A 67,819-nucleotide genomic window follows, 5' to 3' on the forward strand; every position below is an offset into this window, starting at 1 on the left:
CGGCAGGCAGCCTCAGGTACAGGACGGCAGGCAGCCTCAGGTTCAGGACGGCAGGCAGGCTCAGGTTCAGGACGGCAGGCAGGCTCAGGTTCAGGACGGCAGGCAGGCTCAGGTTCAGGACGGCAGGCAGCCTCAGGTTCAGGACGGCAGGCAGGCTCAGGTACAGGACGGCAGGCAGCCTCAGGTTCAGGTCAGGCAGGCAGGCTCAGGTTCAGGTCAGGCAGGCAGGCTCAGGTTCAGGACGGCAGGCAGGCTCAGGTTCAGGACGGCAGGCAGGCTCAGGTACAGGACGGCAGACAGGCTCAGGTACAGGACGGCAGGCAGCCTCAGGTTCAGGACGGCAGGCAGCCTCAGGTTCAGGACGGCAGGCAGGCTCAGGTTCAGGTCAGGCAGGCAGGCTCAGGTTCAGGACGGCAGACAGGCTCAGGTTCAGGACGGCAGGCAGCCTCAGGTACAGGACGGCAGAAAGCCTCAGGTTCAGGACGGCAGACAGGCTCAGGTTCAGGTCAGGCAGGCAGGCTCAGGTACAGGACGGCAGGCAGGCTCAGGTTCAGGTCAGGCAGGCTCAGGTACAGGTCAGGCAGGCAGCCTCAGGTTCAGGTCAGGCAGAAAGATCAAAACAGGGACAAACAAGAGACAGGAGCAGAGGGAAAACCGCTGGTAGGCTTGACGAAACAAAAAGAACTGGCAACAGACAAACAGAGAAAACAGGTATAAATACACATTGGATAATGGGGAAGACGGACGACACTTGGAGGGGGGTGGAGACAAGCACAAAGACAGGTGAAACAGATCAGGGTGTGACACAGGTTCGATCCCAGGTTGTGTCATAACCGGCAGTGATCGGGAGTCCCATAGGGCGGTCCACAATTGGCCCAGCGTTGTCTGGGTTAGGGGAGGATTTGGCTGGGGGGCTTTACTTGGCTTATTGCGCTCTTGTGGCGGGCTGAGCGCCTGCAGGCTGACCTCAGTCGTCAGTTGAACAGTGTTTCCTCCGACACATTGATGCAGCTGGCTTCCGGGTTAAGTGGGTGGGTGGGTGTTAAAAAGTGCGGTTTGGTCATGTTTCGGAGGATGCATGAGTAGACCTTTGCCTCCTGAGCCCGTTGTGGAGTTGCAGCGATGAGACAAGATTGAAAAATGGGGTAAAGTACATAAAACAATAAAACATCCTCTGGCTTTTTCCAAATACCTCGGTATACGGTTTGTACTGTATGCCGCCCAAGCCTACTGGAATCCTTAAACTCATATCTATGGTTTGCTTGTCAGCATTGTTTTGGCCTCATACACACTGTATACGTGGCTTCTAAAGTTACCCAAACACTTTGACATTCAGTACAAACACTCTCAATGATTTTGCTTAGTTGAGGCTACTCCGATTGCAGTGGAAACAACAACATCAGTAGAGATTAAAGAAAAGAAGAAAGCTGCCGTCCTCCTGTTTTAAACAGTGAATTATATGTCAAACCCCAGCATCATGGACTTAGTTCCATTGTGTGTGTGTGTGTGTGTGTGTGTGTGTGTGTGTGTGTGTGTGTGTGTGTGTGTGTGTGTGTGTGTGTGTGTGTGTGTGTGTGTGTGTGTGTGTGTGTGTGTGTGTGTGTGTGTGTGTGTGTGTGTGCGTGCCTTTGTACCATAATATCAAAGTGCAGCTCTCCAGAACGTTGTGATTATAGGACCAATCAGAACCAGTAGTTAACCCAGATGAGATGTTCATGTGCCAGGAAAGGAAAGAGAAGGAAGACTGTTGAGCCTTGGATTTGACCAAGACAATACTGGCATATCAGCAGAAAAGGGTGAATATATTTTTGCAATCATATTGCAGCTTCCAGTATTTTGTATTTAGACAAAGTTATTTGTTTAAATCTAATTGTTTTAAGAAGTGAACTGGTAAAATACATTATCTGTGCGGGGTTAAGATCAAACATTGACATTCAATGACTGCGATCCAATCGGATCTGTTGCATTCCTGTTCCTTGTACTCTTACAATACATCATGTTTGAATTGTAAAATTGTCCCCATGCCATCTCTACCATCAGCATCAGAAAAGCTAAATATGTTCCTCTTACCAAACCGTCTTGATCCCTCTATGTGCACAGTTTATGAGAACGTTTCATTCTTCTTTCAAGCTGAGCCTCAGTCAATGGTTATGTCCCAAACGATAATTTTCCCCATGGGCCCTAGTCAAAAGTAGTGCACTACAAAAGGAATAGGTTGCCATTTGGGTATTGTCTCCAGTCTCCTAGTCAGCTAGTCATCCAGAGAGACAGACAGGGAACACTATTGTGCTTGTACAGACTGTACCGAGTGGAAAATAACTAAAGTTGGGACTTACACACACACACACAAACACAAACTTGAGCTTCAAGTTCCTTGGTGTCCACATCACCAACAAACTATCATGGTCCAAACACACCAAGACAGTCGTGAAGAGGGCACGACAAAGCCTATTCCCCCTCAGGAAACTAAAAAGATTTGGCATGGGTCCTCAGATCCTCAAAAGGTTCTACAGCTGCAACATCGAGAGCATCCTGACTGGTTGCATCCCTGCCTGGTACGGCAATTGCTTGGCCTCCGGCACTACAGAGGGTAGTGTGTACGGCCCAGTACATCACTGGGGCTAAGCTGCCTGCTATCCAGGATCTCTACACCGGCCGGTGTCAGAGAAAGGCCCTAAAAATTGTCAAAGACCCCAGCCACCCCAGTCATAGACTGTTCTCTCTACTACCACATGGCAAGCGGTACCGGAGTGCAAATTGTAGGACAAAATGCTTCTCCAACAGTTTTTACCCCCAAACCATAAGACTCCTGAACAGGTAATCAAATGGCTACCCGGACTATTTGCATTGTGTGCCCCCCCAACCCCTCTTTTTACGCTGCTGCTACTCTCTGTTTATCAAATATGCATAGTCACTTTAACTATACATTCATGTACATACTACCTCAATTGGCCCGACCAACCAGTGCTCCCGCACATTGGCTAACCGGGCTATCTGCATTGTGTCACGCCACCCACCATCCACCAACCCCTCTTTACGCTACTGCTACTCTCTGTTTATCATATATCTCCACTTCATCACCAGACTGTGTGTGTGTGTGTGTGTGTGTGTGTGTGTGTGTGTGTGTGTGTGTGTGTGTGTGTGTGTGTGTGTGTGTGTGTGTGTGTGTGTGTGTGTGTGTGTGTACCTACGCGTGTGTGCCCTCTGCCCTCCACGTCCAATCAATCCCTTCTGCCCTCCTCGCTCCTTCCATCTCTCTCTAGGTTCAAAACATGGCTGACTGTGTGCCACTGACCTTCTTGTAAATTCTCCACATCTCATTTGAAGTTATATCCATCTCTTTTTAATTATACTGTTGTCCTCATTGAAGGTATATAAGCGTGTTTAACCCCTGGCTGTAAATCAGACTGGACGTACGTACCTCCACTGTGAATACAGAGATCTGAGGGTCTAGAGTACATAGAGATCTGTTTATCTTTATATAGGGCAGTACATATAAGGTAATGTCCCACAATGACATTTGCTGTGTGAATTACAGTGCTACCTTTGCCTTCTGACGTCCCTCATACTGTGGAAGATACAGTTGTGCACTAGTTTGTGGGGCTGGGGTAAATGTGTTCAGTGTTCAAATGCTGTGGCTATTAACTTTTGTGTAGAAGGCACAATCTACTGACACATTCCAAGGGCTGTTTTCTGGAGATTCTCTATGAGCAACACATTAAAGCCAGAATGGTATGGATGCAACATTCCTATCTAGACTCTTAGTGTGCAGTCTTTTCCCAGGGTAGCAGAGAGAGCATCTGGAAGAAGTATGCAGAGGGTTAAGTTAGGGAGGCGGCTGGAGCTTGTGATTTCCCTGGGTTTGGATGAGAGTTGGACGGCTTATAATAGCAGCAGCTCAGTGGCTGGGTGGGGTCACAGGGTCCATGTGGCTCTGCAGAACGCTGCTGTACTGCTGTGGGAGAAGGACTCACTTTCAGTACACAGCAGAGTAAAGAGACTTGGATGGGGGGAGGATGGGGGGGGAAGAGAGGGAGATGGAAAGAGGGAGAGAGATTGAAGAGGGAGAAAGAGAGAAATAGGGAGAGGGAGAGGGAAAAGGAACGTAAGAGGGAAAGATTCTTAGATTTACGGCTGTTTTGGGAAGGAGTTATTGAACTGTGTTTCTGTTTAAGGACCACCTATGGGTAGCTAATGGCTGATAGGTTGTGATAGAAATATGGGGAGAGAGAGCGCGAGAGAGTGCGAGAGAGAGCTGCGAGACCGTCAGAGACCTGTCCTCCTCTCCCTCACAGGAAATGCCACAGTCTCAGTGTGTTATAAACTTGCTCTCTTCGGTTGCGGCAGCAGGAGGAATAAAGTTGTTTGTGAATGTCGTTGTGAGACTCAGTTAATTAGCCATTGGAATTTAACAGCAGCGATATCAAGCCTGTTCTACGTCACACCGGCACAGAGAGAGAGAGAGGTCAGGCCAAACGAAAGTCAAAACACAATCCTCTCTGCTCCATACCAAGGATTCCTTGTCTCTACGCTCCGCTCTGCTCCATGGCTGGAGAAGGAATACCAGAGCACCTGGAGGGCCCTGGGGTCCAGGGAGAGAACCTGGCCCTATTGCTGGTTGCTTAGGATTCAAATCTTCTGAAACAACCTAATTCATACTCTTCAGAGGGATAATGGACTTTAGTGTCTAGCTATTAAAATGATGTACACCAATATATATATCGTTTGGCTGTATATATATTTCTAGTCATAGGCCTATGTTAAATGTGTATTATTGTTGCGTCACCATCTTCATTGCAAAAATAAATACAAGTATAAACATAACTTTATGCTACATTATTTTGACAGAGGTAATGAACTGTCCATTGATCAGCACAGCAATTGATAAAACAGGACCATGTTTGAAACAAGTGGTTCTGAGCTGATGTTAATATTACACAGGTAAGCTAACAGTTACAGAAATCAGGAATGCAGACAGGCTCTGAGCTACTGTGTCCAACACACCGCCACCTGTTGTTATGTTGGGCACCTACTGACCAAAAAGGGATGTTATTTTTATTTTTTTCAATGACATGTATTGCTAAAATAAAGGTTTAAGGAAATATAGGCATGTACCACATTACTGCAAGACAAAACAGCTCAATCAAGCCTGATGGTCTTGTAAGTATAAAAGCAAAGCTTGCTTTCATTTAATAAGATATTTAATAAGATAGCATAATGGGATAATGTGTTACTGTGGTGTGTGAAGAATCCAATACTTGACCTTTTCTTTTTAGTTTTCAGATCAATGCCTATTGTAACGAGTGTGCTGAGTGTCGGGAAGCAAGTTCAGGGAGGGAGTGTTTTAATAAATAAACACAACATAATACAAAATAAGAAACACGAACAACACACAGACATGACACTGGAACAAAAACTTTGACGCCTGGGGAAGGAACCAAAGGGAGTGACGTATATAGAGAAGGTAATCAGGGAAGTGATAGAGTCCAGGTGAGTGTAACGGTGGTGACAGGTGTGCCATAACGAGCAGCCTGGTGACCTAGAGGCCGGAGAGGGAGCACTCGTGACAGTACCCCCTCCCCGACTAGTGGCTCCAGCCGCAGGACGCCGACCAAAACGACGATCCCGTGGATCAGGAGCGGACCGGTCACCTTTGCTGAGACGCGGGAACCTGTCGCCGGCTGGGGTACGGGAACCTGACAGACCGGCTGAGATGCGGGAGCATGCTGACCTAGAGCGCCAGAGAGAGCAAACGTGACGGTACCCCGTCCCCGGCGCGTTCAGCTCCAGCCACAGGACGCCAACCAAAGGGACGATCCCGGGAATCAGGAGCGGACCGGTCACCAATGCTGATGAGCGGGAACCTGTCGTCGGCTGGGGCGCGGAAACCTGACAGACCAGCTGAGGCAGGGGAGCCTGGCAATCTGGCTGAGGCATGAGAGCCTGACGAGCCGGAGGAAGCAGAGGAGCCTGGCGATCCAGTGAAGGCATGAAAGCCTGTTAAGCCGGTTGTAGCAGCAACCTTTCTTTTACATTTTCTCATTTAGATTCGAGGGAGTCAACCATCAACAATAGAAGCGATCCAAAATCAACAACATACAGATGTAGGATTTTAATTTGATCTGTCTTTTGTTGATGAGGATGGTGACCTAGAGGCCGGAGAGGGAGCACACGTGACAGTACCCCCTCCCCGACTAGCGGCTCCAGCCGCAGGACGCCTGGCGACCTTGATGCTTCCCTTAGGTGAGGCGTCGCATCTGAATGAGCATTTTCCTGTTTGCTCATGGCCTCATACACCTCACTGAGTGCGGACTTAGTGCCAGTATTCGTTTGTGGTGGTAAATAGACAGCTATAAAAACTATAGATTAAAACTCTCTTAATATTAGATTTCGTGCACCAGCTGTTGTTTACAAATATACAGAGACCGGAGGCAGCTGTTCTATCTTGCCGATGCAGCGTAAACCCCGCCAGCTGCATTTTATCCATGTCGTTGTTGAGCCACGACTCGGTGAAACATAAGATATTCGTTTTAATGTCCTGTTGGTAGGATATTCGTGATCGTAGCTCGTCTATTTTGTTGTCCAATGATTTTACGTTGGCTAATAGGACTGATGGTAGAGGCAGATTACCCACTCGCCGTCGGATCCTTACAAGGCACCCCAACCTACTTCCCCGATATCTCTGTCTCTTTCTCCTGCGAATGACAGGGATGTTGGCCTTGTCGGATGTCTGAAGTTAATTCTTCGCGTCCAACTTGTTAAAGAAATGGGAATTATTTTGATTTTAATTTATGGACAATTTTGTAGGTGTTGATACATTTTTTGTTATTGAAAATATGTGGAAGTGGAAGTTACAAACTTTAGAAGCCTTTTTGAAAATCAAATACACTACATATTTGCATTTCCTGTACTGCAGGAAAATCCTCATCAACAAAAGGCAGATCAAATTAAAATCCTACATCTGTATGTTATTGATTCTGGATCGCCTCTTTTGTTGATGGTTGACTCCCTCGAATCTAAATGAGAAAATGTGATAGAAAGGTTGCTGGTATAAACTGTCCACATATGGAACCTCTCCTGCTAGGGATGAACCTGCTCTGAACCGGGACCTGACATCATGTTGTCTGTAAACTTGGAACAGTGGACCAGTTAAAACAATCTGGAATAAATATATCTTGCTGGAATAAACATATCTTTCTTTTGGTCTCTTAACTATGGCATACTGCCTCTGTAATGGATGTGGTTCTGAGCCAGGCTCACGTGATGAGTAACTTTTTCTGAGACCTGAAGACTTGCATTAGCTTCTTATTGTCCCTTGAATTTCTACTCAAACATCTGGGGGCAGGGCTTTCTCCTATAGAACTAAATGTTTATGGAATGGTCGGCCTATCCATGTGACAGACGCAGACTCGGTTTCGACCTTTAAGTCTTTACTGAAGACTCCTCTCTTCAGTAGGTCCTAAGATTGAGTGTAGTCTGGCCCAGGGGTGAGCCCCCCTTACTGTCTCTGCCTGGACGGCTCCCCTCTCTCCACTGGGATTCTCTGCCTCTGACCCTATTATGGGGGCTGAGTCACTTGCTTATTAGTGCTCTTCCAGGCCGTCCCTAAGAGGGGTGCGTCACTTGAGTGGGTTGAGTCACTGACGTGATCTTTCTCCCCCCCCCCCCCCTGTTTTCCACTCTCTCTCTACCTCACCTGCTGCCTCAAACTCTGAATGCTCAGCTATGAAAAGCCGACTGACATTTACTCCTGAGGTACTGACCTGTTGCACCCACTATAACCATTGTGATTATTATTTGACCCTGCTGGTCATCTATGAACATTTGAACATCTTGAAGAACAATCTGGCCTTAATGGCCATGTACTCTTATAATCTCTACCCGCCACAGCCAGAAGAGGACTGGTCACCCCTCAGAGCCTGGTTCTTCTCTGGGTTTCTTCCTAGGTTCCGGCCTTTCTAGTGAGTTTTTCCCAGCCACCATGCTTCTGCATCTGCATTGCTTGCTGTTTGGAGTATAAGGCTGGGTTTCTGTACAGCACTTTGTGACATCTGCTGATGTAAAAGAGGGTTTTAAATACATTTGATTGATTGATTGATAGGTTTTAGCTCAGTGGGCTAACACAGTCTTGTGGGTGTTAGAGACCACTAGGGTTTGAACCATGGTTGGTCTCACCTTTCTCTAACCCACACACAGTCCTTCAGTTAGACTACCCACACAAAGAAAGAATGTGTGTAGCTTCACTGTGACCCTTTTCACGCTAAGACATAGACAGAAACAGAGGCAGAAACAGAGACAGGGACAGAAACAGAAACAGAGGCAGAAACAGAGGCAGAAACAGAAACATAGGCAGAAACAGAAACAGAGGCAGAAACAGAGGCAGAGGCAGAGACAGAAACAGAGGCAGTGACAAAAACATAGGCAAAAACAGAGACAGGGACAGAACCAGAGGCAGAAACAGAGGCAGTGACAGAAACAGGCAAAAACAGAGACAGGGACAGAAACAGAAACAGAGGCAGAAACAGAGGCAGAGGCAGAGGAAGAAACAGAAACAGAGGCAGAGACAGTCAGAGGAAGAATCAGAGGCAGAAAGAGAGGCAGGGACCGAAACATAGGCAGAAACAGACACAGAGGCAGATTCAGAGGCAGAGGCAGATTCAGAGGCAGAGGCAGAAACAGAGCCTGTATGATCCTACACCTACACCCTCAGCAGGAGAGGCCCTGATACATTATAGAGGACTATAATGACAAACACAGTCCAGTAGTTGCGTCTCAAATGGCACCTTATTCCATGGTCTATTCCATATGGCTCATTGGGCTCTGGTCAAAAGTAGAGCACTATATGGGAATAGGGTGCTATTTGGGACTCCCTGTGACTGGGGACTGGGGAGAGTATCATGGATCTAGTGTTGTGTCGCTGCCCACCCCGCCTACTGTGTGTCAGTTCCCAGGCTTCTCCTTTGTCCCCGTTCAGTCAGGAACAGGCTCCTTTATAACAGTCAGTCAAGGTTTCAATCAGGGTGCCACTGGAACAGGCTGCTTTACAAAGGCTACTGCTCATTGAACACCGCTAAACACAATACTAGCCTTCCCCGGAATACAGTTACAAAACAAGATTTAGGCAGAGACCTGGCGTCATGATGCAAGGCAGCACTGCCAGAAGATGTGTTCCTTCTACCCTCGACCGGGGAGCATTTTTTTTTTATTCCATTGGCGCTAAAGTGAATAAACGGCCCACCTGGGGAACCAGGTGAGCTAAAACGAATGCACCCAACTTCTGAGAGGGAATAATATTAGCTTAGCATGTAGTTGCACAGGCCCTCGTCAGTCAGCCGGGGCCTTATTGGAGAGGGGGAGGCCTGTTCATCTCACATCAGACTCAGTATCACGACTTCCGCCGAAATCGGCTCCTCTCCTTGTTCGGGCGGCGTTCGGCGGTCGACGTCACCGGCTTTCTAGCCATCGCCGCTCCATTTTTCATGTATCCATTTGTTTTGTCTTATTCCCTGCACACCTGGTTTTCATTCCCCAAACAATCTACATGTATTTATTCCTCTGTTCCCCATCATGTCTTTGTGTAAGATTGTTTGTGTTAAGTGTTTGTTGTTGACGCACCAGACTGGTTTGTTTAAAAAAATAATAAATAAAGATGTTTATTGTTAAACATAATTCTTGTGACTGTTTTGCGCGTTTTGCACTTTTCCCCTCAATAAAGTGTGCACCTGTTCACAAATCTCTGCTCTCCTGCACCTGACTTCGCTACCAGTACGCACACACCTGACACTCAGAACAGGCTGGTTTATTTGTGAACAGGCCATTTAGCTCCAAAAGGATAGTTAGTGTTTTGAGGCGAGTGGAAGTTAAGCATGTTGACGCTGGCACGGGGGTGCTCTCTTTTTGAATAGTTAAAGTTACAGATTTAGAACAAAAGGCAGAAAGCCAAGCTTGGAAGAATACTTTAGGTTTTCAGTAAAAGTTAGAGAGCGTATTATTGGAAATATATATGAAGTACTTATGTTTAATGCTGTGGTTAGAGTGGACCAGCTTTCAAAAAGCCACTTCCTATAAAACATGGAAAACCAGAGTAGTGTTGAAAAACAAAGCTCTATATTACAAATAATTTCGAAGTCAGTGGCTCTCAAGCGTCTCCTCGGGGACCCACAGACGTTTCACAATTTTATTGTAGCCCTGAAAGGGTGAGAGGTTTGAGAACCACTGGTCTACGTAACAAAAGGCTGAATAGAACCTGTAATATAGCCAAGCTGTTCAGAAACAAAAGTCTTTCAGTAAGGGGACACTGCCGCACTGTTTGGCTGGCCACAGATGGTCTAAAGATGTGCAACAAACTATCAACTGCTACTCTGCTGATTTGCTACTTTTTAGGGTTAGAATTATGTTTAGCGAATAGTTTGCTGAACAGTCTGTTGATAGTTGTTGAACATCTACTGTATACACCATCTGTAGAGGATTATAGAAATAAAAAGTGTTATCCTCGACATTGTCTTGATGTCTGACCCCAGTTGAAGGCCTTACTGGAACTAGACCATGTTTGTTTCTGCTCACGCCCATCACGTGTTTGTTTCTGCTCACGCCCATCACGTGTTTGTTTCTGCTCACATGGGATTCTGGTGAAATCAAATACAAAGCTGTTGAACTTGGCAGCTTCCACCAAGGCCTGTGGTGGTGGCTGGCCTATCAGAGCTCAGACCTGAGATCCAACATATAGTCTCTCACATACTTGTGATGCAAGTCAAATCAGACGTAAAGCTATTTTACTTGGCACAGGTAAAGTACAGCACCAAGAGTGAAATGTGTATAAACCATACACATGGCAAAACCCCATGTCGCTATAGGAGAGGAGAGCTGGCTGAAGCACAATACAATGGACCTTGAGTAAAGGCAAGGCATGCCTAAAAACACAATTGATATGTGTGATTTATGTGGTTCATTAGCAGTAATGGCCAGTTGGAGAGGGCCCAAAGCCCTGAAGAAAATACCTGCCTCTTACACAAATGGTTCAGACAGGGTTGTGGAGTGACTGATTACATTACAAGTAATCAGTTACATGTAATCTGATTACTTCATTATTTAAAAAACTGTAATCAGTTACATTACCAGCAAAAATATATAATTTCTAATTCTTTAGAAAAACTAGATGATTACACATTGACACCTTTCTGTTTTCTCAAATACATTCAATTTAGCATTAAAAAAAGTTGTAAAAAATTTCACCTGATCGAGTCTAACCAGAGACCACTATGATGTGTTTGATTGATCCTTTTTGTCTTCTTCTAATGCCTCTTAAGCGGAAAGTAATCCAAAAGCAGTGGTGTAAAGTACCGAAGTAAAAATACTTTAAAAAACAATTTCAGTAGTTTTTGTGGTATCTGTAATTTACTTTACTATTTATGTTTTTGACAACTTTTACTTTTACTTCACTACATTCCTAAAGAAAATGATATCATTTTTACTCCATACATTTTTCCTGACACTCAAAAGTACTTGTTACATTTTGAATGCTTAGCAGGACAGGAAAATTGTCTAATTCACAAACTTATCAATCCCTGGTCATCCTTACTGCCTCTGATCTGGCGGACTCACTAAACACATGCTTTGTTTGTAAATTATGTCTGAGTGTTGGAGCGTGCCCCTGGCTATTCGTAAATTTAAAAAACAAGACAATGGTGCCATCTAGTTTGCTTAATATAAGGAATTTGAAATGATTTATACTTTTACTTTTGACCCTTAAGTATATTTTAGCTATTACATTTACTTTTGACACTTAAGTATCTTTAAAACCAAAATACTTTTAGACTTTTACTCAAGTAGGATGTACTGGGTGACTTTCACCAAAGAAAAATACAAAATGGTAACACCCACTACGACTAATGGCCACGTATCAGCAGTATTTCAGAGATATTGTTTATTAAAGACAAAGAAAGGGAGTTGTGTCTATGTACTGTAGATTGAAGACGGAGGCCTTGTACTGTATGTGTGTTCATGAACATTTGTGAATGAATGCTTTTATGTTGTTATCTACCAGGTCACTATACTTTTGACACCATATTATTCAGTCGAACATGGTCACCATGGTACCAAAGAACCACAACACTTGAGAGAAAACCTGTTTGTTTCCTTTTATTCCCCTCAACCAGGGATAAGAGCTGTTACTGGGGGCATAGCCAGCCCTGTAGCCAATGAGAGGAGGTGTTACTGTTGGCATGGCTAGCCCTGCAGCCAATGGGAGCACATGACAGAGCTGTAATGGCTAAAGCAGGTGACCTGTAAGAGAATCACCATGATAATACATTAAAAGACGATTCAAAGGGGGAAACAATTTACTATTTGTGGAACTGTCTGTGTCTGTCTCTCTTCCTGACTTCTTTGGTGTGTTTTCTTCCACTTAAACTCTAAAAACCCATGTGAAATAACAGTAGAGGTCAGTCAGAAGGGTGTATGATGGTACTAACCCATTGGGTCATGCCACAGTGGCTTTAAAGTTAAATAAAATATGCGATGAGAGAAGGGTTGAGAGTAGAACATGGATTCACCCCGGTATATGGCTTTTCACCACGCTAATGGACAGGGCTTTTTTTGGCCAAAGTGCACATAGGGGAAAGACTTCAATTTATGCCTATATGGCCGCTCTTGGAGTACTTTGGGGTGAATTTGAGAATGCTCTTGGGGATTCCTTACAAATATTTATTATTGATTTGATATATTTTCTCTGAGCAGGGGGAGTGGAGAGGAAAAGTAAGATTAATGCTATACAGTGTGTGTTGAGACCCCAGGGAGAGGCTGCTGTATAGAGGGCCCCTACAGTCAGCACTATAACAGCCTTACTGTCACGGAGACCGGATACTCACACCAGCTCAGTGGCAGATTAAGGAATGGACTAATGGAGTACCCAGACTGACTGGTGATTTGGGTCTGTTAGTGAAAGGGCTCAGCAACACTATCAAGTCAGCTATTAGGTGGCTATGGGAATCACTAAGAGTCCTCACTAACAAGAATGTGGAAATATAACAGAAGAACATATGTGACTCGTTTCAGGAAACTAGGCGTATATCGCGCATCACTACTTCACAGGAGCACCACTTGAACGTAAACTTTTTTAAAAAATCAAAATGCGTTTTTTGGCAGAAATTCCTTCCCGGAACACTTGAACATTCATGTGCCTTAATAACAAACTTGTATGTCATCTGTAAATATGAATAAAAATGTTAAATTAGGAGCCTAGTAGGTTTAGCCACGGAAAAAAACAGCAACCTTCCCGCTAGCCATGATTGGCTGAGATAATGAGTTGGCTAGACATACCGAGAGATGAGCTTGGATTGGTCTACCATGTACGCTTCTGTCTATAATATGAGCTGGTCAGTATGTGTTGGTAATCCTTTCTAACGCAGCTTTTTTTTATTTTATATCACGTAATAGAACTGCATAAGTGTTGCTCTCCACTTTCTGGAGGACTGAGTATTAAAATCAGTGGAATTAGAGTATGATAGCTAAGGAGATGGAGAAAATTCTGGCGTTTGATTGCAAATATGTAGACAGAGTCCAAAAGACAACACACAGAAGGCTGTTGTATAAAACACCTGTCTCCGGATTACATCTTCAAATTAAGAGCAACCATGGCATCCATGACAGAGAGGGAGAAGCGTCCATCAATGTATACGGGTAAGCTAGCTACATTTTCAGATATTACACGTTTCTAATTTTGTCAGAAAGTCGTTTTGATTTCAAGTTAAAGTGTACTGTTAGCTAGCTAGCTAACGTCAACTGGCTGGCTAATTAGCTAATGTTACGTGTATGATCTGTGTAGTAATATTATTCGTATCTCAGAGCCATTTGCATTGCTAGTTATAGCCTGATGTTAGCTAGCTAACAATGAACCTGGTTGGTTAGCTACTTGCAGATTCATGCAGGGTAGTAATGTTATGAGTTGCGATTATGGTTCATTGTTTAGCTAGCTAGCTACATGTCTAAACAAAAGACACCACTATGCAAGTAACTATATCAATACAATGTTTGATGACACTGCAACAACTGTCGATAGACATAGCTGGTAAATTCGCTCTGGCTATCTACTCTGATTTCAGAGCACTCTCGTCTGAGTGTGCCAGAGAGCAGAATAATTGACAAATTTAGGAACGCTCAACACCCGTTGAATATGGCCGGTGTCAGTAAACGTTGGCAAAAAAGCGTAATTAAATTGTTGCCAGCAGCACAGTTGCAGTCACCAACGCTCTGGATAACATAAAAACAGTCTAACCAGCTCTGCTAGGGTGAGTAAAATGGTCAGAGTGAGCCATTCTCTCATTTGTGTCTGGAAGTAGCTAGGAAACTAGCCAACGTTAGCTTGGGTGCTTGACTGCTGTTGTTGTGTGCACTCTGAACGCTCCGAGAGCGAAACGCTCTGAGTTCACGAACTCCCAGAGAACACTCTGGCATTAAAAAATTACATTTACGAACATAACTGTTGTATAAGCCAGCCTTAAGTCTTGAAATCTTTGGTTGTTTAGTGCATAGCCTCACATGTGAATCCTTAAAGAGATGGGTGGGGTTAAAGCTTAAAAGAGGGTGTGAACGATGCTGAATGGGTGTAGACAAAGAAGAGCTCTCCAGTAGGTACGAAAATATTCAAGGACCATTTTCTCAAAAGTGAGGTTACAAGTTTATCAACTTTCAAAGCCGAATTACTTTTCCATTGTTCCTCAACTGTAGTGTATGATATTCAATTTTCTAGCTCTGCGTCTCTACTTTTATCCAATTTAAAGAACGCAATTTCAAATTTTGCTACATAAGACCTTTATGAGCAGGTCGGTCACATATCGAGTGCCATCCCAGTGGGAAAAACTGGTTGAAATGACAACCAGTTTGTCCTGCTGTGATGTCTCTTTTTGAATGTTATAGTCTACTGTGGTGTGACTATCATGCATCTAGTGTGGGTGTTTCAATGGGGCACTATGCATTTAGTATGTATTATGATCCCCAAGGCTGCAGCTACTATTCCTGGGTTCCAAACAGGTTTAAAACAGTTGCATTACAACAAAACACAACAACAGCCTATTAATAAAAATATACATCATACAGAATATTACATTGTTACTCTAACATTACAGATTTACAATATAAAATACACAATACCACAACATTGCAGTGTGTGTGTGTGTGTGTGTGTGTGTGTGTGTGTGTGTGTGTGTGTGTGTGTGTGTGTGTGTGTGTGTGTGTGTGTGTGTGTGTGTGTGTGTGTGTGTGTGTGTGTGTGTGTGTCTCTTCACAGTCCGTGTTGTGCCGCTAGGTGTCGTTTTATCTGTTTTTTAAATCAGATGTTACTGCTCGCTTGATTTACTTGATGTGGAAGAGCGTTCCATGTAGTCATGGCTCTGTGTAGTACTGTGCCTTTCACAGAGTCTGTTCTGGACTTGGGGACTGTGAGGAGAACTCTGGTGGCATGTCTTGTGGGGTATGTTTGGGTGTCTGAGCTGAGTGTTAGCTGTTTGAACAGACAGTTTGATGCCTTCAACATGTCAATACCTCTCACAAAGACAAGTAGTGATGTAGTCAATCTCTCCTCGCTCAAAGTAGAGGAGAGATTAATATTGGAATTAGCCCTCCGTGTACATGTAGCTCTCGTATCAGTATAGCAGATTTGAGTACTAATAAGTGCTTAAATTGGTAGATAGTGGCTGTACAGTAACATGCTATACATGACATCAGAGCTCTGACAGAGCTGTGTGGGTTTGACTGACAGCTTTTCTGAAACTGAGCACTGCGCTTTGCCACCATCCCTCCCGGTAATTGGGTAAATATTTGGTTGTCTGAGTGAGGGAAATGCTGTATATTTCAATGACTCAATCTATTTTAAAAGATGAGACATTGAGTATACCGCTTTGATGTCATACAAGCAAGCCAAACACCCGTTAGTTCAAATGTGCACTTCACATTTCCAAATCATAAAACTCATGCCATGTACAGTTTCAACATTTATGATCATCTTGTTTGATGTACAGTTAGAAGACGACATGGTGTCATACCCTGGGTTGTTTTGAATAGTATGAGCCAATGTTTGTTTATGTGAAGAACAATTTGCCATGGCACATGCACCAGAATGCACTCATGAGTTCTTTCTTTACACACTTTTTGGTAAAGCATAACAGTGTAAGATAGTATTTTAAACTTAGCTAGTCATGTTGGCAATATAACAAGCTTTCCAATCATGCCCACCTGATCCAGATTGCGATTTATAATGGACCGTTTTTGGATTGAGTAAACAACAACAGTAATTGTGTGATGGTGGGGATGCAGGGCTGTGTTCCAAACAAAACAACTACAAGTGTGCTTGCTCTAGCTTCTCAACGGCACAGCTAGGAGAGCTCAAAAAAGCACCTTATAGTTGAAGACTCTTCTTTGAGTCATAAAAGTGCATTGGAATTGCTTAGGAACTGTGCACACTTTGGAGACACCAGTTAGTCCTCTCACAAACCTTTGTAATTTTGTTGGTCCTATGTTGCACATACCCCACATTTTCCAGGAATAGTCTTATCATGTTACTGAATGTATCCAGAGTATTTTCAGATTTCGTAATCAACAAATGCGGTGAAAGGTACAGTAAATGTAATATGCACATAAAATAAACAGTGTAATGTTTGGATTCAGTCTTGTGTCGGGTGAACTGGTGTGTACTCAGCTTTGGTCTAATAATTTCCAGTTATCTCAAAACTGTTCCCTTTCAATTGCGACCATGGTTATGCATATGCTTTTCATATTTCTTCTGTAGGAAACATTTCAATTCATCCCTATTCATATAGGCCAGCTGTAATTTGCCTATGCTCTTCTTTGTGGCAATTGACCATATTACTGGGCAGTAGTCTAGGTGTGATAAAACTAAGGCCTGTAGGGACTTGTTCAGTTGATTGTGATGTCAAGAAAGCAGAGCAGCTCTTTATTGCGGACACACATCTCCCCATTTAAGTTACCATTGCATAAATATGCTTTGACCAAGTCAGTTTACAATCTAGGGTTACACCAAGCAGTTTAGTCAACTCAACTTGTTCAATTGCCATATTATTCATTACAAGATTTAGATTAGGTTTAGGGTTTAGTGAATGATTTGCTTTGTTTTTGATATATTTAGGACGAGCCTATTACTTGCCACCCATTCTAAAACTGATTGCAGCTCTTAATTAAGTGTTGCAGTTATTTCACTTGCTGACATGTATAATGTTGAGTCATCAGCATACATAGACACAGAGGCTTCACTCAATGCTAGTGGTAGGTCATTAGTAAACATATAAAAAAGGAAGGGATCAAGACAGCTACCTTGAGGTATGCCAAACTCTACCTGGTTTATGTAAGAGAGGATTCCATTAAAGAACACCCTCTGTAACAGGTAACTCTCAATCCACATATATCAGCGGAAGTAAAGCCACAACACCTATGTTTTCTCCGCAGCAGACTATGATTGATAAAGTCAAAAGCTGCACTGAAGTCTAACAAAACAGCTCCCACAGTCTTCTTATTATCAATTTCTTCCAGCCAATTATCAGTCATTGTGTTAGTGCTAGGGTCGTACATGTTAGGTGCCCTACCCTATAAGCTTGCTGAAAGTCAGTTGATAAATTGTATACTGTGAAATAGCATTGTATCTGGCCAAACACCATTTTTCCCAAAAGTTTACAAAGCGACGGTAGCAGGCTGATTGGTCGGCTGTTTAAACCAGTAAAGGGTGCTTTGCTATTCTTGGGCAATGACTTTTGCTTCCCTCTAGGCATGAAAGTTCACAGTTTGTTGTTGGCATGTCATGCATAGGTTTTCTAATCTTACCAATGAAAAAGTAATTCAAGTATTTGTCAATGTCAGATGGTTTTGTGATGAATAAGCCATCTGATTGAATGAAGGAGGGAGCTGAGTTCACCTTTTTACCCCAAATTACATTTAAGGTGCTACAAAGCTTTTTACTATGATCTTTTATGTATGTCATTTATCTTTGTTTCAAAGTACAGTTTCTCAAAATGTGTGGTTAGATGGTAGTTCTTTTTTTTTACCTACTAATGAAGCCATTTTCAGCTGCCCTCAGCACATAAAGCAGGTATGGTCTATATGACTGACTGCCTACGTGGTGGAGGAAGTGTTTATGAGATGTCTATGTAATACTTCCTCACATCGTTAGTAAGCCCCCTTCCCACATGGCGTATTACATGGTTTCACATGCCATACTTTATCCACACATTGGGACTCATTGTAGAGAGATCTGTCAACGTGCACACTTTTTTTGGTCCCCCCTCGTGCTCCCCTCATGCAAGGCTGACAGAACAGCCCCCTCATGGTGTCAGGTGGGAAGAATTACAGGAGCCCTGTGGGACAACTCTATATGAAATACCTCTGTGCCCTTTACTTGTTAAACTAAACCCCCTATCCTCGTCAACCCAAACCCCTAAACCCCTCCACCTTGGCTTCTAGCTTCCCGCTGAGGTCAGGTATTGGGGGATGGGGGGAAGAAGGGGGCTTGTGGGGGATACAGCAGGGGGACTGGGGATATGGGAGATATGGGGGTATTTTTATTTCATTTAACCTTTATTTAACTAGGCAAGTCAGTTAAGAACAAATTATTATTTAAAATGGCAGCCTACCCCGGCGACGCTGGGCCAATTGTGCGCCCAATCACGGCCGGATGTGATACAGCCTGGATTCAAACCAGGGACTGTAGTGATGCCTCTTGCAGTGAGATGCAGTGCCTTAGACCACTGCGCCACTCAGGAGCCCATGGATACGGTCTAGCAAATTTGAAAGCAGATTTGTGTTTGATATGAATGAAAGGAAAATAAACTGGCAGTAGTTTCAAACACAAAGGCTATTGATTTGGCTAATGATACTTTATAGATACCAATTAGCGTTAAAATCTTCCCAATCATTTGTCACTAGATAGCACGCGTCAGATGGCCAGCTTGCTCAACATGTTTCAAACAGCGCTCCAGATTAATCAGGGTAATATGGCAGAAATACCTACCGAGTAACAACCACTTTCCCTGCCTATCCCTCTCCTCCTCGGCCCCCCTAGTCCCCTCCAGCCCCAGACCATGGCCCCTTCCTCAGCTCCCAGCCACATCCTCAGCCAATTACCCCTTCCTCAGCACCTGGCCCCTTCCTCAACCCCTGGCCCCTTCCTCAGCCCATGGCCCCTTCCTCAGCAAACACACAGTGCTTTGATGAAATTAAAGGGAACATATACAGTAGCTATATAGATGACTGCCCGTCCTGCCTAATGTGCCATCGCAGGGCTTTCCCTCTGTAATTACATCCCAGTTGCCCAAGTGGGCTTGGGCTCCCAAGTGGCGCAGCGGTCTAAGACACTGCATTTCAGTGGTAGAGCTGTCACTACAGACCCTGGTTTGAATCCAGGCTGTATCACAACTGGCACACAATTGGCCCAGTGTCATCTAGGTTAGGGTTTGGCCGGGGTAGGCCGTCATTGTAAATAAGAATTTGTTCTTAACTGACTTGCCTAGTTAAATAAAGGTTAAACAAATCAAATCCATCTCTCAGTGTTTGATGTAATAATGACTCATTAAAAGCAGAATCTATTATTTCACAGCCAAGTTTGCTGGACAATTTATAAATGCCTGCCTCCCTATTAAGACCCAAATATCAGACTGTGACCTGTCTGCGGAAAGGACTTAGGGATATTTTGTCACGACTACCATATTCATCCTGCCATACACTGAAGCTCTGGAGAGGTAATGTGTACATTGAAAAATAGTTTCTGCCTTGAGCGCTTAACCTTAAGGCAGGGTTAAGCGGGTCTTACTAATGTAATAAGAAGAGTACAGTGAGTGAACAGTGAAGTCATTCAGCCATTCACCTTGCTCAAATTAGCTGCGAGATTGCCTTGCCGTTTTTTCTGTCATTCATAATGCACTTTTGGAACAAAATAGAATTGAGTCAACAAGCTAATTTATTTTGTCCTTCAACAGTTGAACTGACAGGCTACAATCTCATGCAGTTAAACATCTTATTTTGACTTGAAAGCTGAAAACAGTATGATACTCCTTCACTTCACAGTTGAGTTTTAATCTGTTAATGGTTTGCAGACGTTAGTATCCCATCTCAGACAGGGGGGCCGGGCATAGGATTGTGTTTTTGGAGCAAGAGGGGTGCATGTTGACTTTGGGCTGAAATGGGGTTTGTCTGTCAGGAAACTTTACACAGATTTACACTGATTGGATTTTCCAAAATATGAGCCAAATTCTGTTGGATTAATCCTTGTACACTGAGGATCCTCCTCTCAGGTCTGTCGCCATCTCTGTTTCAATGCTTTTGAAATGCATTCTTCCTTCCTTGTTTGTTTACTTGAGGTAAGCACAGATTTTCAAATCTACCACCCCATTAATTTCACTAATCCAGAAGGATAGCTCAAAAGGAATGATACCTATCTGAAGTATTGGAACTCTGCTTTTGTCTGGCTGCTAAGGGCCTCATGGTTGGGTTCTGGTGCAGAATGATCTGGCACGGCATGGCCTACCCTGTCATGCCTGGTGTTGAGCCTGCAGGAGCCTCTGGAACTCATCTTTCTTGATCCTCCTCAGCAACACTTTCCAAATCAAATCCAAGTTTATTGGCTGTGTACACAGTTTAGAAGATGTTATTGCGGGTTCAGTGAAATGCTTATGTTACTAGCCCTAAGAATGCATTAAAAGTACACAAATAAAGTACACAAATAAATCAGCAAATATTTTTTAAACATAACAAGAAATCAAGAAATGTCGGAATTAATCCAATTAACAACCCAAATAGCACTGCAACAGTAATCCAAATGCAATCTATACGTATGTACACCGGATTAATTTACATAAGATATACTAAGAATGATATGTACAGCAGTAGATATATTAGATTGACCTACAATTGAAGTCGGAAGTTTACATACACTTAGGTTGGAGTCATTTAAACTCATTTTTCAACCACTCCACAAATTTCTTGTAAACAAACTATAGTTTTGGCAAGTCGGTTAGGACATCTACCTTATGCATGACACAAGTAATTTTTCCAACAATTGTTTATAGACAGATTATTTCACTTAATCACAGTTCCAGTGGGTCAGAAGTTTACATAAACTAAGTTGACTGTGCCTTTAAACAGCTTGGAAAATTCCAGAAAATTATGTCATGGCTTTAGAAGCTTCTGGTAGGCTAATAGACATAATTTGAGTCAATTGGAGGTGTACCTGTGGATGTATTTCAAGGTCTACCTTCAGACTCAGTGCCTCTTTGCTTGACATCATGGGAAAATCAAAAGAAATCAGCCAAGACCTCAGAAAATGTTTTTGTAGAACTCCGCAAGTCTGGTTCATCCCTGGAAGAAATTTCCAAACGCCTGAAGGTACCACGTTCATCTGTACAAACAATAGTACGCAAGTATAAACACCATGGGGCCACGCAGCCATCATACCGCTCAGGAAGGAGACGCGTTCTGTCTTGGGTGAAAAAAATACTACATTTCTTACGTTGATTACTTTTTGCAAATCCAATCAGTGTTCCACATTTATTCAACGTCATCACATTGAAATGATGTGGAAACAACATTGATTCAACCAGTTTTTGCCCAGTGGGTCATGTCTCTGGAAGGAGATACTCACCCTGAGCTCGTCTACTTTATTGTCCAGGGACTGTTAGAGAGTAATATACTCGGAAGCGGTGGATGGTTTGTTCGCCGCCTGAGTCTGACCAAAACCCCACTTCTCCTCCCTCTTCTCCGGGAAGTTCAAACAAGGGATCCAAGTCAGGGAAGTTTGATTTCTGGTGAGTGAAGACTGATCTAATATCCCAAAAAGTTATTTTCGGCTGTAGGTAATAATATTAGAAACATTCTGTCCAAATAATATAATGTAACTCCCTGTCCAACAAACCCCAGAACCTCCAGTCTAACAGCTCACACATGACACTCATTAAGCAACTCCAAGCATCAAGAAACACCCTGATCCTTTCAGTCCCCCAGGCTGCTTTGTTTCTCTCCTCTCTCTATCTCTTTCTCTCTCTCAATCCCTCACAGTGTATTTTATGGTTTCTACAAAGCCAGACATCTTACTTGTGTGCCGTCCAAGCCTATATTTACTGAAGATACAGTAGGATCGAAGGACGGAAAGTCCTCAGTTGAGCTCCCCACCAGCGACTCAGCCTGCCCTTGACTCTGTGTCATTGGGCTGCAACCCTTTTCACAGTAGCTCTACAGCCCATAGTAGTAATCCGTCCTAATATGGAGCCCCTATAGACTCAGACAGACAGTGAGGGGACTAGGCACAGCGGACTAGGCAGTGCCCGAATCGCAAACATAGTGTCTTCAGTTGGTCAACTCTCAGTCCTGTCTATCAGTGCCTGCTCCTGGTGGTTTGACACGGCTACTGGTACCACCTCATCTCAGCTGAGTGTGAGGGGACTAGAGGCACCACACCACTGACCAGCTAACCCCTGGCACCAACACCGCTGGGCAGGAGACACAAAGCTAACCCCTGTCTCTGAGCTGTCTCTCTGCTGCTTCACAGGCACCGGGGGAGAACTGTCACCCCCAGTTAGAATACCAACAGTACCGCCGTCCTACTGCTCGGTCTGAAGAAGCTCATCAAATCTTCCATACAGTGTGATTGTGTTTCTTCATGCTTTTCTTCCTCCTGACCATTCTCTCACTGCTGATGGTGATTTATCAACATACAGGAGTTCCTTCACTAATATACTGTAGCTGCCTAGTAGCCTATAAGATTTCAAGTTAGATAAATATTTATTGAGCACTATTGATAATTGTTAGCTTGTGGTGACAGTTTGAAATGTGTGAAAACACACCCAGGACATTTGCTAAATAAGCCCCACTGTGTCTCAACTGTGTTCAAAGGTCATTTCCATCTGCTGTAAAATCTTCAGCATGGACCTTACCGACCATAGGGAATGGAAGTGGAGGAGGTGAGGGTGGGGGACGTCGCTCAGTTAAATCTCATGTCCAACTAGCCTAAGTGTTATGATAAACAGATGATGATGACTACGTACTGAATCTCAGGTTGTAGGCTATGTTATAATGTCTATATACGCATACTACTTAGAACTAAGAAATGTATTGGGCAAGTATTCTGAGGAGCATAGCCTGCTAGTGGGGATATTGGAATAGGTTAGTGTAGTGTATAAGGGTCACAGAAGATCTGTGTAGTAGTGTGTAGTATGTCAGTGTTTTACCCACACTGTTCTGGTCTGCACGTCACATAGTTCGGTGTGACCCTGTCAAACCAAGACCATCGCTCAGCAGCCCAACTCTGACCCTGCTACATACTAGAAAAAACATTCCATCTTCTAGGAAGCCAGACAGTATGAAAAAACCAGCCGGACACTAATTTCAATATTTTATACTGAGCCTCTACTTTACTTTAAAATGGATGATACATTGATGTGAGAGAGAAATAAAAAGGAAAAAGGACAGACTTAATAAGTAGACGTGACAGTTGACTGGCAAAAGCCTCCTACATCACCACAGTGGCAAATTCCACCAGCTCCTGTCCCAGCCCCAGTCTGCTGTCTGCAGGGTAACACTGAACCTGGTGGTAGAGGGAACAGTCCTCTCCCTGTCCTCCTTCTATATACTATTATCCTATCCCTGCAGTGATCTGCTACTGTGGCTCTTCTCTGACTGTTTACCGTTCATATCCATTCATCATTGGGGCCCAAGGGGCCATGGGATCTCAACACACACACATAGGCAGGTAAACATGCACTCACGCACAAACAAGAGACAGATTGAGAGAGAAAGAGAGAGATATTGTTGGAGAAACACAGGACACACTCTTACGTTTCATCCCCTGATGGAAGCTGTGGACAGTATGGACACACAGGGTCACTTTATGGCCACTTACAGCTGTTTGTTCCGCTACTCTCCTCTCCTCCTCTCCATCTCCACCTCTCCACTCAAGCTGTTAATACCTGTCTTCAATAGGGTCACGGTTACCCAGCAACACCCTCTGTATTCCTCCCAGCCAGCCTGTGTTCGTTCCGTAACCAAGGATTCTAATAATGAGCGTGGATGGCTGGGTGAGCAACATTTGGGGCCAGAAAGTTTCCATTGACACACACTGCCTGGGCCTTTGGACAAGAGGTATTGACATGGATAATATACTCACTGTTGGAGCCATTCTAACCCTATCAATGGCACTTAGAGCCTGTCGTTCTGTCTGTATCAGTGTTACAGAGAAAGAGAGAGAGAGAGAGACAGAGAGAGCGGGCGAGAAAGAGAGTGTTCGATAGCATATATGAACCCTTTACTGTATTGAATGCTGCCCTAAAGGACCTTAAGGGCAGTATAAATGGCCTCTCGTTGGGCACAGACAACCACAGTGGCAGTCATGTTTGACTAGTCTAGCCATCTAGAGGTTTATCTCCTAAAATTCCTCTCATATTGAACACACAAATTTACACACACACACAGAATGAGAGAGAACCATCCACACCCCAATAAACGAGTCTAGTTTATCCCAGGAAATCCTCAGATCTTTTCTCCTCCTGTGGTTGAAGTCGGAACAGAATGTGTACTAACTCGCAGTTTTCCCAGTTTCCTAGAAACTTTCCCCGATCACACCCCTAATTAAGAAGGAACTTTCCTTGCTCCTAAACGCGACCATAAAACAACCTCTGCTCAGAAAGAGAGGGGGAAATCTCCAGGAATCACAATCTCCGGCTGCATCCCAAATGGAACCCTATTTCCTATAAAGTGCACTACTTTTGTGCAATACTTATGACCAGGACTACTTTTGTTTACAGTGTCACAGACAGAGCTGGGAAAAGCAGAAAAAAGTGGAAAAGTGGAAAATGAAATCAAAAGAAATCAAATTGTATTTGTCACATGCGCCGAATACAACAGGTGCTGACCTTACAGCGAAATGCTTACAGCATTTGGGATTGTTGTCTCAGAATGTTTTGCTTGATCATTGACCACGGCTGGATGGTAACATATGGGAGCAAAAGCTTCTAGATAACATATCATAACTCAGTCATATAGCGACAACCAGATATACAGCTATAACTCCTTACATTAGAGGCCCTGGATATTTTGTTGACATACCTGTGTATTCAGGAAAGTATTCAATCTACACACAATACCCCATAATGACAAAGCGAAAACAGGTTTTTAGAAATGTAAATGTAAAAAAATAATAATAATGAAATACCTTATTTACATAAGTATTCAGGTCCTTTGCTATGAAACTCGAAATTGAGCTTAGGTGCATCCTGTTGCCATTGATCATCCTTGAGATGTTTCTACAACTTGATTGGAGTCCATCTGTGGTAAATTCAATTGATTGGACATGATTTGGAAAGGCACACACCTGTCTATATAAGGTCCCACAAAACCAAGCCAAGAGGTTGAAGGAATTGTCCGTAGAGCTCCGAGACAGGATTGTGTCGAGGCACAGATCTGGGGAAGGGTACCAGCACATTTCTGCAGCATTGAAGGTCCCCAAGAACACAGTGGCCTCCATCATTCTTAAATGGAAGACGTTTGGAACCACCAAGACTCTTCCTAGAGCTGGCCACCTGGCCAAACTGAGCAGTCGGGGGAAAAGGGTCTTGGTCAGGGAGGTGACCAAGAAACCGATGGTCACTCTGACAGAGCTCCAGAGTTCCTCTCCAGAGTTCCTCTTCCTCTCCAGAGAACCATCCAGAAGGACGACCATCTCTGCAGCACTCCACAAATCAGGCCTTTATGGTAGAGTGGCCAAACGGAAGCAACTTCTCAGCGGTATGGACTGGGAGACTAGTCAGGATCGAGGGAAAGATGAACGGATTAAAGTACAGAGAGATCCTTGATGAAAACCTTCTCCAGAGCACTCAGGACCACAGATTGGGACGAAGGTTCACCTTACATTAACATTTACATTTAAGTCATTTAGCAGACGCTCTTATCCAGAGCGACTTACAAATTGGTGCATTCACCTTATGACATCCAGTGGAACAGCCACTTTACAATAGTGCATCTAAATCTTTTAGGGGGGGGGGGGGGGGGGGGCAGAAGGATTGCTTTATCCTATCCTAGGTATTCCTTGAAGAGGTGGGGTTTCAGGTGTCTCCGGAAGGTGGTGATTGACTCCGCTGTCCTGGCGTCGTGAGGGAGTTTGTTCCACCTATTGGACCTTCCAATAGGACAATGACCTTAAGCACACAGCCAAGACAAAGCAGAAGTGGCTTCGGGACAAGTCTCTGAAAGTCCTTGAGTGACCCAGCCAGAGCCCAGACTTAAACGCAACATTTCTGGAGAGACCTTTAAATAGCTGTGCAGTGACGCTCCCCATCCAACCTGACAGAGCTTGAGAGGATCTGCAGAGAAGAATGGGAAAAACTCCCCAAATACAGATGTGCCAAGTTTGTAGCGTCACACCCAAGAAGACGCAAGGCTGTAATCGCTGCCAAAGGTGCATCAACAAAATACTGAGTAAAGGAGCTGAATACTTATGTTAATGGGATATTTTCGTGTTTTATTTTCAATACATTTGTTAAAATTTCTAAACACCGGTTTTTGTGTGTAGATTAATGAGGGGAAAAATATTTAATAAATGTTTGAATAACGCTGTAACATAACAGAATGTTGAAAAAGTAAACGGGTCTGAATGCTTTCCGAATGCACTGTATATAAAAGAGAGAGCGAATATATGATGCATGTGGAGGAGAGAGGGCCCGGCCAATGTGTTGCAGACATAGACAAACATGTTGTGGTCTGTCTATTACAGAACGATTACAGAGTCTATCAGACATGTTTTTCTGTCTGTACAATCTTAGAAAAAAGGGTTCCAAAAGGGTTATTCGGCTGTCCCCATAGGATAACCCATTTTGGATCCAGGTATAGCCCTTTGGGGTTCCATGTAGAACCCTCTGTAGAAAGGTCTATACCTGTAACCGAAAAGCATTCTACCTGGAATCAAAAGGGTTCTACTTGCAACCAAAAAGGGTTCTCCTATTGGGACAGCTGAAGAACCCTTTATGTCACGTTCTTTCAAAATCGAACCCAGAAGCAGACCAGGACAAGGAGCGTAGGAAGAAGGTGAGTATTTATTTACAAGTGAATGTGAATGGGTAGATATATCCAGGTGGCGTAGCGGGCAGCGGTGGTGAGTTGATGGGAGTAAATAGGTGAATCCAATGGGGTAGCGGAATCCTCCGTCGACCAGGTGGGAATGGGGTAAATGATCCGGGTGAGTAACTGAAGACAAAACAAACGGAGGTAAGTTTAAGGCAAGCAATACGTAAAAAACAACAAAACAAATTCTATCCAACTTGAGGCTGATACTATGGCACAACATACTGTTCATGGCTAACGATCCGGCAGGGAATGGATGTCAGGTCCGGGCTTATGAAGAGGAGAGATGATGATCAGGACCAGGTGTGCAGATAGCTGATGGGATACAGGTGCGGGTAATCAGAACTCCCAACTGGCTACATTGCCCGGCAACCAGACAGGGTGCGTTCCAGGACGCCGGAACAAACACTCCAGGACAGAACACAGGCAAAAAACGACTCAGGAAACATAATTCGTGACACTTTAAGGTTATAGATAGCACCTTTTTTCCTAAGAGTGTAGGGAAAGTGTCTGACTGACTGACACACACACACACACGCACACACTCAGGTTGTTGGCCTTGCCTTCCCATGGTTAGCAGGTTGTGTTTTCCCTATGTGTCGTCTGTTGGGGGAATCAGATGAGTGTGAGTGTGATAACCAGACAGCTTGTCATTACCTAACAGGCTGATCGCTGTGATATAACACTACTGTATGCCATCGCTACGGCAACCTGGATCTAGCTGCTTACTGTGACCCTGGAAACCAAGCCTGACATAAGTGGGCTAATCACCTGCAAGCTGGTTCAGACGCCGGTCTCTCTCTCTCTCTTCCATCTTTCTCTCTATCTCTGTATCTCTCTCCCTCCATATCCCAAACAGTTTACCAAGTGAAGTCTTACTCAAACATCTTTTACATTCCACCTATTTGATACATACTCTGCTCTTCACCTCCCCCCCCCACCCTTTCTCTTCACTGTCCATCCTACTACATAAACTTAATCTGTTGCCTGCAGACAGACAGAACATGCACCATACTTATCAGTTCCATAACCTCTGCAGCAGTGATAGCAATGAACACTATATATACAGTGTTATTATGAGTTAACTATACTGAACAGAAATATAAACATAACATGCAACAATTTAAGATATTTTACTGAGTTACATTTCATATGAGGAAATCAGTCAACTGAAATAAATTCATTAGGCCCTAATGTATGGATGTCACATGACTGGAATACAGATATGCATCTGTTGGTCACATATTCTTTAAAAAAAGGTAGCAGCATGGATTAGAAAAGCAGTCAGTATCTGGTGTGACCACCATTTGCCTCATGCAGCGTGACATATATCCTTCACATTGACTTGATCAGGGTGTTGATTGTGGCCTGTGGTATGTTGTCCCATTCCTCTTCAATGGCTGTGCAAAGTTGCTGAATATTGGCGGGAACTGGAACACGCTGTCATACACATCGATCCAGAGCATCCCAAACATGCTCAATGGGTGACATGTCTGGTGACTATGCAGGCCATGGAAGAACTGGGAAATCTTCAGCTTCCAGGAGATGTGGGGCCGAATTGTCTAAAGATCCTTGTGGCAAGGGGGCGTGCATTAGCATGCTGAAACATGAGGTGATGGCAGCGGGTGAATGGCAAGACAATGGGCCTCAGGATCTCATCACAGTATCTCTGTGCATTAAAATTGCCATTGATAAAATGCAATTGTTTTCATTGTCCGTAGCTTATGCTTGCCCATACCATAACATAACTCCACCTCCACCATGGGGCACTCTGTTCACAACATTGACATCAGCAAATCGCTCACCCACACAACGCCATACTGCCGTCTGCCGGGACAGTTGAAACTGGGATTCATCCGCGAAGAATACACTTCTCCAGCGTGCCAGTGGCCATTGAAGGTGAGTATTTGCACACTTAAGTCGGTTACGACGCGGAACTGTAGTCAGGTCAAGACCCTGGTGAGGACGATGAGCACGCAGATTAGCTTCCCTGAGACTGTTTCTGACAGTGTGTGCAGAAATTCTTCGGTTGTGCAAACCCACAATTTTATCAGCTTACCAGGTGGCTGGTCTCAGACGATCTTGCAGATGAAGCTCTGGTGGACATTCCTGCAGTCAGCATGCCAACTGCAAGCTCCCTCAAAACTTGAGACATCTGTGGCATTGTGTTGTGTGACAAAACTGCACATTTTAGAGTGACCTTTTATTGTCCCCAGCACAAGGTACACCTGTGTAATGATCATGCTGTTTAATCAGCTTCTTGATATGCCACATCTGTCAGCTGGATGGATTATCTTGGCAAAGGAGAAATGCTATTTTATTTCAGCTCCTGAAACCAACACTTTGTTGCATTTATATTTTTGTTCAGTATAGTACACTACTTTTTGACCAGGGTACATAGGAACCAGTGGGGGCTGCTGAGGGGAGGACGGCTCATAATAATAGCTGGAACGGAGTAAATGGAATGACATCAAACAAACTATGTGTTTGATACCATTCCCCAATGAAGGTGCCACCAACCTCCTGTGATAGGAACTCTGGTCAGAAGTAGTGCACAGAACAGGGAACATAGTGTCATTGTGGACACAACCCAGGTTATGAAAGTGATCCTAGATGATATTTATCTCGTCGTTAACTTCTACACAGTTTAATCTACTGACTTCGTACTCCACTAGCAGAAAAAGGTATAAGAAACTGAACAGAGGTGAAAATGTGAGACGCACATGAAAGCATGGACGCGCACAGACGTGTCGGCATTCACACACGCACACATGAACATACAGAGCGACTGCGGGAGAGAGACACACACACAGAGAAGATAAGATAGCACAGAAGCAACACCTTTACCACTTACATGGTAAAACAGGAGAGTCAAATATCATTTCATCTTTCTCTTACTGTACCTTGTGACCTGTCTTTCACAGCAGAGCAGACGTTGGAAGCCTCTCTTAACAGACAAACAAGAAATCAGTCAACTACCCCCCACAGATGACATGCTCGCAGTCAGACCCCTTTCTTTACTGCCCTCCCTGGTACCAGATCACACAACCAACACATGATACATATTATCGAGAAAAAGTCCAGCTCTTGGTTTCCTGCTTTAACCTTTCAGTGATACCCATCCCGGATCCGGGAGCATCCTCATCAAAAAAGCTGACTAGCATAGCCTAGCCTAACGCGACAGGGATATCATATAATATAATTTCATGAAATCACTAGTCCAATACAGCAAATTAAAGATAAACATCTTGTGAATCCAGCCACTTTTTTCCGATTTTTAAAATGTTTTACAGCGAAAACACAATATGTATTTCTATTAGCTCACCACAATAGCCAAACACACAACGCCATGTTTTCACCATGTTTCCACCGCATAGGTAGCTTTCACAAAACCCAGAAATAGAGAGAAAATTAATCACTAACCTTGAACAACTTCAGATGACAGTCTTATAACATCATGTTATACACTACATTTATGTTTTGTTCGTAAATGTGCATATTTGAAGTATAAATCGTAGTTTTACATTGCAGCCACCATCACAAATAGCACCAAAGCAGCCAGAATAATTACAGAGAGCAACGTGAAATACATAAATACTCATCATAAAACATTTATGAAAAATACATGGTGTACGGCAAATGAAAGATAAACATCTTGTGAATCCAGCCAATATTTCTGATTTTTTTAAGTGTTTTACAGCGAAAACACAATATATATTTCTATTAGCTTACCACAATAGCCAAACACACAAAGCTATTTATTCACCGCCAACATAGCTTTCACAAAAAACAGCAATAGAGATAAAATGAATCACTAACCTTTGGACAACTTCATCAGATGACAGTCTTATAACATCATTTTATACAATACATGTATGTTTTGTTCGAAAATGTGCACATTTAGAGCTGCAAATCGTGGTTATACATTGTGAATACGTAGCAACAATTCACCAAAATCTCCGGAGATATTTTGGACAGTCACCTAATCTAATCAAAGAACTCATCATAAACTTTACATAAAAATACTTGTTGTATGGCAAATGAAAGATACACTGGTTCTTAATGCAACCGCTGTGTTAGATTTTTTTTAAATAACTTTAGTACAACATACAGCATGCAGTATTGTGAGACAGCGCCCTACAATTCTCCGCCTTGTTGGAGCCAACATATTCCACCAAAATCCGAAATAACATCATAAATATTCTCTTACTTTTGCTGATCCTCCATCAGAATGTTGTGCAAGGAGTCCTAGGTCCAGAATAAATCGTTGTTTGGTTTTAGAATGTCCATTTCTTCTGTCGAATTAGCAACTTTGGCTAGCATTGTGGAGCGCACGTGTCCATCATCTCTTGGCGCAAAGAACGAAAAATTCCAAAATTCCCAATAAACCTTGAATAAACTGGTCAAACTCGGTTGAAAATCCTACTTTATGATGTTCTTCTCATATGTATCCACTAAAATGAGAGCCGGAGCAATTCGTAGTGTATACCGAACGCTTTTCAGAAGACAATGTGAGGTTCCCCTGCGCGCCGTCGAAAACTGACAAAAGACCGGACCTGCCACTCCAAAAGCTCTTATTCGGCCTCACGTCAAGCTAGACACCCCATTCAACCTTCTACTGCCTGTTGACATCTAGTGGAAGGCGTATGAAGTGCATACAGATCCATAAATAAAAGCCAGTTGAATAGGCAGGCCCTGACACAGAGCCTCATTTTCAGAATTTTCACTTCCTGTATGGATGTTTGCTGCCAAATGAGTTCTGTTTTACTCAAAGATATAATTCAAGCAGTTTTAGAAACTTCAGAGTGTTTTCTATCCAATAGTAATAATAATATGCATATTGTATGATCTAGAACAGAGTACGAGGCCGTTTAATTTGGGCACGATTTTTTCCAAAGTGAAAACAGCGCCCCCCTATTCACAAGAAGTTTGAATATAGACTGGAGATAAAATCTCAGCTTCCATTTTGGTATTTACTGTAAACAAAAAGGGAAACTCTGTCAGAAAAGAGTAATGCTTTTTGGAGCTGATTTAAGACATGGCAGGCATTACACGCTTTTGAGATTTTCTGAAATGCTATTGCTTTCACTCTCTTTCTTCGCTGTTATGAGTGTTAGGAGAGCTGCCAAGCTGAGACTACTGTTGGGCTTACCAGTAGGACAGGCAGCAAGGCTTCGCAAACAGCTGAAATGACAACTGGACACTTTGGTATCGAACGCAGTTTGGGTTGTACTGCGTCCTCTAATTGGGTAGTGTTATCTGACATGTAAAATAGTGGACACGGTACAACCCAAATGTCATTTGATACTTTGGTCCTCATGGACGGGAGCTGACCCTCCTAGCCTACATGTGTATGACCACGACTAACTCTAACCTCCAGGTCTACATGTATAAGATTACTGTACAACTAAGATACAGTGTAGGCAGTAGGCAGATCAGCAGGGGTCTATACTAGCCTATTTCCCCTCCTTCAGATAGCAGGGACTGACTGGCTAGTCTCTTCATCTCCTTACTCCTCCATGCACCCTCTGGGACTTCCAGGAAGATTTTAACCCACTTAACCACAATTTGTTTCCAAGTTTTCACCATAAAGTCCTAATTATTTTCATTTCTGAAGATTCTAATTTGTTTCATGTGATTAGTGATTCATTTATGACCCTCATTTTAAAGGTCAACTCTGTTACATGCACTGAACTATCGTCTTAATCAAAAGAAACATTGAACATCTGATAGTCAAATCATAGTGTAAAAGCAGGTGGGCTGGTTCCACTCTTTTTGATCATTTTCTGGTGTTTAGCGGTGGAAAACTGAGTGGGTCGGGCAGAAGACGTCAACCCTGTTACCAATAGATAGAATGGATAAAAAAATTGAAAATTCTCCCTGTCACAAGGGGATTTATGTCTGATTTAAGATGAAATTGTCAACCCTGTCACTTTATTTGGCACTTGATAGGCATTTACTACAGTTTTTATTTCACTTTTTATGAATAAAAAAATGCTTTAAGTTGAACATGTGCTCTTTATGACAGAATGTTAAAATTACGTGAAATAAAAATCCCCAAGTTACACATCTCAAAAGGCACCGAAGTGGCGGAAGGACCCTAATGTATGTGACACTGTGCGATTCTGTAGCAGCTGAGGCTGTGACTTCCTACAAACCTCTCAAGCTGGTGTTCACGAAACATTCGCTGCTGTGTGATTAACATTGTCTCTGCTTTTGTTCTGGAGGTGTCTCTCTGTTGCAACTTATAATAAACCGGATAGATCCCCTTTACAATGCTCCATGCATGTTTAGTACACAAACACAGGCCTTGTCTAGACTTGACAGTTCATGCAGCTTTTGTATTCTGATCATGGAGTTCTGATCATGGAATTCCTAAAACATAATGCTTCTACACCTACATTTAAATGTGTCTACCATGTCCATATTGTGTTCCGACTCCCTTTTCAGTGTAATATTTAAATGCCAGAATGCATTCTGCAAATGGTGGAACACGTCAAATCTGATAATAACACAACAACAACTTGGTGGCAGTTGCCTAACTAACCAGCTTACCTCTGTAACTGTAGCATTTATGAAGCCAGCAAACACATTCCTCACACGCTAGGAACATATTTCCTCCAAGTTTAATGAAAAAGGTGCCTCGCTCACAAAACACAAGTTTTCTTGAGACTTGTAGGCAGAGTGCTGATGACATCGCCCATTGTATGCGCATTCGGTGTCACTTAATTTGTGTGCAGATTCATTTTGCACACCATTCTGTTGGCTGGTTTCCTGAAAACTACCCTACAGGGCGTACTTCCTAAGTGTAGTGATGATCAATTGTCCCATTGTCATTCTTACAGGAGACACATTTCCAGTCGTTCAGCCGGTATCTTGTCTCCAACTACACAATAGTCATTATCATTTGGCCTCTGCATGGTGAACTTCTGTTTATACCACCACACGGTAATGCAGCACAAATGTTAAATAGTGAACATATGCGGTACACAGAACACACCAGAGCCTAGTGTGGCATCCTAAACATAGCGTTGCGGAATGCTCTCCATTGACAATGAATGACTTCCGCCAGAACGCTAAGAGTTTGATGCATCTGGTGGACATAAAGCTTCAAGAGGAGAAATCTGCACACAATGTATCCCTGGCTGGGTGTACACTTGACACTTACATGCGACTTCTGCAATCAGAATAAGAATATTGCATTGAAAAGACAGGTCTAGATGCACAAAAGTAGCATTGAAATCCGCACACAATACATCCCTGACCACCCCACCTCCTGAAGTGGTCAGCCAGATCTGAACACAATGTGGCCTGTCTTTTCAATGTGATCTTCCTATTCTGATAGCCGAAGTCGCATGTAAGTGTCAAGTGTAGACACAGCCAGGGACACGTGCAGATTTTTCCTCAGTCTAGATGGGTTTCTCCTCAGTCTGGATGGGTTTCTCCTCAGTCTGGACGGGTTTCTCCTCAGTCTGGACGGGTTTCTCCTCAGTCTGGACAGGTTTCTCCTCAGTCTGGACACAATCAGGCTACCGAAAGCGCATACAATGGGCGATGTAATCAGGCCACAAGTCTCCAGAAAATCTGTGTTTTGGGAGCGAGAGGAACCTTTTTTATTAAACGTTCTCGGAAATACGTTCCTAGCGTGTGAGGAACGTGTTTGCTGCCTTTATAAATGCTAGCCAGTTAGCTGGCTTATTTAGATTACTTATGCTAACCTGTTTGCAATCCCTTCAGCTTTGCTAGCTAGCTTGGTGACTAGTTACAGAGGTTATCTGGCTAGTTAGGCTACTGCCATTAAGTAATTTTTTTAATCAGATTTAGCGTGTTCCACAGTTTGCAGAATGCATACTAGAATAAATAAAAAATAATAATACATTTGAATATAGCGCGGTAAAAGGGAATCCGGAAACAATGTGGACATGATAGATTTAGGTGTAGAAGCATTACATGCTCGGAATTCCATGATCAGAAAAAAGAGCTATATGAACTGTCAAGTCTAGGCCCCTGATGACCTCCTGAAGAAATCAGACAGATCATCTGAACAGATCTGAACACAACCCGACCTTCGTATTCTAATAACAAAAGTTGTATGTAAGTGTAGACACAGATGTGTCTATGTAGAAATTGCTGGTCACTATCCCATCAATATTCCCCATTGTGGGGGCCTCCCGGGTGGCGCAGTGGTCTAGGGCACTGCATCGCAGTGCTAACTGCGCCACCAGAGTCTCTGGGTTCGCGCCCAGGCTCTGTCGCAGCCGGCCGCGACCGGGAGGTCCGTGGGGCGACGCACAATTGGCATAGCTTCGTCCGGGGTAGGGAGGGTTTGGCCGGTAGGGATATCCTTGTCTCATCGCGCTCCAGCGACTCCTGTGGCAGGCCTGGCGCAGTGCGCGCCAACCAAGGGGGGCCAGGTACACGGTGTTTCCTCCGACACATTGGTGCGGCTGGCTTCCGGGTTGGAGGCGCGCTGTGTTAAGAAGCAGTACGGCTGGTTGGGTTGTGCTTCGGAGGACGCATGGCTTTCGACCTTCGTCTCTCCCGTGCCCATACGGGAGTTGTAGCGATGAGACAAGGTAGTAATTAGTAGCGATTGGATACCACGAAAATTGGGGAGAAAATGGGATAAAAAAATAAAAAATAAAAAAATAATAATAAAAAATATTCCCCATTGTGCTTGTGGACATGGTAACCAGCCTCACTTTTTAAACAAACAAAAGAAAATAAAAAATAAGTTGTGGCAAGTATTTTGAAATAATTGTCAAACTGAAATCCTACTCAAAGACGCCTATTTCCAATGAGCTTTTATCTTTCTCAACAAAATCAAATGTTTACAGTTTTCAATGAGCTACAATTAATCAAGGACTGGGTGTAATCAAAGAAAATGGCAGTGTAATCAATGATCCAACTCCTTGTGACTTGGCAACCATACAGGAAGTACTATTTGAGGAACAAGAAATAGGGTAAGTAGAATCAGCGTTAAGCTCTTGATCTGCAGCGAAGGAAAGTGACGACAGGACAAGAGCAGGTTCCTCAGGGGACTAAGTGGATCACAGACACTTTCTTCTTTGGTGGATTAGCTACTCATCCTGCTGGGCCGCCCTGGCGGAACCAGACCAAGTAGGTATTAACACAGTGACACAGTTCCTCTCAGCTCTTCTCCACTCAGCCCGTCTCCACTCAGCCCGTCGCCACTCCATGGCTTACCAGTAGATAAACTACACACACTCCTGCTCACAAAAACAGCACTTGGTCTCCACGAGATAATGAGTGAGTTTTAATAAACATTGTGAACAAGTCAACAGCCTACAGCTGTTATTTTGCTGTGTTTACTTGACATATCTGCATGTGTATTAGTTTGTCAGTGTGTGAAAGGATCTGTGCCTCCTTGTCCCTGTGTGTGTGTGTGTGTGTGTCCCTCTGTTACAACACCCCACACAAAGGAACTGTAAACATTTGGCAGTATTTTACGACTGGCAGAGCTTCATGCAATGCAGAAATGCAGAATAGAGTGCAGAAGTACAAGAATGGTCATACATGGTTCTTCCAGCAGTACTACTCTTCTCTTGGCTGTGGGCTAGAAGTGAATATGGCCAAGCAGGCTTTTGTGTCCCTGCACTGGAAAGGCCTTGTCCCTGTCCCCTCTCTACTCTGCTCTGTATATCCTTGGCACTGGGTTCCCAGCACTTATCAATGTGCTACAAGTGCTAAGGAAAGGAGCGGAGAAGGTCAAATAGGGAGCTTGCAAAGAACCGCAGTTTGTTCACAGACAGGCCTAGAGACAGAGACAGAGTGAGAGAGGGAGAGCGACAGAGAGAGAGAACATTGTGGCCATGCAGGGACTGGTGAAGGGAGAGACGGAGGGATGTGGGACAGAGAGAGGATCAGGAGACGGAGGAGAAAGAATGGAAGAGAGATAAAGGAAAAGAGAAGGGTGAGCCATGCTGGGTGTGGTACATAACTTGAATCCCTAACATGGCCGCTATAGCCACTACATCTCTGAGAGACAAATACATTCATTCATATTTCTGAATGATGTCATCTCTGCCATCCAAAAAGCATTGCTCTGTAATTGACCATTTTCTGGCTCTAGTACAGTAGTTGGCTGCAGTAAATGCTGAGGGAAAAGATGGCAGCGTCGAGAGCTAACATAAGGTCTATATGGCCACAGCTGACTGGTTTATAGTTCATCTCAGCCCAAATCAGTTTAAAAGGACAGCTGGATGAACCGATTATACGGCCATTAAAAAGGCTTGTTGCTCCAAGTCATATTCAGTTGCCAATTAATTAGCATGGCATAACATGGCAAACACTGTAAGGCTGACAGCTACAGTGTCAGAGTCAATTGGATACAAGCAGGTTTGTTCCATTCATGTGGAAATGGTTTGGTGCACCACACTTGCGTGATGAGTAACCTTGCCTGAGAGTAAAGTCCCCAAGCTCATACTTAGGCTTTAGCTCAACAGGCTAGCACAGTCTTGTGTAATGCAGGAGAGCTGGGTTCAGGTCCTTTAATGATACTATAGCAAACCCAGGTCGCTGGAGTGAAAGGCAAACGCCATACACATCATGCCAATAGGGTTAACCCACTTGGTGGGAATTGTAACGTGGTTCATATAGCGAGGATCAGTATATTTCCCCCTCCGAATGGCAAGGCACGTTCCCGTGCTTCGACTAACCTCAGCCCCCCTCATACGTCCCGGACTGTATGTTCCGATAGCCCCACGGCCTCCGTCCCACTTCTGACACCAATGTGGCGTTAGAGGGTCCACTCCTCAGCCAGTTAGCTAACTAGAAGAATGAGGAGATGGTAGCTCAAGATGAACCGGTGAACCAGGTTTAAATTGCTTCAAAATACAGGCTAACAGAGGGTTAGAAGGGTTGCCCAAAACAATAAACTTATCTGGCTCACTGTAGAACTTGGTGGAACTCAGAGATGTTATTGCAATCCATTCAGTCTGTCTCGCTCTGACCCCCTTCAACCCCCAAAACCAGTGGCCTATCAGCTATCTGAACTATGGGTAACTCCTCCCCCCATACACTTGTGTTATCAGGTGTATGTGTGTGTGTGTGTGTGAGGGAGATCAGGAGTGGATAATTAGAGTGTTTTGCCAATAATCACCCATCAGGATCCTCCAGTGAAGAGGCACTTATTTACTGCTATGCTTGAAATAGGGCAGCAGCACTGAATGGTACTCTGTATTTGTAGCATGGTCCATCATGGACCAGTGGAATGGGAATCACTGATTGTCTGCAATCATTCTCTCCAGAAATAATTGACATGGTCACATCATCACTGAATTAGGAGAGAGGTTATCATCATCATTACAGACATAGTAACCTGTTACTGGGGTTGGTCGGCAATAACCTGTCATCAAAAGTTGTCCCTTTATGCATATCCTGATTGAAAATCAGACCTATTAGATCAAACAATTGATCGTATCATATCAAACAGAGGCATGACCCCATGCCAGAGAGGTTTTATAATAAATAGTGATAAGTTGTGACCTGCGGCCTCACACTAAGATAAAGACCCTGTCATCATCAGCTGGAGTGGGGATCTCCCTGCCTACGTCCCTGACAACTCTCTTTTTATGTCATGGTACTGTAATACATGGACAGGGGAAGAAAATAAGCCATCATGGTGCTAGGGTTTGGGTTCAATTCCCTCAGGAATCACATACAAATGTATACACTCCCTGTCCTGTGCTGTAGGACACTTAGGAAGAAAGTGCCTACTAAGCAGTATATATTGTATCTGATCCTAGCTGCTGTCTCTCTTTAAAACATACGTTTGTTCTTCTTCTTAAAACGAGACAGTAGCCTAAAGCCATAGAAGTCTAACTCAACACTACGTGATATTCCAAGGCATACACACCGTGCATACACAGGGAGAGGGTAAGGGTAGCCTCCAGTCATACGCACAGCACATGCCCCGTGTAACCCTCAACATCATTCAGACAGCACAGACAAGCTACAATTAAGGGACATGCAGGGGCCTGTTGCTGAAGGAAGAAGTAATATCATTGAGTTAATCTTTTATTGTGCAATATTCCCCACGATTCAGTTGGCCTACATTAGATGTATTTCTTTTTTACAGACAATATAAGCACTGGCCATCTGTTTGAATTGCTTAATAATGACAAAACCCTGTTATAATATCAACATCTAAAGGGAGACTCGTCCACATGTTTGGGCCATTTTGCCAGTAAACAAAAACAAACACAAAAGATAAACATAGTATTGTCTGAGAGCCTTTGTTTATGTAACTACTTGACTGAACAAACATTGGATTATTTCCGGGAAGAAAGCTCTTTTGAAAGTCTGTAAACATGGTGTGAAAATCTCCATTTAGTTGTAACCATCGCCATCTGGTGGCCTTGGTGTGTAACACGTGAACAGAAAGCATCAATTCCAGTTACTGTATGGAGACAAGCGTATCACTTGGGTTATAAACACACAAATGTTTTTACGGTTTTCCATAAAGAATCAATCATGTTGAACATAAATAAGCACAGAGCTCAACAGACCAATCATTCTGGATCCATGATTGACATGAAATAAACCATTATAAATTCAGTGCTTTTCATTTTGAGGAATATTGGCTGAAATAACAGGAAATGCCCTTTAGAATCAAATGTGAAATGCATTGAGGATGACCACTGATCTACAATATGTCTAAGTTGTTGTGATGAAGGGAAACACCTATTTAAAACACAAAATGCAGTGCAGTGAATTCACTTCTCTGCTCTAGTGAATGTGAATACTTTAGGTCCAAGTGGACAACAGGAATATAATTGTATTTGTATAAAATGGACTGTCAGTGTTAAGTGATCTTTGTGTGTCCCTACTACTCAGTGTGCTCAGGTTTCATGCTCAGTGGCAGTTCATTGCGTTTTCTGTGCAAATGATTGCAGGGTTAGAGGCGTAACGAAGTGGATCAACAAACTTTCACATTTTAACTTGCATATCAAATAAATAAACCTATAACACAAAGACAGGTCTCAATCTGAAACCACACTCTGAATTCTTCCTATGCAGATGCCCTGGTTCAGTGTGCCTTCTCACATCACACAGTAACCTATTAGATTTGTCAAAACACACAAAGAACAAAAAGGTGCAAATGAACAAGAGGCTAATTTGGTCTAGTATCACTGCTCAAAATCAAGGAAGGGATCAGATTCACACATCTAATATGTGGATTATGGAATAGCAATTAGTGCAGGTGATCCTGTCTGGACTAACAGTGCAAGCAACAAAAGGAGGAAGGACTCTTTTGGACATGAGGCAACCACATGCAACGCAAGATACTGCTAACATGTCTCAGGTACATTATTATAGAGGTGTATATGAATCATGAGAAACACTGCTTTAGTAAGAAAACATTCCTGTGTGAGGTGATGCATTTCTGAGGTATGCTGTAGGGGTGTCTTGAGTTGTTACTGTTGAATGAACGGTTGGTTTTGAACCATAAAACAGCAGTTAGGATTTTCAAGACGTCCTCATCTGCCAGTGCATTTCAGTCATGTCCGTGTTGTGAATACTAGTCACTCTTACTATTGTCCTTGGGTCTAGGGCTAAGTACGAGAGCTACTCTTATCGATGTGGGGGGGGGGGGGGAAATCTCTTCAAGTTCAGAGACATTGATATATAGAAAGGTCTATGTACTAATGCTAGCTAGCCTATCAAACTAACTCAAGCTCATCCGTCCGGTTCTGCTTTTAGATTTAAAAAAAAGATTTGGGTTGTTTGGCACTCACACAGCCAGGTTTTTGGGTCTCAAGCCAGCTACTCTAATAAACAGAGCCATCCCAAATCAGTAGGTAGGTATCCCCAAAGTTTGTCAAGCCTTAAGCCAGACTAAACGCTGCACTCACCATTATGAAACATAGCGACATCAGTTTGGATGCTAGGCTAGTTTTTGGCCGCCCAGAATAATAACAGAGTCTGTATGAGGCCCTGTAGTGCTGGCTGGGTCCCTTCTGCTTGAGTGTCAAAAGAAGAATGTATGGTTCACTGAGTGGCTATAGAAGTTTGCGCCACAAAACACCAGCTCTTTCGTTGTGCTTTTCGCTGTAAACAAAGGGGCTATTCAGTTCAATTACATTTGGAGGTTTGTCTAGGAGTCCTATATAAGTGTTCACATCACACGTTCCACTGCAACTCACACAGCAGGTAGTGCCCTCTTCTGATAGGAAGCTGTAATGTAGCTCTAGATCTCCATTAATTTGCAGTCTAGTAAAGGCCCAAGCAGGCTTTACAAAATCGGTAGTAGATGTGAGTTAGGCCTAGCTAGTGAAAGCTGGCCACCGTGCAGTGACTTCCCCAGACAGTCACACCCCCATAGCTATCCTCGGTAATACATCCTTAAGCTCCAAAGTAACAGTCACACATCCTTGTCCCCATCCACATAGACCCAGGATGTAAAGAGGGTGTTGGTGATGCTTCAGTCATGGCCCACCTCTCTCTGAGGACTTGTGGACTTACATAGATTATAAAAGATGGACCAGCTTCCACCTGACTGCATCCAGTGTGACTGACTGTAGTCTCTTAAAGAAGATGGACCAGCTTCCACCTGACTGCATCCAGTGTGACTGACTGTAGTCTCTTATAAAAGATGGACCAGCTTCCACCTGACTGCATCCAGTGTGACTGACTGTAGTCTCTTATAAAAGATGGACCAGCTTCCACCTGACTGCATCCAGTGTGACTGACTGTAGTCTCTTCTAAAAGATGGACCAGCTTCCACCTGACTGCATCCAGTGTGACTGACTGTAGTCTCTTCTAAAAGATGGACCAGCTTCCACCTGACTGCATCCAGTGTGACTGACTGTAGTCTCTTATAAAAGACGGACCAGCTTCCACCTGACTGCATCCAGTGTGACTGACTGTAGTCTCTTATAAAAGATGGACCAGCTTCCACCTGACTGCATCCAGTGTGACTGACTGTAGTCTCTTCTAAAAGATGGACCAGCTTCCACCTGACTGCATCCAGTGTGACTGACTGTAGTCTCTTCTAAAAGATGGACCAGCTTCCACCTGACTGCATCCAGTGTGACTGACTGTAGTCTCTTATAAAAGACGGACCAGCTTCCACCTGACTGCATCCAGTGTGACTGACTGTAGTCTCTTATAAAAGACGGACCAGCTTCCACCTGACTGCATCCAGTGTGACTGACTGTAGTCTCTTATAAAAGACGGACCAGCTTCCACCTGACTGCATCCAGTGTGACTGACTGTAGTCTCTTATAAAAGACGGACCAGCTTCCACCTGACTGCATCCAGTGTGACTGACTGTAGTCTCTTATAAAAGACGGACCAGCTTCCACCTGACTGCATCCAGTGTGACTGACTGTAGTCTCTTATAAAAGACGGACCAGCTTCCACCTGACTGCATCCAGTGTGACTGACTGTAGTCTCTTCTAAAAGACGGACCAGCTTCCACCTAACTGTAGTCTCTTCCTATAGCCGTGCTCCATGAGTCTGGCAAGTGGGACTAAACTGTTGTACAACATGCAGAGCGTAGAGCTGTGGAAGGCAGCAAGGCGCAGGTTCATTCACTCAGAGGGAGTTAGAGTTTGCTTGACTCAGTGCAATGCTGCAAAGCTGTCCCTTACGTGGTCCTCTGCCCCTGTACCATGACTAGGCCCAAGGCCTGGAGAGGTGGGGGGGCTGAGGCTGACGTTGTAAGCCGGGTTGGAGATGTGGAGAGCGGCCCGCTTGCTGCTGCTGCTCCGTGCCGACCGCGTCTTGTGGTGCCGGTTATGGTGGTGGTGCTGCTGGCGGGGTTCGTCCGGAGGACTGGTGGTGTGGCTGTGGTGACGGCCTCCGCATTTCAGAGAGGGCACTGCAACAGCGTCAGGGTCAGAGATTACAGCAGGGTTAAAGGTCACCGCCGGGTCAGCTGGGTCAATGCTGTCTGGACAGGAAGTAGAGACGGTCTGGGGTTTCCCTGTCTGGGGACACGGAGAGCGAGATGCCGACTCCAACAGATCTTTAGTTCCCTGTGTGCACTGGGTGGGAGAAGGAGAGAGGGAGAGGGTGGCGGAGAGAAAGAGATGACAAGGGGAGCAGAAAAGACAAGAAGAACCAAGAACAATTAGCTCAGCTGAAAATAAAAAAGAACAGAAATCCCCCAGGGGGGAGGAGAGATCACTCAGACAGCTATGCAGAGCAAAACTATGGGTCAAAGGTCAAGCTATAGGTAATTGAGGTGGTGCAAGAAGGACATGCAGGTATTCTGATGCTTGGTAGCAGACAGTCATTTTGGTGAGGGGTAACCATGCAGATGATAAAAAAATGTAACTTGGAAGCACAAAGTAACACAGTGCTGTTGTATCAATCTTGCCACGGTATTTCCACAGCACCAGAGATCACATCAAATTCTCGTTTGAGTAAGGTAAGACCCCTACACGGTAAGGGGACAAGGCTATTGCCTTGAAGGATGGTCTTTTGGGGGTTTTATTCTCGCTTGCAAAAGTGACAGATAAATGAAAGTTACTTGAAAGATGAAGTAACAAAGGTCAACAAAAACCCACCAGAGCATAAACATTGTAGTGTGGAGATGATTGCATGTCTGACTGCTTGAGTAAAGAGAGAGATGCTCTTATGATGTTATGTAAAGGACTGGCGTAGCTGTCAGCGCACATTTAACACATGCAGAACCTGACCGCCGAGGGGAATTTAGAAGTGTTTGCATTCTCCCCTATGTGGAACAATTTTCATTTATGCTTCCAAATTTAAGAAGCAGTTGGAAAGACTGAATCACTATAAATGAGTGTACTGCTTGAAAAGGTTATTTTGATCATTGTCTGGTGTGTACATATACAGTGAGCTCTAAAAGCATGGGGACAGTGACATTTGTTGTTGTGGCTCAGTACTCCAGCACTAGATTTGAAATGAAACAATGACTATGAAGTAGATTAAAGTGCAGACTAAACTTTCCTCCATAAATCATTTAGAAAACACTGCACCTTTTGTACATAACTCCCCCCATTTTAGGGGACTAAAAGTATTGGGACAAATTCACTTACGTGTAGTAAAATAGTCAAACGTTTAGTGAAAAAGTTAAACATACAAATAAATCATACCCCCAAGACATGTTTGGGGGGGGTATGATATTTGTGCATCTGTAACTTTCTCAATCATCATTCACCACTCATTCAGGACTATCCGTAATCATGGTAGCATCCATCTTCATGTTGAAGTATATAGAAACATTATATTCTTATTTACAATAAAAGTGACTCCAAGATGACAATACTTATCATAGATTTCTATTGGGCACAAAATAATCTAAAACACAACCAAAACAAACAGCAAATGCTTCCAACAAGTTTGTAGAGTAACAGGCTTGATGTAATCATTGTGTGCTAGGAATATGGGTCCAAATACTCAACTTTTGACTACTTTAATACACAAGTGAATTTGTCCCAATACTTTTGGTCCACTAAAGCTGACAGTCTGCACTTTTACCTCCCATCATTGCATCCAAAGTGCTGGAGTACAGAGCCAAAACAACAAAACACTCAGTCCCAATACTTTTGGGGCTCACCATCTGTGCATTTAAGCATGGATGAGTGTATCTGAGGCATAGCTGACAAGAAAACACAAATATATTAAAGTACAACGAATGTGCCATTATCTTTTCCTCAGTTTGACGGTCTGATATTCCAAACCTCACAGGTCTGGAGTTTAGAGAGGCTGACTGTGTGTGATGGGATACAGCCTGACGTAGTTGAAATCAGCCATGTTAAAGGAAAAGCATAGTAGCACAGAGAAGCCAGCCAGGCAGGCAGAAAACAAAGCAGGCAGCAACAGAGAGAGGGACCCCTAGAAAACCTCCCTTCTGCGCCAGGGTTGGGCTCTAATCAGTTTTCAACTCAGTACTTCCAAATAAGTGAATTGGCATTCAATTGACGCAGATGTAGACACAGTAGCCACAGAGACGGGTAAGGCCAGCCAAACACTCTTACTGCACTCTACCTGGGGTCATCTCACCAACCTGTCTGTCTCCACTAACCTTGCTCATCAGCCAGCACAGGACAGAGCAAAGTCCAGACAGCTGTCCTCCTAGTGGGGGGTGGTGATGGGCCATACACACAAATACGGAGAGACACAATACCAGTTGACACTACGGAATAGGCACACAGGGGTAAGGCTTAGTGACAATGATGACATAGGGACTGTTCACACGTATGATTATGCTACATCTTAACTGTAACACACAGGTGAGAATTAAAAAAGGAATGCATGTCTATTAAACTCATTTGAAAATAAAACATATTTATTTCATTGTTAAAATGCAATATTTATTACTGTACATTTCAGATGAACATCATTTATTCCAAAATGACTTGTAAATATTTAGATGACCAAAATAAACAAAGACAAATAATAAGATTGCAATATAAAAAATATATTAAAAAGCATAAGAAAACAGAGGGAGATGATTTTGACTGGCTTGAGGCAGGCAGGTAGCCTAGTGTTAGGCCAGCATCGGAGTCACTGGTTCAAATCGCCGAGCCGACTAGGTGAAAAATCTGCCAATGTGATATTGAGCAAGGCACTGAAACCTAGTCGCTCCTGTAAGTCGCTCTGTATAAGACTGTCTGCTAAATTACTAAAAACATTTCAAATGTAAATGCAGGTAGCTTTTATGTCACTTTTACCATGACCATTACATGATGGTATGACACACAGAACACCACACACACTCCAACACACAGTCACGTCAGAGACAAATACAGACAACACTGAAGAAGACAAATAAGTGTTTTCACTCTGTAAACACAGATAATTCCATCTGCATAAATAATAATAAATATTAAATAATAAACCTCTTCCATGCTTTTTCAGCTGACCAACTGAATATCAGTGAGGGAGGGTGTCCAGATTGAGACAAATGAAAACAGCACTTGGGTACAGATGTATTTGCGGCCGGTAAATTCCCAGCAGTAACCGCTTCCATTACCAGCATGTGGTTGCTAAAAGTATAAATACTGAACCAATAATGTGCTTGGTCTCTCTCTCTGGTCTAACTCCTTATGTGCAAATAAATTCTAATCCGCAAACTTCCGGCAGACATGACAGTGCCCTAGTATCGTTAAAGTAAACCAAGGTTAGGTTAGCTTGTCCCTATTGCTTGAATGTAAACAGAAGGAAGGCATAGTCTGAAGAGTTGGAGAGTGCCACTGCTGTCAGACTGAACTAAAAACCCAGTGGCAGCCACACTTTGTAAACAAACATTTTAATAAAATCTCCTACGTTTCTCCTTAACTGCAAAACAAGGGCAAAACATTTAACCCAGCTGGGAAGTGGATGAATCATATGTAGTCTATTCGCTGTTCCCTTTTTCACTGAAATGAAATAGATAAATAACACTGAGCTGCCTGATTATAACATTAGGGCATGGAATGGCGTAAGTAACTAACGGTTGAGCTACACCCAGGTCAAACATGGCCTAGCAGCCAGCTTCACTTCCTCTTTCCAGCCACAGACAGTCTTTTACTGTCAACTGTAAACAGTCTGGTATAGACTGGACTACCAGGACCAGGCAACAACATATGTAATGACCACAACAGGATCCTGGACCCTTAGCAATAGTACACTGGTATGAGGGACTAAGTCATGAGGGGGTGACCCCATACACAACAGACAGTCAGGCAACGGTCTAAGGGGGTTGGGTTCGGTTGGAAAAGGCAACTAAACTGGGGTCTGCAAGTCAGGCTGAAGGTGGTTTGGGGTTGCAGGTAGCGGTATAGGGGAGGGGGGAACCTGTAATGCACAAGGGGGCAGCTGGGACGGCGTGGGCCCTCCTACCACGTTTATCTCCTTCTTAGCGGCCAGCTCTATCTCAGTGGCAACTGTCTGGGACGACTCCTCCACTGGCATGAAGCCTCGCCTGTCAATCAAACTGAACAACATGGAGGAAACAGGTTAGTCAAATAGTTCAGGCTTCAGGTCAATTCAGTTTCCTTCTTAGTCAAATGAAGGAGTGATTGGAAATTAAATTCATGCATTGGAGAAAATCCTCAGAAATCAATGGGGCATTTTTAAACACTTCCTAAATAGACTGATTTGAAGAAAGAACTGACTCAAACTCTATCAAATAAACATTATAAACCAGGCTGAGTCTCACCTGGGAGGCATGGGTCCACAGAGTACAGAGCAGCAGTTAGTAATGATGTTGTTATAGCTGTAGGGGTTTCCGGTATCCTCCGCCCCACTCTTCCCCGACCACGAGCCTTTGATCTGGGAACAAGAGAGAAACATAAGATTGACCATCAGTCCTCGACCTAGACTAGTTTTAGTTTATTTGTCAGGGACCAGGCACAACAAACATGACACCAGGTTAAGCTGCATGGCTACTTTCAATCTGCACATACCAGAAGGGTCACTTAACTGTTTAAAGCACAAAATCTGCAGTCAGTCAAACATGTGATTTTCCTGGGTTTCATGTACATATACAAGGTTGGAGTAATACTATGACATTTTGAAAATGCCCTCATAGTGTAAGAGCTGTTGGAAAAGCCCGCCTGAAATGTTTCCAATTTGGTGGGGTAGTATTTTGGCCTACCATGGTGGCCACACTATGTGGTAAATGAGTTTATAGGCCAATAAGAAAGAGTTCCAAACCTCTCTGATAATAACAGCTCAGTTTCCATTTTCCCCTCACCACTCAGACCACTCCCAGACAGCCCTAGCTAAATTCTTACTTGAGAAATTGCCCTTTACTAAGATGCCATTTGTTTCTTTTTGACTATTTTAATTGAAAACAATCACAGTAAGATACTTAATGATTTGATAGAGATAAAAACAGCTGCATTGAACCTTTAAAGTGTATAATACGTATATGTTTATTATACATATCCCAGAAGAGACAGAGATATCACACTCATTGACATTTACTCACATCTTCATTTGTTGTCAGGTTAGAAGCAACCAGGTAGGTATGGAAGCCTGAGAGGCCCAAGATGGACCAAACTGAAAAGAAGCAAATCACCAGCTCCACAGCAGTGCAGGAAGAAAAGTTAAGGACAACATTTATGGTTTGAGTATCTAAATATCACCAGAGATGTCAGCTGGACAGACAGATTGAGAGATCCATTCATATTCTGCAATACGGCCAAGAAGCTGAAGTGAATGACAGTTTAGGTGCCCTAACACCAGACTACTCGAGGCAGGGAGTGGTATTATGAGGGGATCTGATCGGTTACACTAGACACACAGTCTTGGTAAAAGGATATCTGGCTGGACTCTCCTGAAGAGCAAACATCAGGCCTCTCCCTCCTTGTGCCCCTGAGGACAGAACCATTGAAAATTGATACAGAAAACCATGACAGGATGATAAATCAGGATATACGCAACCGTTCCATACAAAATCACAAGCCCGGGCAGTGTCTTCTGTGTAGACTACGTACTCAGTGCTAGATGTGTGGCGACGCAGCCAAAGATGAAGACTGTCAGGAAGGACAGAGAGACGATGAAGGTGTAGAAGAAACGATAGTTCCTCTTCCCAACACAGTTCCCCACCCAGGGACAATGGTGGTCGAATCGCTCTGGAGGACAGGAAGAAAGAGTGAGGAAGAAGAACATTTACAAATATCTACAAAGGACATCTCATTGACATGAAGGCCAAGCTCTCAAGACCCTTTCAACAGTAAAATAAATGTGAATTTAAATGTAGAAAAGTCTAAATAGAAAATTAAGAAGGCCTGCTTTCAGAGTTGATCAACATATTTATGGAGGATACCAACACTAATAAACCATCTTTATAAGACTGTTTTGTTGAACAGTCTGTATTTATCAATCTCAGTAACAGGCTGTGTAGTATAGTCTAAATAATTCAGTCTAACAAATGTCAGTGTGTCCCTCTGTCTACGTTCCGTGTTGAACGTCCACCTCTGTCACCAGTCCTTACCCACACAGTTGTCACAGAGGGAGCAGTGGGAAGTGCGCGGTGGCCGGAACATCTTGCAGGTGAAACAATACTTGAGCTTCACTACCTGCTGGTTGATCATCACCTCCTTGGTGCGGGGAGGGGGTCGGTAGGTGGAAGAGCCAGAGTTATCTGAGGAGTAGAGAAAGACAGGGAGGACATATCAAGAGATATAGTACACAAGGTGTGTGTGTGTATTACTATTCTCTTGGGTACCGGAAATCCCCCAAATTCCTCACAAAGATAGTAAAAAAAGGAAAATTACCTTATTTTAGGCTTAGGTGTTAGGGTTAGAATTAGAGGTCAGGGAAAATAGGATTTTGAATGGAAATCTATTTTTGGCCCCCACTAGTATAGTAAAAACCTATGCTTTGTGTGTATGTGTCCATGTTGTGATCCAGGCAGTAGTAGCTTTAGGCCTAATTGCTGGCGGAGTGGTGTCCATTAAGGCGGCTTCATGGGGGAGGCAATCAATCAACACAGGCTCTGTGTAATGTATGAAAGTGCGCTGCCTGCCTGGCAGTCCCATATGCTGCGTTTAGACAGGCAGTCCAATTCTAATCTTTTTGTTTCAGTTGAGTGATGGTTCAGTTGAGTATCAGGTTTCAGTTGAGTGATGATTTGATGTATTAGACTGGCTCTATCACTACATGGCACGAGCTCATTAATAGTAAAGTGTAAGGTACGTTCAAGATAACAACGTAGTCACAATTTTTGATACACAACTGAATAATAGTCAGAACTAAGTATGATACTTTTGATAAGAACTTTCTGGAAGTATTCATCTGGTTCAGGAAAATAGGCCTAACCAGCAGATATGCACAACTTAGGCCTAAACCATGTTGCAGAAAGCTGAGTGGACATCACGCTCTGTCATCCTAACAGAGACACGTCACAAGAGCATGAGAATATCATCACTCAATAACATTTTTTTTATACTTTTGGTGCCACACAATGAAATTACTCTATAAAACCACAATCCTCCCCTACGTGAAGTGCGTTTCCACTCTACAAAAAACAATGAGAGAAAGAGATGAAGAGAAAATGAGGGAGGGGGAGCGAGAGAGAGATGTTAGTGGCAACCCACTGCAATGGGGCCAGTGTCTTTGAATTTTTCACAAAATTAAATGGCAGAGTTAACTACCCACACAGCAGACTGACCACCCACACAGAAACAAGCAGTGCCACTAACAGTTCAAAGACCTCTATCCCTCCCTCCCTCCATGCCCGTTCAGAAGAGACTGTGTGTGTGGTTCAACCATTTGCTGGCTGAATAATGCATTGCTTCAAACAAAAAAGGCAGGAAACTACCATATATGTTGCTACTACAGTGTGTCAAAAACCAGAGCAAACCAACTGGTGATAGAAGGTCAAAAAGAGAGCAGAATATGGAGCAGGAAAACAAATGGTGAACGTGTACACAATGCTGGGAAAGTGAGTGGGAAAGGAAGAATGTTCTTTACGGTGTGTATGTGTTGCCCTTACCGATCTGCTTCTCAATGTCTGCGGCCTCGTCCGGTGTGGCTCGGGGCAGGATGCCAGGGTCAGTGAAGCTGGTTTGCAGGAGGGAGATGACTACAAACACAAACAGCACTCCTCCAATTGCTGGGATGAACACAGTCAGATGCTTCAACAGGAAGGGACAGCTGTAGTGACAGGACAAAGAAAAAAAGAGGACTATATTCAGCAACAATTAAAGTGGACTTCCTTATATGTTAAAACTACGGGTGTGTTTACACTGGAAGCACAACTCTGATATTTTGCCCAATTAATAGGCAAAAGAGCGGACTTGATTAATCAAAAGACCAATAGGCCCCTTTCTGCGTTTGCAAAGTGCCACAAGAGGGCGATGTGCGTGCAATTTGCAGAAACCCCTCCCTGCTAATATGTAAACTGCTAGTTACAAACGCAGTAAATCCGTGTGGAGCTCAAATGGTGAGCTTAAGTATTCGTTTTTCACAATGTATTCAGAATATTACTGTGCATTATCTGCGTATGATGAGGAGCGCTTCTTCAGGAAAATCTCATTAGGCAAAAAGCCTTATTTACATGTTGCTTATGAGTATATTTCACACTACCTTTGGATTATAAATTGGATTGTGAGTCTTGTATAAATGTTCTGCATAATATAAAGTTTGTGTCATCCTCGCCAATCAATTTCATTATACTTAAAAAACACGTCAACCAGTAAAATGGCTCTTTGGCTAGCTTTGCTACAAGCCTGTCAATGAGCGTTAGCATTCTATCTAACAACTGCTGAATCCAAAATAGGTATTTTGCAACTATCACAACCAAATATAATCTTAGTGACTGTTCAAGCAACAATCAAAACAACATTGTAAGCCTAGGAGAACCCACCCCCAAAAAATATAATAGCTTATTTCAGTGGGTGATAATACATGCGCGCTGACTGACAATGTGTGGTTATTCCAAGTTCATTTCCGCAACCAGAAATCGTGCGTAACGTCAATGTGTCGGGTACCGAAAATAAAAATTAGAATTGGGCTGACTGTTAATGCAGCCTGGCTTCATTAAGGTCATTTTTTTATCACCAGGACAACTAAAGAGGTCAAGATTGATTGCAGAGCACTGCAGCGACAATCAGGACCCTGACTAACCACATGAAGGACTAGTTCTCATTTTCAACATGAGAAACTGAAAACGCTGTCAAACACAATAGTACAGTATTGCAATAGTTTCTCAACCACCCAGAGAGGATGTGGTTTTAATCAACTTTCACTTTTTAATTACTACTGTAGCATAGTCTCAGGAGATGTAACACACATTTCAGCAAGACACTTGTAAGAATATGTAAGCACGTGTTCTGGTATTAAAACTATTCCTCTATTGTTGTGACCAGAATCTACTGTATTGGTTAAACTGCTAGACACACAACCAAACTTACCATGGTTTGTTGAAACCTGTGTGGCATAATTTTAATGGCTAGGGCAAACATTTTTGTGTCAAAGCAATGCAAAAGAAAACAAGAACTTGTACTTACTCGAAAACAAAGAACAGTACAGTGGTGACCAAAATGAGGCCGAGGGTGAGTGGTAGGACACCGCTTTGCTGAGCCACTATGATCCGTCCATCACAGTAGAAGCGATTCTTGCCGGGGAAAACTTCCCATTTTCTCCGTGCGGTTTCCCCCTTCTTCTCTTCCTGAACAACAGCCTGTTGCAGCGGCAGGGTCGGGGTTGGTGTTGAAAGTGCCTGCGGGTCGATTTGCTGGTATTCGCAATGTTTCATGATTTACGAAATTTTGGAGCTTCCCGAATAGAGGAGCTGTCTTGTGCTTTCCACCGCAATCTACATAGGCAGCAACTTGCTAATTATCTCGCTAATGTTGGCTAACTAACGTTACCTAACAATAACATCGACTAGCGTGTTGCCAGTAACGTTAGCTACAAACATGTTCCAGTACCGGTAAGTTAGTGGTGCATGTCGTCATTGAATCAACAACGTCACCAAGCGTATCCAGTGTATGCAAACAATATCCCCAAAATATACACTCCATGAGGAGAACAATTCGACTATGATATTATCCATAATTTCGGTCTATCATCCTAAAGAACAGCTGTGTGTGTGACCCATTACATTCGTATGACCGCTTAGCTGGCTAGGCTAACGCGCTAGCTAGGCTAACGCTACCTAGTTAGCCCAAAAATCAGTGATGAAAAGACTAACGTTAGTGAATAGTAGCTAAGTAGAAAGCATATCCTATGCACAGCATAAAAATAGGTATCAGTACCATACCAGGGTTCTGTTTGATACGGACGGTTCAATATGATCCTATTTGAAAGCACCAACTCCTACACTTTCAGCCAGGCAGATGAAGCAAAGTGATGTTGGAATTTCCCGGTGGTGATGTAGATTAGGGTTTTCGTAGCTACGAATCGACGCTAACCAACTGCAGACCGTCTGTTATACTAATAAACATCATAATCGAAATTCTCATTTATGTTGGTCTCGTGTAGTCTATTACATTCAGGAACGCGTACAGGTCAGGCGCACTTCTCTCCATCATCCAGCGTAATGACCGAGAGGAAGAGGCGAAGCGAGAGGATTTACTCCACCCAAAATCTATCCACGTGAGAATAAGCCCTTTTTTCCCAACCGACATCACATGTATTTCCATTTATATTGTAAAAGCGGTCCCTGGGCTATCTTGTCAATACAATATATCATATTTGGTCATGATCGCTATGGAATGTTTACGACACATTAAATTGTTGTACGGCGTTCATGATTTGTTGGCAAGGAATTACGACAAACGTGGAAACCTTTATTAGGTTAGTCAACTATTTTTCTCCTTCCCCCTTCTGACACCAAGGTGGCGACACGCATCTCTGCTTCCTCAAGCTCATAAGATGGAACTGCTCTTCTTCCCCAGGAAAGCCTGCCCGCCTAAATACCTCTCCATCAGGGTTGACAACTCCACCCTCCCAGAGTGCAAAATCCCTTGGCGTGACCCTGGACAACACCCTGTTGTTCTATGCAAACATCAAAGCGGTGACCCGCTCCTGCAGGTTCATGCTCTACAACATCCGTAGAGTACAACCCTACCTCACACAGGAAGCGGCGCAGGTCCTAATCCAGGCACTTGTCCTCTCCTGTCTGGACTACTGCAACTCGCTGTTGGCTGGGCTCCCCGCTTTTGCCGAACCCCTGCAACTTATCCAGAACACAGCAGCCCGTCTGGTTTTCAACCTTCCCAAGTTCTCTCATGTCACCCCACTCCTCTGCACACTCCACTGGCTTCCAGTTGTAGCTTGCATCCACTACAAGACCATGTTGCTTACCTACGGAACAGCAAGAGGACCTGCCCCTTCCTACCTTCAGGCTATGCTCAAACCCTCCACCCCACCCGAGCACTCCGTGCCGCCACCTCAGATCTCTTGGCCCTCCCACCGCTACACTCAGCCCAGTCCAAGCTCTTCTCTGTCCTGGCACCCCAATGGTGGAACCTGGTTCAGAGTCCCTGCCCATCTTCCAAAAACATCTAAAACCCTACCTCTTCAAACATTATCTTAAATAATCCTCCTCACCTTGACACACCCCCCTTTCTAGCTCTGACTCTACTGACAGCTACGCTATTGAGGACAAAAGTTACTTTCTATGCCTGTGATACGTGGTTGTCCCACCTAGCTATCTTAAGATGAATGCACTAACTGTAAGTCGCTCTGCATACGAGCATCTGCTAAATGACTAAAATGTAAATTAAGTTACCAGTATCTTTGCTTACACCTCAAAAGGCAAAATCCAGGTACGGTAGTCTACTTTGTATTATTACCATATTAACCATATTAAATCATGAACAAGTGACCCAATAATGTCAATGCAAAATTACTTTTATTAAGCCTAGATATTTAGAAAACTACGTTTCTGCAGTTCCATTAGTTGACTTTTGTCACTACTGTTCCTTTGGGGGGCTTGGGCTGGTGTTGCTACTGGATGACATGAAGTCTGGAGAATCCAGTTTACACACAAGATTCGCAATGATCTCAGAGGCTGCCAGGGATGTGTTTGAGGTGGCTGCAGAGGGGCTTGGAGGCTCACTGAACAGACTGTTGTTGCTCTTGACTGGACAACCCAGCAGAGCCACCATCCCACTGCTTCTACTCGTGGTCTTGGAAATGTCCATGGAGTTGACCACCCTTTTTTAGAGAATAAGGGAAGAAAGAATATAACTTTATTAATCCATTTTGCAAAGGATATTCAAAATGTTCTCTGAAACCACCAGCCCTTCAGTTGCAATTTCAGTTCCCACATTTTCATTGTCCTGCCCGGGATTTGAACCAGTGACCTTCTGGCTACAGGTCTGCCTCTAACCTTTGGGATACTTTCCTCTTGGCAGTCTGGAGAGGTCGGATTTTACTCCTGCTGTCGTCTTGGACAGGCTTATTATCCCTCTGGCTGTTAGTATGGGTGGGGCGAGGAGGGGATTGGCACCAGTGTTCTGGTATTCCTACCAAAATTCACAGCAGAAGCTTTGCTTTCCTTTGTATCTGTGGAAAGAAAAATACATCAGGATTTTATGACATAATATACAGTAGCCTATAGCATATTTTGCACCAAATTCAATCTAAAATTAGGTGTTATGAATATCATACAGGATCGATAAAGGTATTCAGGACCCCTAGCTGAGACTACATCAACAGGAACCTGCATCAACTGAAAAGCTCTATCCAGAGACAAGGGGCTAATGGATTTGGTCATCAGTATACACAGCATACTAATCAGCTCCAACCACCTCAGTTTGCTTCACGGCAAGACCTCGGAAGGAGACTCGGCAGTGAATCTCCTCTGAACACTGTGGCCTATGCAGGTTCTCTGTGATAGAAGAGAGAGTGATTTTATTTACAATTAGGAAACATTGCATATTATCAATAGCGCCAAAGGCTGAATTATTTGTTTTTATTATACATTTAATAATAAAAATACCATGGACTAGATGGTAATTGTACTTCAAGTACAATTGATGGGGCTGGATTAAACTCTTTAAAAGTATTATTGTGGTAGAAGTTTAAAAAGTTTTACTTTAAATCAGTTTTAAAGTATGAATAGTTTGGGAAAACGTTATAGTAGTGGTAGTGTCTGCAGTAGTAATGGTGGTGACTGGTTATAGTTGAAAAATGTAGAATAGCCTGAACATGTGAAAGTTGGTTTGGTGTATGTAGCTGGAACGGTTTAAGAGTTACTGTTGGTGGGTTATGTTATGCAAACGTGTGCACATTTATATAGTTATTAGTTAATAAAAGTTTTTAAAGAATTTGAAGTTTGGACAGCCTGAACCTGTGAAAGTTGGTTTGCTGTCTCTAGATTGAACGGTTCAAGAGTTCAAGTACTTCCTTGACTTCAGTCTTGACCATCACATCTGCAGTTGTCTCCACTTCTTGAACTTCAATCTTGGCTGTTGTACCTGCAACAGTGGCCACCTCCTTACTTTCAGTCTTGGGTATCACATCAGCAATAATCTCTACTTTCACTATCTCCAGTTTACCCATTGTATCTTCAATAGTCAGAAGTTCAGTCTTGGCTGTTGTGTCTGCCATAGACGCCACCTCAGCCTTCCCATTTATAGTGAACAAAATATTAATGGAAACACGGACTGAACCACAGCTTTTACAGATAAAACTCATGGACTCAGTGGACCATACATGTCAATCCATCAATCAATATTTGTACAGCACAGTTTATACATATTAAAGCAAACATTTACAAATGTTTGAAAGTGCAGACTTACATTTCAGACTGGGTGATGGACTGAAGGGAGCCAGCTTGTCCAATCAGACTGCCACAGGTTGCCACGGTGAAGAAGACAGAGTCAACCAGCCCTGGGCCCTCAGTGCCTGCAAGACATGAACAAAACACTCGTTATAGCATACACATAAAGTATAGAATAAATAATTTAAAGTCACCTAAGGCAAGAAATTATGATACTTTTTTTCACTCTAAATTGAAGCTACAGTTATAAGATTGTTATAAACAAACCTTCATGTTTTAAACAAAATGGCCATTGTGATTGACCTCTACAGGATCGGTGCAATTAGCATGAGGTTGTAAGTAACAAGAACATTTCCCAGGACATAGACATATCTGATATTGGCAGAAAGCTTAAATTCTTGTTACTGCATTGTCCAATTTACAGTAGCTATTACAATTAAATAATATCATGCTATTGTTTGAGGAGAGTGCACAGTTATGAACTTGAAAAGTTATTAATAAACCAATTAGGCACATTTGGGCAGTCTTGATACAACATTTTGAACAGAAATGCAATGGTTCATTGGATCAGTAAAACTTTGCACATACATTGCTACCATCTAATGACCAAAATCTAAATTGCACCTAGTCTGGAATAATACATTAAAGGGGCGGATACTTAAGAGATTTTCAGCTAAGTGTGGAGTTTCATTTTAATGCTAATTTACTAAATCAAAAAATCTTTTAAACCAAAAAATTAAAGAGGAAGCCCAGCCTCCTACTACAGAGATTATGGATTTATGACTCACTGCTTCGACCATGTTTTGACACAGAGCCGAGAGTTTCTATAACACAAATACAACTTTTCATGAGTAATATATGTTAACCACATACAAACACACAAGTTTTGCCTGAAATTACAGCCTATTCCCTATGTAGTGCCCTAGTTTTGACCAGATAGGGTGTTATTTCCGACATTAGCCAGAATAATTGGCTCCACTAATTACCTAATAACCTGCCCAGGGACTGCGGTTGAAAATTAGCCAGCTGGCTAATACCGGCACTTTTACTGAAACGTTGATTAATGTGCACTGTCCCTGTAAAAATAAAATAAACTCAAACTCAATTAAGATTCTTTACTCTCGTTATGTCATAATTCTGTTCCAGAGGAGAAGGTGAGGGTTGATGATCAGAGGGATTAGTTCTACTGGAGCCAACCAGGTCGACTGATGAGCAATCAAAACATCAACGCGTCTCTTACTGGCTAAATTCTTTTACAAAGAGCGTATGTACTGCACCATACTTCAGGACTTGTCTGTTCAAAGCAAACATCAGTAGGAAAGTCTCACCTTGTGTGTTGTCAGGATCTGATACTGATATCAGGATGTTTTCCATGCTCTCCGGATTGTCTTGTGAATCTGTCTTGGTTGGGGAATGCCTCTCTTTCTTCTGGCCTTTTGAGACACAGTCTCTTCTGTTGTCTCTCTCGTATCTGTGAGCAAGGGATCAAAACAAAATCATGTTAGGCTGGGATCCATGTATTTTGTTTCTGTTGGCGAAGGCATTGATGCTTTTTGCAACAAAACACAACGTATTTTCCAACTGCATACTCTTAGCCCAGGGCTATCCTTAACCATCACTTTAAACTAGTAAGTGTAGGGTGAACACAACTAAGGAGACTTGAAAAGTAAAATGAAAACCCAAAGCCGTACCATTTTCTCTTTCTCCTGCTGGTTTGTGACCCAGCCTCGCTCCAGCCTCATCTCTCTCTTCACCTCCTTGCTGACCTCCTGCAGCAATGCACGAGCCTTAGCATTCCACAACTAAGACCAGGGAGAGAGGGTTCTCAAGTCAGTGACTGAATATAAATGTACCAAAAGTTATTTTGACTTTTATGTTACAAAATGCTACAGTATATGAGAACTTTATTACACCTATTCAGTGGAATATAGAGATGTGTATGAACTTTTATGTATTGCTTTTATTACTGATGTTGTGGCTATATTTTAATGCCATTTTTTTTTCAATTCAACCAATAAATCAATCCAGCCATTCTAGTCGGCATAATAACAGTAGCCCTCATGTCTTACCAGTTCCGACCTGCAGGTGGAGCTAGGGCAGAAATCTAGATCTACCATGTTGCTCTTCATAGCGATTCTGCGCAGTCTTGCAAGAGAACAGTCCTCCTCCAGCCTACAGTTGAAAGAGAACCTTCTAAAGGGTTTTCACATATTAAAGTCATAAGTGTCAGTTTTTCTCCATGTGCAGCCACATTCACCATAGCTCACATAATAAATCAATACAGAGAACTTCCATGGGGAATTTTTCCTTGCTACGTTTTTGGTATTATAAGACACTGTTCCCCTCCATGTCTTTGTGTGAAATTGTTTTTTTGTTATGTGAGTATTGTCACGCGCCAGACTTTTGTTTATGTTCCGTGTTTTGGGTACGTTTATGTAGCCTACTCCTTTTTCACTTAATTTCTTCATCTCACTCATCTTATTCTTATCAGGTACTATGCCTGCATCTCTCATGTATTGCTATACAGTAACAGTAGCCATTCCCCAGGTTACATAGTAGCCTGTCAGCCTCCCTGTATGTGCCCATTCTCAGTCTCACCTGGCCCTGTTGGCCTGATGTCTCTTGCTAAAGAGGCTCCTCCCTCTGTGCAGTAACCACTTTGTGACATCAGACAGAGGGTCAGGAACTTACAAACCAACTCTTTCTGGAATTAGATATTCTTTTGAAAATATATAATTTATGCACCAATTCTTTCTAAAACCGTGAATGGAAGGATCATGTAAAAGAAAATGTAGTCGATGACGAAATGGCTAGCATGAGTCTCTTTCTCTCGCTCTCTCCCTCCCTCTTCCCTCTCTCTGTCTCTTGGCCTCTAGTTATCGCTCTCTCGCATGGCCCTGGTATCTGAACTCGCCCAGACTCACCTGTTCGTTCTTGAATCTGCAACTCCAGTCCAACTCCACATCCGCCAGGTGATCTCTATAGCGGTTCAACTCTTAATTGAAAAGATTTTCTGAAGAATGGGAAATAGGGAGTCAAGACCATAGAATTAGAATACATACATGGTAGAGACGTGGATGCGTCTAAGGATAACAGCTTCTATTTAGAATAACTTTATTTTTCATGAGGGATGTTATGTTGTGTCAGTACTATCCAAGTGCACTAAAACTCTTACAATCACACCAAACATTATGATATAGTTGTCACGACTTCCGCCGAAGTCGGCTCCTCTCCTTGTTCGGGCGGCGTTCGGCGATCGACGTCACCGGCTTTCTAGCCATCGCCACTCCATTTTTCATATTTCCATTTGTTTTGTCTTGTTCCATACACACCTGGTTTTCATTCCCTAATCACACTGCATGTATTTAGTCCTCTCTTCCCCTCCATGTCTTTGTGAAATAGTTTTTTGTTATGTGAGTATTGTCACGCGCCAGACTTTTGTTTATGTTCCGTGTTTTGGGCACGTTTATGTTCTTATGTGCTTTCGTTTGGACTGGAATAAAAAGTGCGCCTGTTAACTACACTCTGCTCTCCTGCACCTGACTTCGCCTCCAGTACACACCCGTAACAATAGTTCATAAAAGGAATCAGCAGGGCACATTGTAAAAGACTGAAAGATCAGTAACTTTCTCATCCTTGGTAATGAAGCCCAGGTTAACGAGGTGTTGGTGGATGTCTTTGTGGTGGAGGTGCTTCCTGAGGTTGGGGTCATGAAGGCTGTTGTACCCAGAACTCAACAGGTAGCCATTAGGGTCCATCAGGTCAGTCATTCTTCGGCTGGACCAACTGACATGATGAGTGCTAAGTTTCTCTGACCTCTCTCATGAAATAGCCTACTATCATTGATGAGATAGATCCAATTCCATTTGACTGGGAGAGTGTAAGCATTGGTTGTAAAACATGCAAATGCACAGGAAATTAAACCTTTAACCCTTTACAATTTTCAAAGTTCTTGAAACAATAGATATAGTGCTGCTTACCCTGGTGCTTAGCGCTGCTAACAATAGTGCTTAGTGCTGCTTAGCCTCTCACAGAGCTTGGTTGTGTGGTAGACATTGGAGACCCCAGAGATAATAGGGATCTTTCCTTGGATGGGCAGGTCCAGAGGGTGGGGGGTGGTCTGCTTACCACCATCCTGAAGTGGCTATGCAAACCTCTCATTCAGCACTGTAGTATAGCGAATAAGAAGGCCGGTGAGAATAAAGTCACATTTTTTTCTTTACTCAAGTTTCATTTGGAATGTAGGCCTAATAGGCTACTGTACATTCAAACTCAAACTAATTTTATAGATTAAACTAACCACACTTTGCAAATGCCATTGTAACACTTCCAGTGGTGGAAATAAGAGTCAGGTGCAGAGAGCAGGAATCTCTTCAAAGAGTGGAATTTATTTCCTTACAGAAATCACCTACAAACCGGTGACGCCACACTAAACACTGGGCGCGTAAAGAGAAATGTCCAAAGTAAATTGAATCACAAAAAATCCACTAATACACACCACAAACACGAAACAGAAAAACAAGCCCGCACAAAGGGGAGCGGGCAAACTGGGTTTAAATAACCCCTAATCTAAACACACAACAGGTGAAACAAATTAGACCAACTAAAAGGAAAACAGAAAAGGGGATCGGTGGCAGCTAGTAGACCGGAGACGACGAGCACCGAGCGCCGCCTGAACGGGAAGAGGCACCATCCTCGGCGGGACTCGTAACAGCCATGGTCTTATCTGGCCTAATCAGAAATCGAACAATGACTAAAAAAAGCCGTTGAATATTCAAGAAATAGCTGTAACTACTGAAATATAATATAGAAAATAGCCTACTGTAACGTCCTGACCAGAGTTCTTATGTGTTTTGCTTGTTTAGTGTTGGTCAGGACGTGAGCTGGGTGGGAATTCTATGTTGTGTGTCTAGTTTGTCTGTTTCTGTGTCCAGCCTAATATGGTTCTCAATCAGAGGCAGCTGTCAATCGTTGTCCCTGATTGAGAATCATATATAGGAGGCTTGTTTTGTGTTGTGATTTTGTGGGTGATTGTTTCCTGTCTTCTGTCTTTGTGTTCTGCACCAGATAGGACTGTTTCGGTTTTCACATTTGTTATTTTGTAGTTTGTATAGTGTTCACGTTATTGTCTCTTCTTTATTAAATCATGTTGAACACTAGCCGCGCTGCATTTTGGTCCTCTCCTTCATCCCAGGAAGAAAGCCGTTACACCTACATATGATATGTTCCGTTCTGATATAATTCTCATTTTAATGATGAAAGTTGGATAATTTCCAGTGGCATTATTCGATGAAATAAAAAAATGTTAGGGTATAAAACAAACAGACAGTACAAAAATTTGAGTTACACTTTGCAATTCTAGAATCCGCATCATCACCTGGTATGTCATAAACCCTAAATATGACGTCATAGTCCAAATGGTTGGGCTTGTTGGACATTGCAGCTGACAGTGTAGGCTGTCATGTAAAAAAATCTTCCCACAGGCGACTGCCGACTGACTGATCTACAAAGGACCTTGCATCATAAATAACTAATCATTGTTATTTGTAGATCAGTCCGTCACGATTTACCCATGATACAGGTTTCGATCCCTTGAACATGGCCATTCTGTTGTTGTTGTTGTGCGCTCTGAGCAGCACTGCCACCAACTGATCGCTAGAGGGGGCTACATGATAAACAGCTAGCTATTTACCCAATGCATAATAATGCACGGGTTTTCACGTTGACAGCAGCATGTACAATTACTACCCTCGTTAGGCACGTTCACACTGCACCTTAGCCCAGAGCTAAGAGCCTCCTGGGCTAAGGGAGATTTTAGCCCGGGGCCAAGCGAATGTTCACACTTGCACATTCTAAAGTGCGCTAGCACCAACCTTAGCCCATCTAGCTGGCCCTGCTCCCAGAAACAAGGTGCCAAAATAGCCAGTGTGAAACAGGGTCAAGAACAACACCTAGAATGCTCACTGTCCAATCACAAAAGCTGCACTATCATGAATTTACATATGCTTGTGATGCCTGTTCTGCACGTTATTTTGATAAGTAAATACATACAATTTGATCCTTCCATTTGAGGACAAAAAAACAAATACTTTCATCCTTGCAAAATCATTGGTTGCTATGCCTAACAAAAATGTTTGCTATGCATTAGGCTAGGTAATGTCTTCTCTCACCTAGCCAACATAAGCTATACACTCTACACCTGGAAGGACAGCAAACGCTGTTTTCATAGCTTTTCTACTGTCATTTAATTGGATATAGCCATAATAATAATCAGTGGCGATCCGTCATTCAGGGAAGGTGGGCCAGAGACCCACCTGTTTTGGCATTAATACATGTCACATATCAGTTTGCATACAATGTAAAACATAATATATATATAATTGAGTTAATAAAGCCGCATACAAACATGTCTCTTTTGTTTTCTTGAGTAAGGCAGCTCCAAAATGCAGGTGTTTCAGCCTAGCTCAGTGCTTTCTGTGGTGGGGCAAGCCAGCAGAAAATACGTAGTATTGCGCCGTGATTGGCTCAGTGTTCTGTTACTCATGGGGAAACTAATTTAGACCTCGAAATTTTTAGCCCCTTGGGTGCTGCCATAGAGTTACAGTAGAAGTGCCCATCCAAGAAGGCTCAAGATCATTGGCCACAGATAAAATGACATCAAATCACTTTATAAACTCAGCAAAAAAAAGAAACAACCCTTTTTCAGGACCCTGTCTTTCAAAGAGAACTCGTAAAAATCCAAATAACTTAATAGATCTTCATTGTAAACGGTTTAAACACTGTTTTACCATGTTTGTTCAATGAACCATAAACAAATAATGAATATGCACCTTTGGAACGGTCGTTAAGACACTAACAGCTTACAGACGGTAGGCAATTAAGGTCACAGTTATGAAAAGGACACTAAAGAGGCCTTTCTACTGACTCTGAAAAACACCAAAAGAAAGATAAACAGGGTCCCTGCTCATCTGTGTGAACATGCCTTAGGCATGCTACAAGGAGGCATGAGGACTGCAGATGTGGCCAGGGCAATAAATTGCAATGTCCGTACTGTGAGATGCCTAAGACAGCGCTACAGGGAGACAGGACTGGAGGTGGAGGGTGCGTCATGGTCTGGGGCGGTGTGTCACAGCTTCGTCGGGCTGAGATTGTTGTCATTGCATGCAATCTCAACGCTGTGCATTACACAGAAGACATCCTCCTCCCTCATGTGGTACTCTTCCTGCAGGCTCATCCTGACATGACCCTCCAGCATGACAATGCCACCAGCCATACTGCTTGTTCTGTGCATGATTTCCTGCAAGACAGGAATGTCAGTGTTCTGCCATGGCCAGCGAAGAGCCCGGATCTCGATCCCATTGAGCACGTCTGGGACCTGCTGGATCGGAGGGTGAGGGCTAGGGCCATTCCCCTCAGAAATGTATGGGATCTTGCAGGTGCCTTGGTGGAAGAGTGGGGTAATATCTCACAGCAAGAGCTGGCAAATCTGGTGCAGTCCATGAGGAGGAGATGCACTGCAGTACTTAATGCAGCTGGTGGCCACACTGGATACTGACTGTTACTTTTGATTTTGACCCCCGTTTTGTTCAGGGATACATTGTTTCATTTCTGTTAGTCACATGTCTGTGGAACTTATTCAGTTTATGTCTCAGTTGTTGAATCTTGTTATGTTCATACAAATATTTACACATGTTAATTTTGCTGAAAATAAACGCAGTTGACAGTGAGAGGACGTTTCTTTTTTTGCTGAGTTCATGTACAGTAGCTTTGAATGGACTGATCATGTCAACATCATACTTTCAAAATCTTAGCTAGCAGTCATCATCATGAATCAAGTCAATAATCTACTGGGAAATCCTTTTTAATCCTTGTCATATGAAGAGAAATAATGAAGAGAAATTATAGATAAAATGTATTGGTGCTCATCGGCCATTGGACATAATCATTACACAACAAGTTGGAAATCGCACATTTATTTTCAACAATGAGTGGTTTGGAAGGAATCAGTGACAGTGACTGTGTGGTCCTAAGTTTAAAATGATAAACATTGAACATTGGCCATGCTGTCAATGAAGCATGATTTGTGCCTCGCTCAAAACAACTGTTAACTCGGAACTGTGAACTTGACTTCAGTGAGTTCAAGACAACTGGGAAGTCAGGAATAAACGAGATCCGACTGGGAAAATACATTTTGAACGGTCAGTAGCTTTTGAACGGTCAAAGCTACTGTACCAACTCGGAATTGTAAATCCGGCCTCTTTCTAGAGCTACAACCTGAAGATCAATGACATCATCATCATTAGACCTTGTTTTTTTTCCGAGTTCCTAGTTGTCTTGAAAGCACCATAAATCCAGAGAATGCCAGACTTTGATGACAAAATTTACCCACGAAGGACCACCACGCCACCTTCCTGTTCAAATGAGCACAGCACAACAAGGTGAGTTCAAAAATTACATTTACATTTAAAAATGTATTGTATGCTGCTGCATAAATGATGTAACATGCCAGGGAGATATGTATACTGTAGCTAAGAAAGTAACACTAAGTGTATGTTGTGTAGTAAGATGTTAGTAGCCCATGTGCCTCACCCTAATAATTTGGTCTATTTCTCCCTCTTAATTTCACCTACTGTTCTGACTAAGTGGTGCACATGTAGCTTATAACCTGTTTTAGATACATGTAATCATTGAATATTGTAAGAGCTTTCATTCTCTGCTAACAGTGGCTTGAGAAAGTCTTCACCCCCCTTGACATTTTTCCTATTTTGTTGCCTTACAACCTGGAATTAAAATAGATTTTTTGGGGGGGTTGTATCATTTGATTCACACAACATGCCTACCACTTTGAAGATGCAAAATATTTTTTCTTGTGAAACAAACAAGACAAAAAAACTGAAAACTTTAAAACTGCATAACTATTCACCCCCCAAAGTCAATTCTTTGTAGATACACCTTTTGCAGCAATTACAGCTGCAAGTCTCTTGGGGTATGTTTCTATAAGCTTGGCACATCTAACCCCTGGGATTTTTGCCCATTCTTCAAGGCAAAACTGCTCCAGCTCCTTCAAGTTGGATGGGTTCTGCTGGTGTACAGCAATATTTAAGTCATACCACAGATTCTCAATTGGATTGAGGTCTGGGCTATGACTAGGCCATTCCAAGACATTTAAATGTTTCCCCTTAAACCACTCGAGTGTTGCTTTAGCAGTATGCTGAGATCATGTGACAGATCATGTAACACTTTATTGAACTAATTATGTGACTACTGAAGGTAATTGGTTGCACCAGATCTTATTTAGGGGCTTCATAGCAAAGGGGGTGAATACATATGCACGCACCACTTTTCCATTTTATTTTGTGTATGTCCATTACATGAAATCCAAATAAAAATCATTTTAAATTACAGGTTGTAATGCAACAAAATGGGAAAAACGCCAAGGGGGATGAATACTTTTGCAAGGCACTGTATCTGCCCCCTTTATTTTTCCCAAGGCTCTGACTTGGTGTACACGGCCCATGTTCTGAATTCTGTCGCTGTACATTTCAAAAGTGCTAAACAAATAGTTATATTCACTACGTCCGTCCTAGCTCGCTCATTAATGTCTTAATCAAAATTACGGATTGCCTCTTATCCGCTTGTCGTCCCCTTATGCCATAGTTTGTACATCTCAATTGTCATTAGAAACCACATTTGTTTAAGCAAGTCAGCCATATCAGCTGTGTTTTTTTTAAAGGCAGTAAATAAGGCTGAATGAACTGTTTTGCTGTCAGACAAGGCTCCACTGATAGCCAGGTGTAGCAGTGGTAAGGTGTTCGGACTGCTGTTGGGACAGCTTTATGTAGGCCCTAACAGTTTGTTGGCACCGTTGCCACCGTTATAGTGCAATGTATTGTTTAGTGTTGTGTAGTGGCTTTGCTGGCATACATCCCATTTTATTTTTTGCCCCACCAAGATTGACATGCTTAAATCGCCACTGATAATGATACTGTTTCATTATTTCTCATGGATCAGAAAAGTTTATGTCTCGTTCGTGCACAGCATTCTCTGTAGAGGGGCGAGGTCGAATTTCAGAAGTGAAACATTGTTTGCGAGGTCAGACAGGCTGACAGCAAGGGTTATACAAACCATCACTGTTGGAAATCAAATGCTAGTTTAGAAGCAAGATGAAATAATGTGTTAATAAATGTCTTATTGCTTATAACATTGGTTGCGTGTCAGAGATAGAATGTTGGTTGCATGTTGTGTTTGTCCATTAGGCCTTATGATGTACAATCACATCATGCATCTATTAGCCTCACTGTGGCTGAGCTGCCTGCCATCCAGGACCTCTATATCAGGTGGTGTCAGTATGAGATATGAAAACTACTAGCAGCATGAAAGAGAACCAACCATTAGATGTGTCTTCTTATCTTGAGTGGTTTTCAGAGTCATGAAGAAATGTCATCTTCACAATGTTATACAAAAGTAGCTGATAGTGGCAACTGCAAGCACTGTCATTTCACCTTGCTTAAAGGTAGACTATTTGTATTTATTTTTTATTTCACCTTTATTTAACCAGGTAGGCTAGTTGAGAACAAGTTCTCATTTATAACTGCAACCTGGCCAAGATAATGTAAAGCAGTTCGACACATACAACAACACAGAGTTACACATGGAATAAACAAACATACAGTCAATAATACAGTAGAAAAAGTCTATATACAGTGTGTGCAAATGAGGTAAGATAAGGGAGGTAAGGCAATAAATAGGCCATGGTAGCGAAGTAATTACAATATACCAATTAAACACTGGAGTGATAGATGTGCAGAAGATGAATGTGCAAGTTGAGATACTGGGGTGCAAAGGAGCAAGATAAATAAATAAATACAGTATGGGGATGAGGTAGTTGGATGGGCCATTTACAGGTGCAGTGATCTATGAGCTGCTCTGACAGCTGTAACGTAGATGCAGAAAGTAAACAGCATATTGTTGAAGCACGAGGCTCAACTTCTCTTCTATTTTGGTCCCCTGGCTACAACGCTGTGAAGCAAACCTGTGCACATGCGCAGATACCGTGTGAGAGTGAAGTCAAAGACTTTACAGTATGAAGATAGGCAGAAACTGCTTCTCCAATAGAAATCCCCAATCACACTTGTAGGCGATGTCATGGCGACGTTGACTAATCTACACTCATGCGTAGAAACACGTCATCAGTTCTAACTGTCTCTCGCACGGAACCGCATTTGCAGGCCGTCAAATCAAAGGCACACCTTTGATATAAAGCTGTTTTTGACAAAAATTAAAACGTGTCAGTATGTCATTTTTACGAGGTTGGAGTAATAACATGTTCAACTACTTAAGACGTTGCCTCAAATCTAGGTTGTGCCTTTAGATTGAGAAAATGAAAACTAAGGAAGAATTTTTCACTTCTCTCATTGACTTCTCAAACGACAAACCTCAGCCTGGTCTGTTTGGTCTATTTCATAAGCGTTCCCTGAAGTCTTGCTATGTTGCGCCTCTGAGTTTAGAAACTCTGTGGTGAAATGTTGAATCTTGTGACTACCCCCTCTCATT

At 43.0% G+C, this 67,819-nt stretch overlaps 1 protein-coding gene across 5 annotated transcripts; it reads right to left on the bottom strand.

Annotated features, from left to right (window-relative positions):
• Positions 1–39,125: 39,125 nt before the first annotated feature.
• Positions 39,126–53,285, bottom strand: LOC129831061 (palmitoyltransferase ZDHHC18-B-like). 5 transcript variants are annotated; one of them, XR_008755667.1, is made up of 11 exons: positions 52,041–53,285; positions 50,525–50,685; positions 49,022–49,171; positions 48,522–48,659; positions 48,348–48,399; positions 48,014–48,116; positions 47,240–47,352; positions 46,921–47,014; positions 45,122–45,232; positions 42,545–43,112; positions 39,126–42,486 (listed from the first exon to the last, which is right to left on the bottom strand). XR_008755667.1 is itself a non-coding variant. In XM_055894075.1 (10 exons), the coding sequence occupies exons 1-10, from the start codon at positions 52,286–52,288 to the stop codon at positions 42,687–42,689; spliced, it is 1,596 nt and encodes a 531-aa protein (XP_055750050.1). In that variant the 5' UTR covers positions 52,289–53,285; the 3' UTR covers positions 39,126–42,686. The 5 variants fall into 5 exon arrangements, 4 of the variants coding, with proteins under 4 accessions (XP_055750050.1, XP_055750051.1, XP_055750052.1 ...); XM_055894075.1 differs by having other exon boundaries at positions 39,126–43,112; XM_055894077.1 differs by lacking the exon at positions 39,126–42,486 and having other exon boundaries at positions 43,024–43,112; positions 45,122–45,171; positions 52,041–53,278.
• Between the last annotated feature and the right edge of the window lie 14,534 nt (positions 53,286–67,819).

The sequence above is a fragment of the Salvelinus fontinalis genome, chromosome 32 (assembly GCF_029448725.1).
Source record: "Salvelinus fontinalis isolate EN_2023a chromosome 32, ASM2944872v1, whole genome shotgun sequence".
NCBI lineage: Eukaryota > Metazoa > Chordata > Actinopteri > Salmoniformes > Salmonidae > Salvelinus > Salvelinus fontinalis.

Excerpts from the sequence above, each read along its gene's own strand:
- LOC129831061 (XM_055894075.1), bottom strand. The coding sequence starts at position 52,288 with ATGAAACATTGCGAATACCAGCAAATCGACCCGCAGGCACTTTCAACA. Across the intron at positions 49,172-50,524 it reads AGACATTGAGAAGCAGATCG|ATAACTCTGGCTCTTCCACC; the intron begins GTAAGGGCAACA and ends TCTACTCCTCAG. Across the intron at positions 45,233-46,920 it reads CTAAGAAGGAGATAAACGTG|TGTCAACTGGTATTGTGTCT; the intron begins GTAGGAGGGCCC and ends CCTATTCCGTAG.